The 72,089-nt window shown below is 47.8% G+C and overlaps 1 protein-coding gene across 1 annotated transcript; it reads left to right on the forward strand.

The window, feature by feature from the left end:
• The first annotated feature begins 1,107 nt into the window (after positions 1–1,107).
• Positions 1,108–32,879, forward strand: KCTD2 (potassium channel tetramerization domain containing 2). Its single transcript, XM_075347484.1, is given in 7 exon segments — positions 1,108–1,226; positions 1,228–1,522; positions 2,148–2,256; positions 14,949–15,040; positions 21,308–21,403; positions 23,264–23,389; positions 32,232–32,879. Coding segments are annotated over 7 exon segments (852 nt in total). The 5' UTR covers positions 1,108–1,122; the 3' UTR covers positions 32,262–32,879.
• The last annotated feature ends 39,210 nt before the right edge of the window (positions 32,880–72,089 follow it).

Below are 72,089 nucleotides of genomic sequence, written 5' to 3' on the forward strand. Positions count from 1 at the left end.
GTCACACACACACTGCCCCCTGTGGCTCTCCTCTGTCACACACACACTGCCCCCTGTGGCTCTCCTCTGTCACACACACACTGCCCCCTGTGGCTCTCCTCTGTCACACACACGATGCCCCCTGTGGCTCTCCTCTGTCACACACACACTGCCCCCTGTAGCTCTCCTCTGTCACACACACACTGCCCCCTGTAGTTCTCCTCTGTCACACACACACGCTGCCCCCTGTAGCTCTCCTCTGTCACACACACACTGCCCCCTGTAGCTCTCCTCTGTCACACACACACACTGCCCCCTGTGGCTCTCCTCTGTCACACACACGCTGCCCCCTGTGGCTCTCCTCTGTCACACACACACTGCCCCCTGTCACCCTGTGGCTCTCCTCTGTCACACACACACTGCCCCCTGTCACCCTGTGGCTCTCCTCTGTCACACACACACTGCCCCCTGTGGCTCTCCTCTGTCACACACACACTGCCCCCTGTGGCTCTCCTCTGTCACACACACGCTGCCCCCTGTAGCTCTCCTCTGTCACACACACGCTGCCCCCTGTGGCTCTCCTCTGTCACACACACGCTGCCCCCTGTGGCTCTCCTCTGTCACACACACGCTGCCCCCTGTAGCTCTCCTCTGTCACACACACACTGCCCCCTGTGGCTCTCCTCTGTCACACACACGCTGCCCCCTGTGGCTCTCCTCTGTCACACACACACTGCCCCCTGTGGCTCTCCTCTGTCACACACACACTGCCCCCTGTAGCTCTCCTCTGTCACACACACACTGCCCCCTGTGGCTCTCCTCTGTCACACACACACTGCCCCCTGTGGCTCTCCTCTGTCACACACACACTGCCCCCTGTGGCTCTCCTCTGTCACACACACACTGCCCCCTGTGGCTCTCCTCTGTCACACACACACTGCCCCCTGTGGCCCTCTTGTCACACACACACACACTGCCCCCTGTGGCTCTCCTCTGTCACACACACACTGCCCCCTGTGGCCCTCTTGTCACACACACACACACTGCCCCCTGTAGCTCTGCTCTGTCACACACACACTGCCCCCTGTGGCCGTCCTCCGTGCATTCTAGCCCCGGTCACCCGTTGCCAGTGGGTGTACCAATATGACGGCGCTGGTGCCCTCGGAAGTGACGGCACAGCGCCCCGGAAGCCTCTCCAGCTCCGAGTCTCGGTGTTATGGCTCCGCCGTTCTCTTCTGTTTGAGCCATTATGGCAGAACCACAGAGGGAAGCAGCGGAGCCGGTGGGAGCGCGGGTGACCCCGCACAGCTTGAGCATCCCTAGCCCCCGCAGCGGACCCCCGAGCCCCGGCCTCTCCTGCTCCGCACCCCGGAGCCCCCGCAGTCCCAGTCAGCAGGAGGGCTCTGGCAGAACGGGAGGAAAATGGGTCCGCCTGAACGTGGGCGGCACGTACTTCCTGAGCACCAAACAGACGCTGTGCCGGGAGCCCAAGTCCTTCCTGTACCGCCTGTGCCAGGAGGAGCCGGACCTGGACTCCGATAAGGTGTGAATGACGGCCAGCAGCCCTGAGAGATCAGTGGGCACGGTGTAGAGCAGGGCCATGGCAACCAGAACTGCTGGGAGACTCTTCTGTGTATTAGGGCATCTGCTGGGAGCAGAAAACTAAAAATGAGCAGAAAATGTCCCATAATGGCATTTGCTGGAGGCGGTGGGACGATGGCGCCCTGGGGAGGCGGGCGGTGGGACGGTGGCGCCCTGGGGAGGCGGGCGGTGGGACGGTGGCGCCCTGGGGAGGCGGGCGGTGGGACGGTGGCGCCCTGGGGAGGCGGGCGGTGGGACGGTGGTGCCCTGGGGAGGCGGGCGGTGGGACGGTGGTGCCCTGGGGAGGCGGGCGGTGGGACGGTGGCGCCCTGGGGAGGCGGGCGGTGGGACGGTGGCGCCCTGGGGAGGGTACTAACATTCCACTGTGCAGCATGCAGAAGTGTCCCATCACCCGAAATGTCTTATCCATGTCTCATCCTGGCAGGTACAGACGGATGATGAATTCGGGTTTTTATTCACGTTAGTGACCAGAAATGATGATTCCAAAGTTTATTTACTCCACATATGACTAATGATGTATATCTGTGTGCATTGTGTAGAGCTGATCTTGATTTTCTGTTTCCTAGGATGAGACGGGCGCCTATCTTATTGATCGGGACCCTACCTACTTTGGCCCCATTCTGAATTATCTACGACATGGCAAGCTGATCCTTAATAAAGAGCTAGCGGAAGAAGGTAAGGCTCACCAACTGAATATAGGCTATAAAGGGATTGTGTAAGAGATGGTAATATGTAGTTTGCCAGCATTTCTCTGTGCAAATAAGTCAATAAGTGGTATCAATTCTGCTTTATCCAGGGGCAATAAAACCTTGTTTCCACATGTTAGATATGTGCCAACACTTGCTGTTATGCAAATGTCTGCCACAGTATTGTGTCCAGCTAAAAACACGTTCTCTTCTATAACTTATATGCCATGAGGCACAAAAAAGGTTTCCTATGCTGACCACTAATAACTATTAGGAATCTGTCACCAGGTTTTTCCACCTAATCTGAGAACAGCATAATGTAGAGCAGGGTTCCCCAACCTTTTTTTCCTTGAGAGCCACATTCGACTTTGAAAGTTGGTCAAGAGCCACATTGTAGAGATGAAGCCGTAGTCAAAGCCAATTTAGCAGTAGAAAGCAGGAAACAACAATTGGAAATAAAGAATCTTCCCCATATTGATATCGTAGAAAAAAGTGACCTCCATACACAACACATTCCACTATACCAAGACCAATAATACCACATTGAAGGTAGAACTACCGCCACACCGTGACCAAACAACATATTACCACCACATAGTGACTGAATACAGCCACATACAAGGGAGAGATGACACAACACCATGACCAGACCACATATTACCACCACATTGTGACCGAATACAGGCACATACAAGAGAGTAATATCACCGCACCATAATTAGACCATGTAGTAACCGAATATTATCACATACAAGGAAGAAATACCATAACGCTAGGACCAGACCACATAATGACCAAATAATGCCACCCACACCGTGACCAGACCACATATTACTACCACAAAGGGACGTATAATACTACAATAATGATCATGAATAAAAACCACAATACTAACAACACTAATAAGTGCCATTTTACACAGGAGCTCTGTATATAGTGTAAGGTAATGCAATGATCACCAGTGACATTATACACAGGAGTTCTGTATATAGTGTATAGTGTGTGTGTACATGTAATACACTGACTTACCAGTGATGTCTCTAGTTGAAGTTATTCATCTTCGCTTTTCCTCTTCATCTGGCGCTGACCGCCATCACTTCTTCCTGCCATGACTAAACTCTGCAATAAATAAGTCACCTATAGCTGATCACTTCCAGAGCACATTCCTCACTTTTTCCCCAATTTCTACACTACATCAGACTTTTTTGTTTCCCCATGGAAGGTAGTATCCTCAAAATGAATTTATATTTCATCGGTAATAATGTCCCCTGAATTGCCCCTTTCTTTGTCGCTCCATTGGGAGACCCAGACAATTGGGGTGTATAGCTATGCCTCCGGAGGCCACACAAAGTATTACACTAAAAGTGTAAAGCCCCTCCCCTTCTGCCTATACACCCCCCGTGCTCCCACGGGCTCCTCAGTTTTCATGCTTTGTGCGAAGGAGGCAGACATGCACGCATAGCTCCACAGCTTAGTCAGCAGCAGCTGCTGACTATGTCGGATGGAAGAAAAGAGGGCCCATAACAGGGCCCCCAGCATGCTCCCTTCTCACCCCACTCTTGTCGGCGGTGTTGTTAAGGTTGAGGTATCCATTGCGGGTACGGAGGCTGGAGCCCACATGCTGTTTTCCTTCCCCATCCCCTTTAGGGCTCTGGGTGAAGTGGGATCCTAATCGGTCTCCAGGCACTGAGACCGTGCTCCATCCACAGCTCCTGGGGACTCTGCTGGATAAGGAGCCGAGTATCGTCAGGGACAAGGCCCTGCTACTTTAAGGTACTCTGTGTCCCCGTGGGGACCGCGCACAGAAACACTCCAGCATTGCTGGGTGTGTTAGTGCGCCGGGGACCGCAGCGCTGACCGCGCTTGTGCCATCACACACTGCAGCGTGCTGGGTGTGTTAGTTTATGGGGACTACCGCGCTGACCGCCGCTGCCATTTTTACACTGCGGCGCGGCTGGGACTGTTAGTGCGCCGGGGACTACCGCTCCGACCGGGCTTATACGCCGGCCGCGCTTATAACTTTAGTCCCCGGCTTTTGCGGCCTAGTCTCACTTTTTTCCCGCCCCCAGGCCTGCCAGTCAGGGGAAGGGCGGGACGCTGTACGAGAAGTCAGCACTGAGGGCTGGAACATGCTTTGCATACTCCACCCCCCCTCACTGTGCACAGTGGGGCACCAGATTCCCGCACTTTCCAGGGCACGCCCACGGCCCCCTCCTCTCCTCAGGACGCCGGCAGCCATTCCTGTCAGCTCTTCTGACGCTGGAGAGGGGAGACAAGCTCGGGGAGACCCAGGCAGGGATTCTGGTGACCACACAACCGCTTTGAGCGGGCGGTAAGCAGCACCTGAGGTGCTGGCCCCACTTGTGCAGAAGTGTACTTATAGATTATGTGATTCTAGGCTATACTTTACACTGTATGGTGCACGGTTGATTTTTGGCTATATACCCTCCTGGATTGCCCAGGGGAGACAACAGCATGGCGTCCACAAGAAGCAAGGGTGCCAAAGCACAGGCTTACTATGCTGCCTGCGCCGCATGTACGGCTATACTACCGGCAGGTTCCACTGACCCTCATTGTGTGCAATGCTCGGCTCCTGTAGCACTTAGTCAGCCGGAGCCTCTGCTAAGGGTGGCCCAGGAGGAACCACCTGCTAACACTGTCCAGGTGACAGGGACGGAGTTTGCAGTTTTTACTGAAAGACTTTCTGAGACTATGGCTAAGATACTAGAAGCTTTGCAGTCCAGACCGGTATCTCAGACCATGGGCACTGTGGAATCATTGCTCCCTGGTTCCCCTCAGTTGGAACAACAATGTCCTCCCGGGGTGTCTCATAGATCCCAGGGTGAGGTGCTCTGACACGGACCGCAGCCCCAGACCGCCTAAGCGAGCTCGCTGGGAAATTCCCTCGACATCATCACATTGTTCAGGGTCTCAGCGGGAGGACTCTCTGTATGATGAAGCGGAGGTAGCTGATCAGGATTCTGATCCTGAGGCCGCTCTCAATCTTGATACTCCGGATGGGGACGCCATAGTGAATGATCTTATCGCGTCCATCAATCAAATGTTGGATATTTCTCCCTCAGCTCCTCCAGTAGAGGAGTCAGCTTCTCAGCAGGAGAAATTCCGTTTCAGGTTCCACAAGCGCACAACGAGTATGTTTCTGGACCACTCTGACTTCAGAGAGGCAGTCCAGAAACACCGAGCTTGTCCAGATAAGCGTTTTTCCAAGCGCCTTAAGGATACACGTTATCCCTTCCCCCCTGACGTGGTCAAGGGCTGGACTCAGTGTCCCAAGGTGGATCCTCCAATCTCCAGACTGGCGGCTAGATCCATAGTTGCAGTTGAAGATGGGGCTTCACTCAAGGATGCCACTGACAGACAGATGGAGCTCTGGTTGAAATCCATCTATGAAGCTATCGGCGCGTCTTTTGCTCCAGCATTCGCAGCTGTATGGGCACTCCAAGCTATCTCAGCGGGTCAAGCGCAAATTGACGCACTCACACGTACGTCTGCGCCGCAAGTGGCGTCCATAACCTCTCTAACGTCGGCATTTGCGTCCTACGCTATTAATGCTGTCCTGGACTCTGCGAGCCGTACGGCGGTTGCAGCCGACAATTCGGTGGCAATACGCAGGGCCTTGTGGCTACGGGAATGGAAGGCAGATTCGGCTTCCAAAAAGTGCTTAACCGGTTTTTCCACTTTCTGGCGACCGTTTGTTTGGTGAGAGATTAGATGAAATCATCAAACAATCCAAGGGAAAGGAAACATCCTTACCCCAGGCCAAACCAAACATACCCCAACAGAGGAGGGGACAGTCGAGGTTTCGGTCCTTTCGGGGTGCGGGCAGGTCCCAATTCTCCTCGTCCAAAAGGCCTCAGAAGGATCAGAGGAACTCCGATTCATGGCGGTCTAAGTCACGCCCTAAAAAGACCGCCGGAGGTGCCGCTACCAAGGCGGCTTCCTCATGACTTACGGCCTCCTCACACCGCATCCTCGGTCGGTGGCAGGCTCTCCCGCTTTTGCGACACCTGGCTGCCACAGGTAAAAGACCATTGGGTGAGAGACATTCTGTCTCACGGTTACAGGATAGAGTTCAGCTCTCGTCCTCCGACTCGATTCTTCAGAACATCTCCGCCTCCCGAGCGAGCCGATGCTCTTCTGCAGGCGGTGGGCACTCTGAAGGCAGAAGGAGTGGTGGTCCCGGTTCCTCTTCAGCAACAGGGTCACGGTTTTTACTCCAACCTGTTTGTGGTTCCAAAGAAGGACGGGTCTTTCCGTCCTGTCCTGGACCTAAAACTGCTCAACAAACACGTAAAGACCAGGCGGTTCCGGATGGAATCCCTCCGCTCCGTCATCGCCTCAATGTCCCAAGGAGATTTCCTTGCATCGATCGATATCAAAGATGCTTATCTCCACGTACCGATTGCTCCAGAGCATCAGCGCTTCCTGCGCTTCGCCATCGGAGACGAACACCTTCAGTTCGCGCCACTGCCGTTCGGCCTGGCGACAGCCCCACGGGTTTTCACCAAGGTCATGGCTACAGTAGTTGCGGTCCTCCACTCTCAGGGTCACTCGGTGATCCCTTACTTAGACGATCTGCTGGTCAAGGCACCCTCTCAAGAGGCATGCCAACACAGCCTCAACGCTACTCTGGAGACTCTCCAGAGTTTCGGGTGGATCATCAATTTTCCAAAGTCAAATCTGACACCGGTCCAATCGCTGACATATCTTGGCATGGAGTTTCATACCCTCTCAGCGATGGTGATGCTTCCGCTGAACAAACAGCGGTCACTGCAGACAGGGTTGCAATCTCTCCTTCAAGGTCAGTCACACCCCTTGAGGCGCCTCATGCACTTCCTGGGGAAGATGGTGGCAGCAATGGAGGCAGTCCCTTTCGCGCAGTTTCACCTGCGTCCTCTTCAATGGGACATCCTACGCAAATGGGACAGGAAGCCGACGTCTCTCGACAGGAACGTCTCCCTCTCTCAGGCAACCAAAGCTTCCCTTCGGTGGTCACTTCTTCCCACTTCTTTATCGAAGGGGAAATCCTTCCTACCCCCATCCTGGGAGGTGGTCACGACGGACGCGAGTCTGTCAGGGTGGGGAGCAGTCTTTCTCCACCACAGGGCTCAGGGTACGTGGACTCAGCAAGAGTCCTCACTTCAGATCAATGTTCTGGAGATCAGGGCAGTGTATCTTGCCCTAAAAGCGTTCCAGCAGTGGCTGGAAGGCAAGCAGATCCGAATTCAGTCGGACAACTCCACAGCGGTGGCTTACATCAACCACCAAGGTGGAACACGCAGTCGGCAAGCCTTCCAGGAAGTCCGGCGGATTTTGATGTGGGTGGAAGCCATGGCCTCCACCATCTCCGCAGTTCACATCCCGGGCGTGGAAAACTGGGAAGCAGACTTTCTCAGTCGCCAGGGCATGGACGCAGGGGAATGGTCCCTTCACCCGGACGTGTTTCAGGAGATCTGTTGCCGCTGGGGGATGCCGGACGTCGACCTAATGGCGTCCCGGCACAACAACAAGGTCACGGCATTCATGGCACAATCTCACGATCACAGAGCTCTGGCGGCAGACGCCTTAGTTCAGGATTGGTCGCAGTTTCAACTCCCTTATGTGTTTCCTCCTCTGGCACTGTTGCCCAGAGTGTTACGCAAGATCAAGGCCGACTGCCGCCGCGTCATCCTCGTCGCTCCAGACTGGCCGAGGAGGTCGTGGTACCCGGATCTGTGGCATCTCACGGTCGGCCAACCGTGGGCACTACCAGACCGACCAGACTTGCTGTCTCAAGGGCCGTTTTTCCATCTGAATTCTGCGGCCCTCAACCTGACTGTGTGGCCATTGAGTCCTGGATCTTAGCGTCTTCGGGATTATCTCAAGAGGTCATTGCCACTATGAGACAGGCTAGGAAACCAACGTCCGCCAAGATCTACCACAGGACGTAGAAAATATTCCTGTCGTGGTGCTCTGCTCAGGGTTTTTCTCCCTGGCCATTTGCCTTGCCCACTTTTCTGTCCTTTCTTCAATCCGGATTGGAAAAGGGTTTGTCGCTCGGCTCCCTTAAGGGACAAGTCTCTGCGCTCTCTGTGTTTTTTCAGAAGCGCCTGACCAGACTTCCACAGGTACGCACGTTCCTGCAGGGGGTTTGTCACATCGTCCCTCCTTACAAGCGTCCGTTAGAACCCTGGGATCTGAACAGGGTGCTGATGGTTCTTCAGAAACCACCGTTCAAGCCAATGAGGGATATTTCTCGCACGCCTTTCGCAGAAAGTGGTTTTCCTAGTAGCAGTCACTTCACTTCGGAGAGTGTCTGAGCTAGCAGTGTTGTCATGCAAAGCCCCTTTCCTGGTGTTTCACCAGGACAAGGTGGTTCTGCGTCCGGTTCCGGAATTTCTCCCTAAGGTGGTATCCCCCTTTCATCTCAATCAGGATATCTCCTTACCCTCTTTTTGTCCTCATCCAGTTCACCAATGTGAAAAGGATTTGCACTTGTTAGATCTGGTGAGAGCACTCAGATTCTACATTTCTCGTACGGCGCCCCTGCGCCGCTCGGATGCACTCTTTGTCCTTGTCGCTGGCCAGCGTAAAGGGACACAAGCTTCCAAATCAACCCTGGCTCGGTGGATCAAGGAACCAATTCTCGAAGCTTATCGTTCCTCGGGGCTTCCGGTTCCCTCAGGGCTGAAGGCCCATTCTACCAGGGCCGTGGGAGCGTCCTGGGCCTTGCGGCACCAGGCTACGGCTCAGCAGGTGTGTCAGGCAGCTACCTGGTCGAGCCTGCACACTTTCACGAAACACTATCAGGTGCATACCTATGCTTCGGCAGATGCCAGCCTAGGTAGGCGAGTCCTTCAGGCGGCGGTTGCCCACCTGTAGGACGGAGCCGTTACGGCTCTATTATGAGGTATTCTTTTACCCACCCAGGGACTGCTTTTGGACGTCCCAATTGTCTGGGTCTCCCAATGGAGCGACAAAGAAGAAGGGAATTTTGTTTACTTACCGTAAATTCCTTTTCTTCTAGCTCCAATTGGGAGACCCAGCACCCGCCCCTGTTTTTTTGTGTACACATGTTGTTCATGTTGAATGGTTTCAGTTCTCCGATATTCCTTCGGATTGAATTTACATTAAACCAGTTTATAATTTTTTCCTCCTTCTTGCTTTTGCACCAAAACGGAGGAGCCCGTGGGAGCACGGGGGGGTGTATAGGCAGAAGGGGAGGGGCTTTACACTTTTAGTGTAATACTTTGTGTGGCCTCCGGAGGCATAGCTATACACCCCAATTGTCTGGGTCTCCCAATTGGAGCTAGAAGAAAAGGAATTTACGGTAAGTAAACAAAATTCCCTTCTTTGCCACCATAAACCAATAATTTTTGTCCCTCATTCTGTTCCCAAATAGTTATGTCCCTCATACTGGCCCCCTTAATTTTAATGTCTGGGGAAACAAGTGGAATCAGAAGGGGTTGTTAATTGCTTCCTGCACAATATATCCCCCCACACACTGCTTCTCTCCAAAATAGTTCCACAAAGTGCCCCTTTCCACAATGTCCCCCCAAAACTTGCCCTTTCTATAATATCTCCCCATAGCACATCTCTGCATAAATCCCCCCCCCCCGCTCATTATATTATGCTGCCTTTCACAATCTCCTTCCTAATTGCCTCTTAATGACCCTGATTACCCCATATTGTCCCCCATTGCTCCACAGTGTCCCAATTTGCTTTATAATTTCCTCCATTGCCCCATAATGTCCCAATCAATCAATTTGCTCCATAATGTTACCATTGCTCCAAAATGTCCCTCATTGACCCATAATTTGCCTCATAATGTCCCCATTACCCCATAATGCTTCTTATTCCCTCACAATGTCCCAAATGTACTGTCTCAATTTACTCTATAATGTCCCCCACTGCCCCATAATGTCCCAATTTGCTTCCTAATGTCCCCCATGTCCCCACAATGTCCAAATTTGCTCCATAGTGTCCCTCATTGCACCACAATATCCCAATTTACACTATGTCCCCCATTTCACCATAATGTCCCAATACGCTTCATAATGTCCTTCATTGCCCCCTAATGTCCCAATTTGTTTTATGATGTCCCCCACTGCCCTATAATGTCCCAATATGCTTCATAATGTCCCCCACTCACCCATAATGTCCCTCATTGCCCCATAATGTGCCCCATAATGTCCCTTGTAAAGTAAAACCGCTCCTCCCCTACCACAGCCCCCTCATCTAAAATTATTGTACATGTCCTCTTCGGTTCCTGCTGGAGCGTTTACCTGTGCCTGCTCTTCCTCCTCTTCTCTGCACCCATGGCCCCGGTGATGACCGCATGTTGGTGTGGTCCTGAGGAGCTCCTCCGCCTCACTCCTGTTTCCGCACTGTTCAAATGTATGTGCGCCTGAAAGACATGCATACATTTGAATAGAGGCGGGGTCTCCAGGTCCTTGACTCTGCATATGTGCAGGCCTAGACTCTCACAGTGCAGCGTTAGGACCTTAGGTGGAGTCACATGACTGTGATGTCACCAAAGCTCATTCTGCAACTGCGGAAACTTCAGCAATAGTGCAGAACTTGTACTGTCACTGAAGTTTGATTGAAAGGCTGGGAGGCCCTCAGAGCGTGGGGGCCCTGGATCAGCTGCCCACCAATAACCGCCAGCCCTGAGAAAAAGATGGTCCCGCGGCCCTGTACAACTACGCTTCCAGTGACCGACAGTGAGCCACATGTGGCTCACGATCGACTGGTTGGGGACCCCTGATGTAGAGACATAGATCCTGATTCCAGTGATGTGTCACTTACTGGGCTATTTAGTGTAGTTTTGATTAAATAACCTTTATCAGTAGGAAATTATCACAACATGAATAATAAAGCTGCTGCCATGTAGTTCTCCATTTTCATGGGCTCTGCATAATCCCACCCCTACCACAGCTTGACAGCTTTCTGCCTATGCACAGATTACACAGAGCTCAGCATTTATAGAACTGATTAGATCTGCATTAGATACATTTTATTTATTATATTATCAAAAGTCACAGTAAGCAGCCCAGTAAGTGACATATTGCTGGTATTGGAATTGGGGTCTCTTATCATGCTGTTCTCGTATAGGGGAGCAAAAAGCTGGTGACAGATTCCCGTCAAAGGGAATCTTCAGTAGGATCAACTATACTAAGCCGTCTACATTACTGTGCAGGTTATAGAAAGTTGAATAAAAAAATACCTTAATATCTGTGATTCAGTGCCTTATTCCATGTTTTTCTTAATATGTAAATGAGCTGTTAAAATCTATGGTTCGGACACAGATTCCCTGAGAATCTCTCCATTATTATTATTATTATTAGCTTATTTTAAACAAGAGGAACATTACCAGTGTGAGACATGAAGATCAAGAGAGCAGGCTGTCAGTTATTACATGTCTCACACTGGTAACACCCTTTAATATAAAAATTTCCCTGGAATAAGACATTGGATCACAAATATCAAGGTATCATGTTATCCTGCTTCCTATGATCCACATGCCCATATAGACTGTTTAGGAGGGTTCACCCTGCTGATAGATTCCCTTTTAAGTTTTATAATTGGATTATACATAATTTAAAATGTATCTCTGTACAATGTGCTTTAAAACAATGATATCGTGTGTACCAGAGGTACATCATCATTTATTCTAACTTGTTCTCATGGTGTGATCATACCCTCTTCTGGTGCCTATATATCCGTGCTTGGGTTTATATTGTAATTTCTGAACTCAGAAATGTCACTATTAATGATGACCATAATAACATGTTAATAATGTCCATAATATATTATTAAAGGGAACCTGTCACCAGTTTTTTTACCTATAAGCTACGGCCACCACCAGTGGTCTCTTATATACAGCATGTTAGAATCCTGTATATAAGAGCCCAGGCCGCTGTGAGAACAGAAAAACACTTTATAATACTTACCTAATGGTCGTGCGGTTGGCCATATGGACGTCTCCGGTGTCGATGCCACCTCTTTCGGCCATCTTCGTCCTCTTTCTGAAGCCTGTGTGCATGACGCGTCTACATCATACACACTCGCCGGTCCTGCGTAGGCGCACTACAATACTTTGATCTGCCATGCTCAGAGCAAATCAAAGTGCCTGCTCAGGACCTGAATGCCGGCAAGTGTGTATGACGTCAGACGCGTCATGCACCGCGGCTAGAGAAGGAGAACAAAGATGGACAAAAGAGGCGGCGCCGGCATCGGACAATGGAGACGCCCATTAGGCCCACCGCACGACCGTTAGGTATGTATTCTAAAGTATTTTATGTTGTCACAGTGGCCTGGGCTCTTATATACAGCATGTTAGAATGCTGTATATAAGGGCCCACTGGTGGTGGCCGCAGCTTATAGGCCGAAAAGTGGTGACGGGTTCCCTTTTAAGGTATCTGGAACTCTGAGACTGTTTATACTTGTGTTCAGACATTCTTTTTCTCTGTACTGGTTTTTGGAACAGACAAGATTAAAAGGGGTTTTCCAGTTTCAGGAATGCCCTTCCAGCTGCAAAACCCCCCCAAACTGTGCTTTACTCACCCTTCCCGGGTCCACGGCTGAATCTCTGCAGCTGCTGCCAGTTGTTTTATGGTCTGCAGCCAATAGCTGAGCTCTGCCCAAGTTGATGAAACGTTGAGTTTACTGATTGACTGCAGTGCTGTCAATGTGATATCAGTATTGTGACTCAAGAAAGCATTAATGCTGACCCCCTCTATAATGCAGGCAAATGCGTCACTGATTGAATATAAAGGAAATCTGAGCTGAGCCTAAATAATTGTTTGTGCCATGTAGGAAAATCATTGTGTGCTTGTTCTGCCAGATACCAAGGTTACATGGGACCCTTTAGGCTATGTGCGCACTGGGAAATGGAATTTTCTTGAGAAAATTCCGCATGCTCTCAAAGATTACCGCACCCGCGGTAAAAAACCGCGGGAAACCGCACCCGAAAACCGCATGCGGTATTGCCGCGGTATTGCCGCGGTTTTGCCGCGTGCGGGTTGGGATGTGCTTTATTGCATTCAATGCAATAAAGCACATTGAAGAAAAAAAAAAAAAAAAGTCATTTAATTCTGAGATAGTAGATAGACAGAAGAATAGACAGAGGGATAGATAGATAGAGGACAGATCGCTGCATTTCCCACGGTCGGCAGTGAGTTCACATTACCGGCCGTGGGAAATGACCAGTAATTACCTCTGCTGTCTGCTGCGTTCATTCAGCGCTGTGTCTGTGACAGTCGCGGCTGGATGTAAGCAGCGCAGGACCTGTGGATTACGCCGGAGCAGTGGATTACGCCGGAGCTTTGGTGCGGGAGGGGTTAATAAAATGGTGAACGAGGCTTGTTTGTTTTATTTAAAATAAAGGATTTTTCGGTGTGTGTGTTTTATTCACTTTACTTACGGGTTGATCATGTCAGCTGTCACATAGACGCTGCCATGATCAAGCCTGGAGTTAATGGCGGTGGTCCCCCACCATCATTAACCCCTTGTATTACCTTGCCACCACTGCTACACAGTGGCAAGAAGAGCCGAGGACACGCCGGTGCTGCCGCATAATGCATGCGACAGTGCCGGGGCAGCTGCGGCTGATATTCTCGGCTGCCGGAGGGGGAGTGAGGCGGGGGACATTATCCCTGCCCCTCTCCCTCCCCAGCCTGAGAATACCGGGCCACCGCTGTGTGCTTACCTCGGCTGGACGGTAAATATGCAGCGGAGCCCACGTTCTTTGTTTTCTATATTTCCGTTTTCTTTCTATGTGTGTTCTATGTCTGTGATGTCTGTGTGTGTCTGTGATGTGTGTGTGTGTGTTTACTCTCTGCACGGCTTCCTCTTCCTGTAATGACATCACTTCCCTGCAAACCGCAGACAAGCGATGTACATTACCGGAGGTAAACCGCGAAATACCGCAGGGAATAACTCAGGAAAACGCAGTGAACCGCACAGAATTTGCCTGCGTTATTCCCTGCGGGATTTCATGATTAACATTGGAGTCAATGGAGTGAAATCCCGCAGCGATGTGCGGAAAAGAAGTGACATGCACTTGTTTTTGCTGCGGGATTCCCGCAGCAAAACATGCAGCTGTCAAATTCCGCCCAGTGCGCACAGGATTTTTTTTCTCCATAGGATTTGCTGGTGATTCACTGCAGAGATGTTATGAACATTTTCTGCAGCGAAACATCAGCAAATCCGCGGAAAATCCGCGGCAAAATCCGGTAAGTGCGCACATAGCCTTAGACTGGTGTTTTAGTCTTAGGTGGCCTGATGGTTGTACGCCACAGAGGATGACTAAAATCACCTTGGTGCTTCATGGTGATTTCAAGTCTAATGAGTGTGGTGCGTGTAAAACATCGGACTGCACTCTGATGACATCTGAGTGCAGTTCAGATTAGGCGGACATAGACCATGGAGAAATTAAGTTTTCCATCTTCTTCGCGTCGGTTCTACAATTCTTACACATGAGAGAATCTGATCACCGTGAATGACATTCAGCTCAAACTCTGATCAGTGTCTGAGCCGAGCCGAGTGTCATTACCACAATCCATTCTCGGAAGAGAGAATGATCGCGTCTTTGAGCGAGCCCTCAATCAAGAGCAGATGAATTGTTAATAATAGAATCAGCTTCACGTTTGTTAAATTGGCTGTATCTTCTCCACACAGGGGTTTTGGAAGAAGCAGAGTTTTATAACATCGCTTCACTTGTGCGACTAGTGAAGGAGCGGATTCGAGACAATGAAAATAGAACGTCACAGGTAAGCCATACACAACTGGCCCTTCAGCTGTTGCTGGGCATATATATGGGCATGTATAGAGCACCTAATTAGCTTTCTTAATTTCACCCAGAAATTATAATCCTATAAAATAATCAGTGGGATTGGAATATTTTCCTAAAGAAACTCTCCAACTGAGAGATTGAGTTACAAATCTGTTGGGCGGCACGGTTGCTCAGTGGTTAGCACCGCAGTCTTGCAGCGCTGGGGTCCTGGGTTCAAATCCCACCAAGGACAACATCTGCAAGGAGTTTGTATGTTCTCCCCGTGTTTGCGTGGGTTTCCTCCGGGTTCTTCAGTTTCCTCCCATACTCCAAAGACATACTGATAGGGACTCTAGATTGTGAGCCCCAATGGGGACAGTGTTGCCAATGTATGTAAAGCGCTATGGAATTAACAGCGCTATATAAATGAATAAAATTATTATTATTATTATTATTCATTACATCTTAAGGGAATTGTCCACTCTTTGGACATCACCTCTTTAAATGAAGTTGTCCCCATTGTAAAATAAGAGAGATACTCCCCTCCTGCATCGGCGCCATTCCAGCAATGGCATTGCTAGGTCATGTGTGCCTTGCAGCTATTTAGCGGCCACTATTGGGATGCTGGGCTCTTACCTCCTTCAGGAAAATGCTGGACAAGGAGAAGTAAGAGAGCAGCAGCCAAATAGCGGTCGCTGATGCTGCAGGGCACACCTGGCATAAGTGTCATCCATGTTCCTTGAATGAGATTGGTTCCTTGAAGGTGAGTATATGTTTTATTCATTTTACAAAAGGAGAGTACTTCATTTAACCCCTTCACGACCGGTCGATTTTGCGCTTTCCGTTTTGTTTTTTTTCGCCATTCTTCTTCCAAGAGACGTAACTTTTTTATTTTTCAGTCAATCTGGTCATTTTTTGTGGAACGAGCTGTACTTTTAAATGAAACCATGAGTTTTACCGTATAGTGCACTAGAAAACAGCTAAAAAATTAAAAATGCGGAAAAATTGCAAATAAAAGTGCGATTGCACTATTGTTTTTGAGATATTTTATTCACCGTGTTCATTATATGGTAAAACTGATGTATCAGTGTGATCCCTGAGGTCGTTGTGAGTTCATAGATACCAAACATGAATAGGTTTACTTTTATCTAAGGGGTTAAAAAAAAATCAAAGTTTGTCAGAAAAAAATTGGCGTACGTTTTTACGCCATATTCCGTGACCCGTAGCATTCTCAATTTTCGGGATCTATGACTCAGTGATGGCTTATTCTTTGCATCTCGTGCTGACCTTTTTAACGGTACCTCTTTTGTGCAGATGCTACGTTTTAATCACTTGTTATTGCATTTAGCGCAAAATTTGTGGCGACCAAAAAACATAATTTTGCCGTTTGGAATTTTTATACCGCTACGCCGTTTACCTATTAGATTAATTGATTTTATATTTTGATCGGGCATTTGTGAACGCGGCGATACCAAATGTGTGTATTTTTTTTTTTTTTTTTTTAACCCTTTAATTTTCAATGAGGCGAAAGGGGGGAGATTTGAACTTTTTTATTTCTTCATCGTTCCTTATGGGAGACCCAGACCATGGGTGTATAGCTTCTGCCTCCGGAGGACACACAAAGTACTACACTCAAACGTGTAGCTCCTCCCTCCGAGCATATACACCCCCTGGATGACAAATCTAACCAGTTCAATGCTTTGTGTTCAGGAGGTCACACACACACACATGCATCCTCTGATTTTTGATTTTTAAGATTTTTGATTTCAAAGATTTGGAAGAAAAGCGGGTCCAGTCTGGACTCCCGGCATGTCCCTTCTCACCCCACTGTGTCGGCGGTGCTGTTAAGGTTGACTTTACAAGGCTGGAGCCTTCTCATGCCGCGCTCCTTCACCATCCTCTGAGGCTCTGGCTTGAAGTGGGAGCCATCACGGTTCTCTCTGATTTGAAGGAGACCGGTCTCCATCCGCAGCCCTGTCAGGATCCTGCCGGACGGAGCGTTTACCCCCCCCCCCCCCCAGGGACCTGGCCCTCCTTCCGGCCCATCCTGCATCTCAAGCTTCTCAACAAGCATGTTCAGGTGCGGCACTTTCGCATGGAAATCTCTGCGATCGGTCATTGCCTCAATGACCCAAGGAGATTTTCTAGCATCCATCGACATCAGAGATGCTTATCTGCATGTGCCAATTGCAGTTTCACACCAGCGTTGGCTACGCTTTGCAATCTGAGAGGAACATTTCCAATTCGTGGCTCTCCCCTTCGGGTTAGCCACGGCCCCTCGTGTTTTCACCAAGGCCATGGCAGCAGTGGTTGCGGTTCTGCATCTCCAGGGGTTGGCAGTAATCCTCTACCTGGACGACCTTCTAGTCAAGGCTTCTTCCAGTGCAGACTGTCAGCGGAGTGTCTCGCTCACTCTTGCCACGCTTGTCCAATTCGGGTGGCTTGTCAATCTGCCCAAGTCCACTCTGACCCCGACCCAGGAACTTACGTACCTAGGGATGCAATTCGAGACTCTGCCGGCACTTGTGAAGCTGCCCTTAGTCAAACAGCAGTCCCTTCATCTGGCGGTGCGCTCTCTGTTGAAGCCCCGCCGTCGTTCCATCAGGCACCTCATGCAGGTGCTGGGTCAGATGGTGGCGTCAATGGAAGCGGTTCCCTTTGCCCAGTTCCATCTGCGTCCTCTGCAGCTGGACATTCTCCGCTTTTGGGACAAGCGGACCTCTTCCTTGCACAGGCTAGTGGCTCTGTCGCCACAGACCAGGAGCTCTCTTCAATGGTGGCTTCGGCCCCTCTCTATGTCTCAGGGACGCTCATTCCTGACTCCGTCCTGGGTGAACCTCACCACGGACGCCAGTCTCTCCGGCTGGGGAGCAGTATTTCTCCACCACCGAGCACAGGGCACTTGGACTCCGTCCGAATCAGCCCTCTCGATCAATGTACTGGAAATCAGGGCTGTACTTCTAGCTCTCGTAGCCTTTCACCACCTGTTGGCGGGCAAGCACATTCGAGTCCAGTCGGACAACGCGACAGCTGTTGCCTACATCAATCACCAGGGCGGCACTCGCAGCCGCCTGGCGATGTTAGAGGTTCAACGCATCCTTCAGTGGACGGAGGACTCCAAGTCCACCATATCCGCAGTCCACATCCCAGGCGTAGAAAACTGGGAGGCAGATTATCTCAGCCGTCAAACCGTGGACAGCGGCGAGTGGGCCCTGCATCCGGCAGTGTTCCGGTCAATCTGCCGCAAGTGGGGCACTCCGGTAGTGGATCTAATGGCATCCCGGCACAACAACAAGGTCCCGGTTTACGTGGCTCGCTCCCACGATCCTCAGGCCTTCGCAGCGGACGCGCTGGTTCAAGATTGGTCCCAGTTCCGTCTGGCCTACGTGTTCCCCCCCCCCTCTAGCTCTCTTGCCCAGAGTCCTGCGCAAGATCAGAATGGAGGGCTGTCGGGTTATAATCATTGCTCCAGACTGGCCCAGGCGATCTTGGTACCCAGACCTGCTCCGTCTGTCCGTAGAAATGCCGTGGCATCTCCCGGACCGCCCAGACCTTCTCTCTCAAGGTCCGTTTTTCCGCCAGAATTCTGCGGCTCTCAGATGGACGGCGTGGCTCTTGAGTCCTGGATCCTGACGGCTTCAGGCATTCCTTCCGAGGTCATCTCCACTATGACTCAGGCTCGGAAGTCTTCCTCGGCCAGGATTTACCACAGGACTTGGAAGATTTTCCTGTCCTGGTGTCGCTCTTCCGGCCATGCTCCTTGGCCGTTTTCATTGCCGACCATCCTGTCCTTTCTACAGTCCGGTCTGCAGCTAGGACTATCCCTCAATTCCCTCAAGGGACAGGTCTCGGCTCTGTCGGTATTGTTCCAGCGGCGTATCGCTCGACTGGCCCAGGTGCGCACCTTCATGCAGGGCGCATCTCACATCATTCCGCCTTACCGGCGGCCTTTGGATCCCTGGGACCTTAATCTGGTCCTCACGGCATTACAAAAACCCCCCTTTGAGCCTCTTAGGGAGGTTCCTTTGTCTCGACTTTCACAGAAAGTGGTCTTTCTGGTGGCCATAACTTCTCTCAGGAGAGTCTCTGATTTGGCTGCGCTCTCTTCGGAGTCACCTTTTCTGGTTTTTCACCAAGACAAGGTGGTTCTTCGTCCGACTCCGGACTTTCTCCCTAAGGTGGTGTCTCCTTTCCACCTTAACCAGGACATTTCATTGCCTTCCTTTTGTCCGGCTCCTGTTCATCGCTTTGAGAAAGCGTTGCATACTTTGGATTTGGTGCGGGCGCTCCGAATCTATGTGTCACGCACCGCCGCTTTTAGGCGGTGCACCTCTCTCTTTTTGTGCTGACCACGGGTCAGCGCAAGGGTCTCTCGGCTTCTAAACCGACCCTAGCTCGTTGGATTAGGTCGGCCATCTCCGAGGCCTACCAATGTTCTCAGGTGCCCCCTCCGCCAGGGATTAAGGCGCACTCGACCAGAGCTGTCGGCGCCTCCTGGGCTTTCAGGCACCAGGCTACGGCTCAGCAGGTTTGTCAGGCTGCCACTTGGTCTAGTCTGCACACCTTTTCGAAGCACTACCAAGTGCATGCTCCTGCTTCGGCAGATGCGAGCTTGGGCAGATGCATCCTTCAGGCGGCTGTCGCCCATTTGTGAAGTTAGGTTTTGCCTACTTCTCAGTTCTGTTTATTTCCCACCCATGGACTGCTTTGAGACGTCCCATGGTCTGGGTCTCCCATAAGGAACGATGAAGAAAAAGAGAATTTTGTTACTTACCGTAAATTCTTTTTCTTATAGTTCCGACATGGGAGACCCAGCACCCTCCCTGTTGCCTGTTGGCAGTTTCTTGTTCCGTGTGTTTTCACCGGCTGTTGTTGTAGACAGAGGTTCCGGTTATTCCGGGTTTTACTCTATCTCTACTTGTGGGTGGATGTCCTCCTTCAGCTTTTGCACTAAACTGGTTAGATTTGTCATCCAGGGGGTGTATATGCTCGGAGGGAGGAGCTACACGTTTGAGTGTAGTACTTTGTGTGTCCTCCGGAGGCAGAAGCTATACACCCATGGTCTGGGTCTCCCATGTCGGAACTATAAGAAAAAGAATTTGCGGTAAGTAACAAAATTCTCTTTTTTTTTTTTTTTTTTTTTTTTTTTATATTTGTTTACTTTTTTGAAACTTTTTAACTTTTTTTTTTTAATTTTTATTTTACTAGGTTCCCTAGAGGACTATATGGATCAGCTGTCTGATCGCTCTGCCATATCTGCTGATTACAGCTGTGAACACCAGATATGCTCATTTCGTGTCTCACCCAGCACTCGGCTGTATGAGGCAGGAAGTGAGTAATGTAAGCTACAGGAGTCATCACATGACTCTGTGCTATCATGGCAACCACCGGAAGTCATGTGATCACGTCATGTGACTTCCAGTATCAGCTGTGAGTAAATGTTTTCCGTTGTCGCCATTATAATGGGGCTGTCACATATTGACTGCGTCATTTAAGGGGTTAAAAGGCACGGGTGGAAAATGATTCCGCTCGTGCCTAGCAGGCACACATGTCAGCTGTAAAAATCAGCTGTGGGCAGTAATACTATGACTGCTAGGACGTAAGATTACTGCCCGCGGTCATTAAGTGGTTAAATAGGGATTCTCCAGTTAGTTGATAACCACTTTAGGCCCTGTGCGCACTAGAAAAAGGATTTTTCTCAAGAAATTTCTTGAGTCTGAAAGATTACCGCACTTGCGTTCAAAAAACGCACCAATAACGCATGTGTTTTTACCGCGTTTTTGACGTGTTTTTGTCGCGTTTCTGATGCATTTTTTTCTGCAGATTAGTCCCTGTGTTTTTTTACCATTATCTATGGCAAAAAATGCAGGTACCTGCAGAAAAGTGTTCTTGAGAAAAAAACGCAGTGTGCGCACAGCTATTTTTTCCCATAGGTTTTGCTGGGGAATGTCTGCAGAAAGGTTACAAACATTTCTCAAGAAATTTCTGCAGCAAAAACGCACAAAGAAACGCAGGTAAAAACGCAGTGTGCGCAAAGGGCTTTAAAGACATGACTTCATATTTTCCAGATTTTTAATTCGCTTTGTTTTTTTTCGTTTGTACTTTTTTGGGGTGGAGGGTAGAGCATTTGTTGTGTAAATGTCTTTTACTAAGCTTTGGAATTAACCAACGCTCACTATGGGGTTCCTTTTGTCAATGCACCATATGTGTATTTATAGCAAAATATAGTAGGTTGTTAATATTCCCATCATCTTTATACTTGCAGGGTCCAGTGAAACATGTCTACAGAGTGTTACAGTGTCAAGAAGAAGAGCTGACACAGATGGTGTCCACCATGTCTGATGGGTGGAAGTTTGAGCAGGTGAGCCCTGTAGCATGCAAGTGGTCAGACATTGTGTAGGACTGGATCTACACAAAGCCCCTGTATTTTCTGTCTCTCAACAGTATCCCTATAATTCACAAGATTTGCAAATCCAAATTTTTAATGACTGGTTTGCTTTAGTAGAATTAAATTCAAGGGGTATTCCCTCCTTGTGCATTTCTGGTATGTCCACAGAATATGGCATTAAGGAATAGTCAATGCCGGTCACAACAATCAGACCAGCATCTATTTGAAGGGCCGTAACACGTGACTTTGTCATTGCAGCATTAGTCAGAATTCATTCATTTATATGGGGATTCTGACCCCTTTCCACTGAAAGGGCCCTATTCTTCAGATATGGCATAGCTGCAAGATATTTGACATATTTTACAGATATGCCATAAATATACAAGATGGCTATATAACTCATTTATCTTCTTGCCAAACACACTGGACGCTTTGTCTTTGTACTGCCAGCTTGAGTGCAGTAATAAAGAGTGTAATGACAGGGACATGGTTTTGCTCATGTACTGAGCCGCCACGCTGAAACAGAGCTCCTGTCATCCTGACCACCCTATTAGGTTTTCTATGTTCTTTAGCAACCCACCCAACCAGAAATTGTGAGAGGATACGGCAGGACATCGGGGAACTGTTGAATTTGCTGGACCATCCTGCTATACACGCCATAGAGTTTTGGCAACATGCACACAACAGGGAGAGCTGCGGCCATCTTGGATCTCTGTCCCAGGGCCAATGTGAGAGAGGAGGAGAGCACAGTGACGGGCCCCCCTGGCGCTTTTCCCCTCACACTGCCTACTCCTGGTTGATACCGCTTTTGAGCTCCAGAGTTTTTCGGCAAAGACACAGATTGCCTGGTGGATGCCACAGGGTCCTAGAGCCAGCGTACTGCTGTTGCTATGGTCTTTCTGTAGCTCCTGCTACAGTCCCCTCAACAGATTCCAGTCAGGGGTTCAATGTACTGCAATCTAGACTTGAGCTGGGGGGGTGGTTTTGGAGCTAGGTCATTGCAGTTGCTAATCACCCCTCCCACTTAGAGTGAATATGCGCCTTCTTTCAGATACAGAGTCACTGGCCCCATGCTGCTCTGCCCTGCACACCATAAGGACCTGGTAGACAACCCTCTACATTAAGGGGAAGCATTTTGTCCGCTAAGATTCCTGAGTATCTGGGAGGTCATAGGTCAGATGAGGAGGAACGACCAGATCTATCTTTATGCCAGATCTCAGAACCGTTACTGCAGGCCAACTTCATTTGTAATGCTCCTTGACTGGGACAATAGAGGAGGTACGGTCAAAGGTAGGTCTGTTACATCAAGATTTGCAGCCACTAAGCGCCTGTATCTCCGACGTGGAATTCAGAGTTTCATGTTTGGAGAACAGACCTCAAAACCTGACTACACTGGAAGAATGTTCGAGTTATTGGTTTACCGGAACAAACCAAGGGACAACATCCTGAACAGTTCACTGAAACCCTGGTTTAAATACAGCCTGAGAGATGAATTCTCCTCAACGTTCATGGTGGAGGGGGCTCATAGAGTCCTGGCAAGGCCCGCATCTCCATGAGCCCCCTCCTAGACTTTCTGGCTCGGCTTTTAAATAGTAAAGACAGACAGACAGAAGAGGGGTCCCCTCAAATACAATAACACCACAGTCTTGTTTCGTTAGATCTTCAGGGAAAATTCCGAAAAATGATCAAGTCCCCCATTGACTTATTATACTCGGGTGGTCAAGTCGCACCCATTTGAGCATCCAATTGCTTTTAACGAGCACCTTGATATGCTAATAATATAACTATGCCATGGTACATATTGTGTGATGACTTTACGTCATTGTCTTTCAGCTTATCAGTATTGGATCTTCCTACAACTATGGCAATGAAGACCAAGCCGAATTCCTGTGTGTTGTGTCCAGGGAGTTGAATAACTCTACTAATGGATTGGTCATTGAGCCCAGTGAAAAGGCAAAGGTAAGTGTATCTGCCCTACAAAGGGATTGTATTGTCAGAAATTACTTATTATTTAAGACGGGATTCTACTATAACATGGTTTTCTTTATCGTTCCTATGGGAGACCCAGACCATGGGTGTATAGCTTCTGCCTCCGGAGGACACACAAAGTACTACACTCAAAAGTGTAGCTCCTCCCTCTGAGCTTATACACCCCCTGGAGAACCAGATCTAGCCAGTTTATCGCTTTGTGTTCAGGAGGTCATACATCCACACATGCATTCTCATCTGATTTTTGATTTTTGGAAAGACTTTGAAGAAAAGCGGGTCCAAGCGGGACTCCCGGCATGTCCCTTCTTACCCCACTGTGTCGGCGGTGCTGTTAAGGTTGATTGCAAGGCTGGAGCCTTACATGTCGTGCTCCTTCACCATCCCTCCTGGGCTCTGGCTTGAAGTGGGAGCCAGCACGGTTCTCCATGCTTGCCAGGAGACCGGTCTCCATCCGCAGCCCTTCAGGATCCTGCTGGACCGGAGCACTCATCCCCAGGGATTTGGAACCCTGCGTCTCAGCAAGCTAAGTACCTGAGACGTTTATATATTGGGGGTCCCTGCACTTTGTTGTGGGAGAGTGTGCTGAGTGTATTTTGTGACATTTCCGGCGGGTTCTCTGGCTGTCGCCGGAGAACCGCGCCGATGGTGCCTGCGCGCCGGCCGCACCGCTCAAATTTAGGCCCCGGCTTCGCCGGAGGCCTAGTTTCGGTTTCACTGCCCTCACATATCATTCATGCAGAGGGACAGCGCGGCTCCGCCCAGCGGCCGTTCTGCATAGGGGAGAGACACTCCTCATTGAGTACATGCCTCCTCCCCTATAAGTCTCTATGGCCCTCCAGATCCCGTTCTCAGAGATGAGTCCCGCCCCCTCTCTTCGCTCCGGCGGCCATTTTCTCAGCATTTTCCCTGCGATCAGCTCTGGTCTGCAGCATCCCTGCTGAGGTGCTTGGGGGTCCGGGCTTCGGGATCTGGAGGGCAAACCACACCGCTCCAGCGGTCTGGTAAGCCACAACCTCTGGTTGTGGACCTCTGTATATACTCTCTGGGGGTCATTCTGGCAGAGCCCTCACTCCAGCAACATGTCACACACGAGGAGCAAGGCTCCAAAGCTGTTTTCAGTATGCACTGCATGTAAGCTCCTACTGCCGGAGCCGAGCACCTATCCACATTGTGATGCCTGCTCTAACCTGAGGATGCCTCAGCCTGGAATCTCCCCCCCAGGGGTCTCTCAGGCTGCTTCAACTCCTGTGGCTGACCCCCCGGCTTGGGTAGAATCCTTAACCAGGTCTATCTCCCAGTCTTTTGCTGACTCCATGGGACATCTGTCCAGGACTTTGCTGAGCATGCATCAGCCCCCTTCACAGGGTGCCTCTGCTGCTAGATCTGTCTCAGGACCGGAGCTCACAGAGGATTCATCATCTGGTCCCTGACCCCGTCCTTCAAAGAAGAGACGCAGGGCTCCCTCTCCTTCCTCGTCCCGCGGCTCGGTCTCAGAAGCTGACTCGCAGGACGAGGAGGATGCCTTTACTGGGGGCTCGGAGACTACCTCCATGTGCCCCATTGGTCTGTCCGAAAGTGACTCAGATGTTAGTGATTTGATTGCGTCCATTAATTCTGTACTGGATCTCAATCCGCCAGTATCAGAGGAACAACCCTCTCTGGCAGAAAAGCACCAGTTTACCTCGCCTAAGAGGACAAAGAGTGTGTTCTTTAACCACTCCAGTTTTCAGGCCGCTGTGTCCAATCCCAGGGCCTACCCTGACAAACGCTTCCCAAAGCGTGGTTCTGATGACCGTTTTCCCTTTCCACCTGAGGTGGTCAAGGAGTGGGCTCATTCACCAAAGGTAGACCCCCCCCCGGTGTCTAGACTCTTAGCCCGGACCGTTGTATCAGTGGCTGATGGCACCTCACTTAAGGATTCAACTGACCGCCAGGTTGACCTTCTGGCCAAATCTGTATATGAGGCTGCAGGGGCCTCGTTCTCCCCGACTTTTGCAGCAGTGTGGGCTCTCCAAAGCCATCTCTGCTTCTCTGGAGGAGATGCATTCCCTCACTAAGGAATCTATGCCTGAGATGGTTACCTTAACTGCTCAGGCTTCAGCTTTCTCATCCTATGCCATGTCTGCCATGCTGGAGGCTTCTCACCGCACTGCGGTGGCTTCGGCTAATTCCCTCGCTATCCGCAGGATCTTGTGGCTTAGAGAGTGGAAGGCGGATGCTTCTTCAAAGAAGTACCTTGCTGGACTCCCCTTTGCTGGGTCCCGGCTGTTCGGTGAACAGCTGGATGAAATTATTAAGGAAGCTACTGGCGGGAAGAGTACTTCCATGCCACAAACCAAAACCAGGAAACCTGTCCAGGGTAGAAATCAGTCGAGGTTTCGTTCCTTTCGTTCCTCTCACTGGTCGTCCTCTAAGCCCTCGGCCTCGTCCGCTAACTCAGCTAAGGACCAAAAATCCAACTGGCGCACAAAAGCGCGTCCACAGAAGACCGCAGGAGCGGCTGTCACTAAAGCAGCCTCCTCTTGACTATCTGTCCGCGCCAGCAACGTCCTTAGTCGGTGGCAGGCTCTCCCACTTTGGCGACGCGTGATTTCAACACGTCTCCGATCACTGGGTGCGGGATATCATCTCCCACGGCTACAGGATAGAATTCTCTTCCAGCCCGCCAAACAGATTTTTTCTGTCAACTCCCCCCTGCTCCAAGGCCGCCGCCTTCTCACAGGCCGTGACATCCTTGCAGGCCAACGGAGTAACTGTACCAGTTCCCGCCCGGGAACGGTTCAGAGGTTTCTACTCAAATCTTTTCCTAGTCCCCAAAAAGGACGGGTCCTTCCGGCCCATCCTGGATCTCAAGCTTCTCAACAAGCATGTTCAGGTGCGGCATTTTCGCATGGAGTCTCTGCGGTCAGTCATTGCCTCGATGACCCAAGGGGATTTCCTGGCATCCATCGACATCAGAAATGCCTATCTGCATGTGCCAATTGCAGTTTCTCACCAGCGTTGCCTGCATTTTGCAATCGGAGACGAACATTTCCAATTCGTGGCTCTCCCCTTCGGGTTAGCCACGGCCCCTCGGGTATTCACCAAGGTCATGGCAGCAGTGGTTGCGGTTCTGCACCTCCAGGGGTTGGCAGTGATTCCTTACCTGGACGACCTTCTGGTCAAGGCTTCATCCAGCGCAGACTGTCAGCGGAGTGTCTCGCTCACTCGCCACTCTAGCCCAATTCGGGTGGCTTGTCAATCTTCCCAAATCCACTCTGACTCCGACCCAGAGGCTCACGTACTTAGGGATGCAGTTCGAGACTCTGCCGGCTCTTGTGAAGTTGCCCTTAATCAAACAACAGTCCCTCCAACTGGCGGTGCGCTCTCTGCTGAGGCCCAGCCATTATTCCATCAGGCACCTGATGCAGGTGCTGGGTCAGATGGTGGCGTCAATGGAGGCTGTTCCCTTTGCCCAGTTCCATCTGCGTCCTCTGCAGCTGGACATTCTCCGCTGTTGGGACAAGCGGACTTCCTCCTTGCACAGGTTGGTGGCTCTGTCGCCACAGACCAGGAGATCCCTTCAGTGGTGGCTTCGGCCCCTCTCTGTCTCAGGGGTGCTCCTTCCTGGTCCCGTCCTGGGTGATCCTCACCACGGATGCCAGTCTATCCGGCTGGGGAGCGGTATGTCTCCACCACCGAGCGCAGGGCACCTGGACTACATCCGAGTCAGCCCTCTCGATCAATGTGCTGGAAACCAGAGCCGCTTCTGGCTCTCCTAGCTTTTCACCACTTATTAGCGGGCAAGCACATCCGAGTCCAGTCAGACAACGCGACAGCGGTTGCCTATATCAATCACCAAGGCGGGACACGCAGCCGCCTGGCAATGATGGAGGTACAACGCATCCTTCAATGGGCGGAGGACTCCAAGTCCACCATTTCCACAGTCCACATCCCAGGCGTGGAAAACTGGGAGGCAGATTATCTCAGCCGTCAAACCGTGGACGGCGGTGAGTGGTCCCTGCATCCGGCAGTGTTTCAGTCAATCTGCCGCAAGTGGGGCACTCCGGACGTGGACCTAATGGCATCCCGTCACAACAACAAGGTTCCGGTTTACGTGGCTCGCTCCCACGATCCTCAGGCATTCGCCGCGGACGCTCTGGTTCAAGACTGGTCCCAGTTTCGTCTGTCCTACGTGTTTCACCCTCTAGCGCTCTTGCCCAGAGTTCTCAGACTGGAGGGTCGTCGAGTCATTCTCATTGCTCCGGACTGGCCCAGGCGAGCTTGGTACCCAGACCTGCTCCTTCTGTCCGTAGAGGTGCCGTGGCATCTTCCGGACCGTCCAGACCTTCTCTCACAAGGTCCGTTTTTCCGCCAGAATTCTGCGGCTCTCAGATTGACGGCGTGGCTCTTGAGTCCTGGATCTTGACGGCTTCTGGTATCCCCCCTGAGGTCATTTCCACTATGACTTGGGCCCGTAAGTCTTCCTCTGCCAAGATCTATCACAGGACATGGAAGATTTTCCTGTCCTGGTGTCGCTCTTCCGGCCATCCTCCTTGGCCTTTTTCCTTGCCGACCCTTCTGTCCTTTCTACAGTCCGGTCTGCAGCTGGGACTGTCCCTCAACTCTCTCAAGGGACAAGTCTCGGCTCTGTCAGTGCTGTTCCAGCGGCGTATCGCCCGGCTGGCTCAGATCCTCACCTTCTTGCAAGGCGTGTCTCACATCATTCCGCCTTACCGGCGGCCCTTGGATCCCTGGGACCTCAATTTGGTTCTCACGGTTTTGCAGAAACCCCCCTTTTGAGCCTCTTAGGGAGGTTTCTTTGTTTCGTCTTTCACAGAAAGTGGTCTTTCTAGTGGCCATAACTTCCCTCAGGAGAGTCTCTGATTTGGCTGCGCTCTCTTCGGAGTCACCTTTTTTGGTTTTTCATCAAGACAAGGTGGTTCTCCGTCCGACTCCGGACTTTCTTCCTAAGGTGGTCTCTGCTTTCCACCTTAACCAGGACATTACCCTACCTTCCTTTTGTCCGGCTCCTGTTCATCGCTTTTAAAAAAGCGTTGAATACTTTGGATCTGGTGCGTGCTCTCCGGATCTATGTGTCTCGCATTGCTGCTCTTAGGAGGTGCACCTCTCTTTTTGTGCTAACCACAGGTCGGCGTAAGGGCCTCTCTGCTTCTAAGCCGACCTTAGCCCGTTGGATTAGGTCGGCCATTTCGGATGCTTACCAGTGTTCTCAGGTGCCTCCCCCGCCGGGGATTCTTTTTCTTATAGTTCCGTATTGGGAGACCCAGCACCCTCCCTGTTGCCTGTTGGCACTTCTTGTTCCGCGTGTTATCACCGGCTGTTGTTGTTGACAGAGTCTCCGGTTGTTCCGGTTCTTGCTCTGTTTTTACTTGTGGGTGGCTATTCTCCTTCAGCTTTTGCACTAAACTGGCTAGATCTAGTTCTCCAGGGGGTGTAGAAGCTCAGAGGGAGGAGCTACACTTTTGAGTGTAGTACTTTGTGTGTCCTCCGGAGGCAGAAGCTATACACCCATGGTCTGGGTCTCCCAATACGGAACTATAAGAAAAAGAATTTACGGTAAGTAAACAAAATTCTCTTTTTTCAAGCCCTTCCCATCTAAGCCAACTTTTATTTTTTTTGTCATTTTGTTTCTTCAACTTTCTTACAAGAGTCAAAACTTTTTTTTTTTTTTACATAATCATAAAGATGGCTTATTTTTTGCCAGGGACATTGTAGTTTTAAACATCATCATTCACTTTAATTTATTGAAAAAGTGGGGTGAAATGGTTACAAAATAAAAGAAAAAAAAAAAAGCAATTTTGTTAGTTTATTAGTTTAAATGTGTTGAAAATTACCTGGTAGCATGATTGTGCAGGTCAAAGCAATTATGACTATACAAACTTGTACCTTTTTATTATAGTTGCTTTAAAAAATGTACTCACTTTTGTGATACCCTGGATATCTTTATAAATATAGAAATGTGGCACTCCTAATATTGCGCTGGTGCCTGGATAGGGTCCCACCCCAGATCAAAAATTGTCAAAAAATCCAGCACTCAAAGCATGAAATAAGGTAATTTTTATTTAAATTTTTATAGAACGCAATTTTGTGTCAATTATTGTCAAAAACGTTTTGGTCTTCCGACCTTCATCAGTTTAACACAAAAAGGCTCCAATTCGCATATAAAGATTCAAGGAAGATAAGAAAGACTGCCCGTCCGGGTCTGCGATCACACACATCGCAGACCCGGACGGGCAGTCTTTCTTATCTTCCTGGAATCTTTATATGCGAATTGGAGCCTTTTTGTGTTAAACTGATGAAGGTCGGAAGACCAAAACGTTTTTGACAATAATTGACACAAAATTGCGTTCTATAAAAATTTAAATAAAAATTTCCTTATTTCATGCTTTGAGTGCTGGATTTTTTGACAATTTTAAACCTTGGATATCTTATCAGAGGAATCTGCTTCTTATCAGCCACTTCTTCCAGCCAATCCTGCCTCTTGAACTTGTCATCAACTCTGGGGAAGAAAAGCTAAAATTCGTCTTCCTTAGATATCAGACTTCTAGCTCACTGTGGTGTTTTGTGACACAGCCCATTACAATCTATAGAGTGTATAGAGAAGAGGATTGAGGCGATGAGAGAACAAGACATAGAAAATCATGGTGAACTTTCTAACAAGTCTTTAAACTCACCCCAGAGCTGTTCCACAGGCTTACAGCTCAGCACTGTTGTATAATATCCTCCATGTTGCTGTAGCTTGTCTGTGTGTGCTATTAATCGATTGACAAGCAGGAATCCACTTTTGTGTGCTGTGGTGTGTATAGGAGAGATCAATGCAGCTAGTATCCTGCCACCAGCTCAGAGTGGATTAGAGATTGAGATAGAGCTTTGCAATTGGAAAACTGGGAAAAATGCAGGATACAAGTCGTAAAATGACCAGAAATAGTGTTATTTCTCATATACACAGGACAGCTTATTCTGAAAAGTTACGTGAAAGTATAGTTACCCTTAAACGGAATCTGTCAGCAAGTTTTTGCTTTGTAATCTGAGTGCACCATAATGTAGGAGCAGAGAGCCTGATTAGACAAGTCACTTAAGCTGGGTTCACAGACAATGACAGCGACAACGCCGTCGCTGTTACGTCACCATTTCCTGTGACATAACAGCGACCTTACATGATCGCTAGTAAATTGTCAAACATGTAATTTTAAGCAGCGACTGAGCAGCGATCATAGCGACCTCGACGGTCGTTGGGACATGCCACATGCGTCGCTGTGCTGTGCGACGACTCAGACCTTGATAAAGGCGTGGTGTTTACCCCGAGACATGTTTTCCATTGCCTCTTTTCACGCCCCTCTGTTCCGATTGGTGATCGCTACAGCGCCTTTGCGTTTTCTTTTTCACGCCCCTCTGTTCTGATTGATGATCACTACAGCGGCGCCTGACTGGGTGACCGGGCCAAACAAAGGAAGACAAAGAATGACACACTAGCGACACCAGAGACTACTACGCGGAACAAAGAATAGAACTTAAAGAATGAAATCACTGTAACGCCTTCGGCAAGTTACCCAACCGGAATGCTGTTATGACCACCAATCGGAGTCGTAGGGGTGTTGTAAAATACACCGCAAAAAACACGCCCTTGTCCTGCTTCAGTCCTACGTCACTGCCTTCAGCGTCGTCGCGACCGTCGCTGCTGCGGTGTCAAACACAAGGATGCATGTGGCGCAGAGGGATAGCAGCGATCAAAAATAACCTGGAATATTCAAGAGCGAGCAGCGATCTCGCAGAAGGTGTCTGATCATTATGTGTCACACACACCGACGTCGCTGTTGAGGTCGTTGCTACGTCACAGAAAATGGCGACTTAGCAGCAATGTCGTTGTCGTCGTCGCTGTGTGCTACACCACCATTACTGGGCTGTGTGTTGCTGACTCAATATAATCAATGTTTTATCAGCAGGAGATTATCATTACAGGACAACTGGCTTCCCTGCATCCTATTTCTGCTACGTCCCCCAGCATTGATTAGCAGCTCTCTGTGACTGTACAATGTACACAGAAAGCTGTGGTGTGGGCCGGGTTACAACACAGCTCAGCATCTGAGCTCTTGTTAGATCTGTAGCTGAGAAAATTGTGACTATCATAACTGCTGCACCCAGTAAATTAAGTGATACATTGCTGGAATCAGGGCCTCTGTCCCTACATGATGCTGCTATCAGATTACACAGCAAAAACCTGCAGACAGATTAAAGAAGCGCTATTGTGTTTTTTTTTTTTTGTTTTTTTTTAGTGAATACTGTGAAAATGTGTGTGTGGTGCAAGTGTGTTAATATAATCACTGATCGGAGTCTTCCCCGGTTTCCAGTGCCGCTCTGGTCCTCTTCTCAGTCACGTGACTTGTATTCAGACTCCTCACACTGGGGCCTGTGTGTGACCCAGAAGTCACTTGTAAGCTGATGACTCCTTGTTCTGACGCTTTGTACACTGTACACGTACATTGTAAAAGGGACTTGATACTCACAGACAGAGCCTAGTGTGATCCGAAGAGTCAGAAGTTCAGTTTTGTGACTCAGAATAAGCCGTCATTCTTGATTTTATTGATTCAACACTTGAAGATAGGTGGGGAATGCAACCGGTCTCCCTTTGAGGTAAGGTTGCCGGCTGTTTTATGCCATGCCCATTGTAATCAATGGGATGGTATTTTATGGGGAAGGAAAGATTCTTTTTTAACAGCTGTTCTGGGAGGTTGAAAGAGGTCCAAGGTTGGGAACCCCTTATGAAATCAATATTTTCACTGGTCCTTTTCTTTTTTTTTTTTTCTTTTAGATTCTTCAGGAACGAGGATCCAGAATGTGACAAAGCGTGGTGACCAAGATATGTTACGGAGCTCTAGCCAGGCTGTAACCAAAGCCCTTGCTGCCTGCGGAGCTGTTGCGCTGTACTTTCATGTTATCCCCTCTTCCTCAGCCGGCCTTAACACCCCAGCGTTACAGAGGGGGCAATTATGCGCAAACTAAAACAGACAGTATTATGTTTGCCGTCTCCCGTCACAGGCCTGTGCTTTATGTCGTCAGGTTATTTAGGAATGATGTCAATTATTGTGGGGTGGACGGGTTGGAGGGGGCAACTCCTACTTTTTTGGGGCTAGTTGTGTTTTCTCGTGTGTCCTCTGACTTTGGCCTACGTTAGGACTACCTTCTGCGGTGCTCCTTGGACTTCCAGTGACAAAAGGCAAACTTATTTGCCGGATGGAAAATATTGGCCTTCCCTTAAGTTATCTTCCTTTACAGTTGCCAAAAGTCTTGTTCTGTTTGCTGTCTCAAGTGCTTTTACTGTGCAGTTATGTCTTTTTTTCTTTGTTAATCTATGGGGATATCGATGCCTGGAGTCTGCTGTGTTGAGCTCATTCTGTTCTCTACAGAATCTCAGAAGCTATTCGAGAACTGTTCCTCTAATAAACTGATCACCATTTTGGCTCGGCAGTGTCCGTCACTCCCTGCGGTGGCCATTCCAGCGGTTGGCAATCTTCTTTTGTCTTTACAATGCATGCAGACCTGTACCAAACAAGCTGCCATGTCCCTATTTTTGTCGGTATGGATTTGTGTGTGCGGGGAGGGGGGTCTGGGGTTGGGCTGCCTGCCTTTGAATCTATGTGTTTCAATAAGCACAAACACTCTTCAGACACCTGTGATACAGAGAAAAGATGAGGCAGAACCAAATTATTTGTCTTGTTTGTGGGTGTATTATTTTTTTTTTTTCTCACGCAAAAATTGTCATTATTGCCAAAGCTTAGTGTGTGCATTTTTCTTACTGCGACTCCTTTATTTTCTAACTCATTTTTCATTTTTTATGTTCTAACGGTCGTGCGGTGGGCCATATGGGCGTCTCCGGTGCCGGCACCGCCTCTTTTGTCCATCTTCGGCCTCCTTCTCTAGCCGCGGTGCATGTTACGTCCGACGTCATCCAGATGAAAGTATTGTAGTGCGCCTGCGCATGATCGGCGATTGTGTATGACCTAGACGCGTCATACACACAGGCTTCAGAAAGAGGACAAAGATGGCCGAAAGAGGCGGCGCCCGCACCAGTGAGCAGAGACGCCCATAAGGCCCAAAGCGCGACCGTTAGGTAAGTATTATAAAGTGTTTTTTATGTTCTCACAGTGGCCTGGGCTCTTATATACAGCATGCTAGAATGCTATATATAAGAGCCCGGTGGTGGTGGCCGCAGCTTATACGCCAAAAAAGTGGTGACAGGTTCCCTTTAAAATGCGCCAGTTTATCAAGCTAAGTTTATAGCTATTGGTTTGCTTATTTTGTGTCGTAAATTTGCACCAAAAAATTTGCCACAATTTTTTTTTTTTTTTTTTGATGTATGGTGTCACTTTCCAAACACAAAGTATTTGGTGAAAGTCATTAAAGACAGTGGAGATTTTTTTTTTTCTTTGCACACATTGTGCTAAAGTTCTGGTGCACTTAGCTTGATTAATCCCTCTAGTTGTCTGCTCAAAGCATTAGTCTTATTGGAAACCAAAATACAAACTGGGGAATACCTTAAAGAGAACCAGCCAGCAGGATAGATATATATATTTTAGAAAAAACCAGAATGAAACGGGGGTTCTCTTGCTGGTTTCCCACACTGGTACTGACCTGACTTCAAACCGTACTGGCAGCACCTTTACAATGTGTACAGGTGCTTATCTGGTGTGTGTGTGTGTGTGTGTGTGTGTGTGTGTGTGTGTGTGTGTGTAGCCAGTGCTAGATAGAATACCTTTTATTCAGAGATTGGATGTTTTATTTCAGAAATATGTTCAAGTAAAGTTCCAGCAATGAACTGCTCTTTGATTGACAGGTGCAACAGGAAGGAAATATTTACTCCCGCCCCTGTCTGACTACCTGGCCTTCCTCCCCCTGTCGCCATCATAGAGGCAAACAGGGGTGGGACTAGATAGCAGGATCCAACCCAAATATTTCCGCCCCTATTGCACCTGTCAGTCAAATAGCAGTGTATTGCTGGAACCTTAATTGCACATACTGTATTTCTGAAATAAAACACTGAGCAAAAGGTATTTTTCTATTTAGCAACCTAGCAACACTATAGCACTGGCTTTTCTTAATATATGAAAATCCTGCTGCTTGATTCTCTTGAAATCTACATAATCAACTTCTGAATAAAGTGCTACTGCCAAAAAAAAACACACAACCCTTGCCTAAAGGCCCCGTCACACTAAGCAACATCGCTAGCAACATCGCTGCTAACGAACAACTTTTGTGACGTTGCTAGCGATGTTGCTGTGTGTGACATCCAGCAACAACCTGGCCCCTGCTGTGAGGTCGTTGGTTGTTGCTGAATGTCCTGGGCCATTTTTTAGTTGTTGCTGTCCCGCTGTGAAGCACAGATCGCTGTGTGTGACAGCGAGACAGCAACAACTAAATGTGCAGGCAGCAGGAGCCGGCTTCTGCGGAGGCTGGTAACCAATGTAAACATCGGGTAACCAAGAAGCCCTGTCCTTGGTTACCCGATATTTACCTTTGATACCAGCCTCCCCCGCTCTCACTGTCAGTGCCGGCTCCTGCTCTGTGCACATTTAGCTGCAGCACACATCAGGTAATTAACCCGATGTGTGCTGTAGCTAGGAGAGCAAGGAGCTGGGGGCTGGTCACTGGTTGCTGGTGAGCTCACCAGCAACTCGTGTAGCCACGCTCCAGCGATCCCTGCCAGGTCAGGTTGCTGGTGGGATCGCTGGAGCGTCGCAGTGTGACATCTCACCAGCAACCTCCTAGCAACTTACCAGCGATCCCTATCGTTGTTGGGATCGCTGGTAAGTTGCTTAGTGTGACGGTACCTTTACACATTAGGTAAAGATAGGCTAATCCTATAGATGTTTTATGGAGGAAGCTACAGATGTCAAATGAACGTGCATGATTATATCAATGATAGGTGAGAGATAAGCCTCTGGCAAAAATGTCTATTAGTTTAAAGGTCCGGTATCGTCAGAAAATGATCAATTGTTTAAATCAGATTTTTGTATTACATGTATTTTTTTATTTTTTAAATTGTTGCCAATGTCTTTTTTTTTTTTGTCAGAATAATCTGTTTGTTTTTTGTAATATGGGAATTTTCACATTGGCCAATGGTGCTATTAGACCTGTAAATCCTGTTTTATCAAGATGTTTTCAGCAGACTCATTACCATCAAAGCTAGGGTTACAGTGACTAGTACCACAGCTGGCTCTGCTCCCCCTCCGTTCATTATGACCTCTGAACATGCTTTTTTTTTTTTTTTCTTTAACACATTTTGATATAAAATATAAGGTCTGAGTCAGTCTGTCCACTAATGGATGCTACAGTATTATTCAATGGTGATCGTGCTACATTTCCACTTCTTACCACTGGAGGCTGCTGTTGCATATTGGGATTTCTCTATCGTTTCATTGGGGGACACAGGACCATGGGTTATGCTGCTGTCACTAGGAGGCTGACACTAAGTAAACATAAAAAAGTTAGCTCCTCCCTAGCAGCATACACCCCGAGCCGGAGGCGGGCTCAGATCAGTTTTTAGCTTAGTGTCGTAGGAGGCTGATGTGGGCCGTCTCGGCCCCCCTCAGCCATGTATTTTTTTGCGCTTTTTTTCTTTTATTTCGGCGCCGCTCATCACTCTCATACCTGTCGTCTTCTTCTCTGCAGGTATTCGCTTCACTCATTCTCCGCAGCCCCGTGGGTACCGCTCCCCAGGGTCGCAGGGGCTTGAGACGTCGGGGCCCTCTCCCCCGCCCGTCCCCGTGGTACCACTCCCGGGGGTGCGCGTGTGGGCAGGTTGTTTTGTGGGCACCCCTGATTCGCCCTGAGGTATCACCCCAAAGGGCGTACAAGGGAGTACAGCAGGGATGGATCCTCCGCAGCGTGTGTGATAGGGGGCTGTCTACCCCCATCATGACGTCCACTACCCTGCCTCAGCACGCTCTCCCCCGGAGCCTTCCTGGACGAGCAGCGCTGTTCACAGGCAGGGCAGGGAGCCCTGCCTGCACCGCATCCATCGCTGAGCCGGCGCCGCCGATTGCAGGTAGGACCGACTTCCCTGCTCTTTCCCCCGGCCCTCTCCATAAATTTAGTCCCCGGTCTCGGCCTAGTCGCTCCTGCGTCCTAGCCACGCCCCCCTGCAGCGCTATTGGCCGCCGGTCGTCTCCCTCTGTACCTCCCACTGCTCTGCCTCCTGGCTGATGGTGGGGGCTGTAAATCCTCCTGGCTTTTTCGCGCCGGAATCCTGCTCCTCCCCCAGCCTCCTCCAGCGTCCCCTCTCCATTTTAGCCTGCCTCTGGTCTCCTGAGGCTGCAGCGCGCCGGCGTTCTGAGTTTTCTGGCCAGCTCATTCCTGGACTCCACTTCTGGACTGGTGGGCAGCACGCAGGACCTGGGTAAGCTCTGCTCCTAAGGAGTAGCCCTCACTAGGTAGCATTCTCTGAGTTTAGGGACGAGTTAACCCTCTCCTGTCTCCTTCCTAGCAGCCACCAGGGAGAGTACCTGTTTGCACCATGCCTAAGGCTAAGCCCACCCAATCCAAGCAGGCCCCCTTTGCACTATTTTTTGCATGCTCCTCCTGCAGCTCCAAATTTTCCCAGGGTCAGGACGCCCCACTATGCTCCGTCTGTTCTACAGACGCGCAGCCTCCGCAGAACTCGCAGCCTCCGCGGCCGACGTTTCTGATACCGCAGACGCCACAGCGCCATATGCTGCAGGGCCCTGCGTCCCGCCCCCCCCCGACTGGCTAGCGTCCCTGTCCCAGTCCGTAGATTCCCTCTCTGAGGCTTCTCAGACCATCGCGCAAGCTCTACGCCTGCTGCCGACGCTCGCCCAGATTCCCGCAGACCCGGCGCAATTGCCTCCGGAGCAGGTGAGCCCCGTTGCAGGGTCCTCCTCTGCTGCTCAGAAACGGACCCGCCAGGTCTCGTCCTCAGACTCTTCCCAGGTTTCACCTTCATCCCCAGGTCCAGACCGTCAGTCCTCCAGGGAGGCTTCTGACTGCTCCGAGGATGATTCCGATGCGGTACCCCTGCAGGACTCAGAGCAGGCGGACGATATCCGGCACATGGTAAATAGCCTGATAGAAGCAGTAAACCAGACCTTGAAGGTACAGGTGGACCCAGTCTCCTCCCAGAGCACCCAGATCTCCTTTAAGCCGGTGAAGCGGGCCCAGAACACATTCAGCGGACATCCAGAATTCGCTGAGTTACTGCGCAGCCACAGGCAACAGCCGGACAGGATATTTACCAGCGGTAAGTCCATCGATTTGCATTATCCCTTTCCTGAGGGTCTTAGAAAGGATTGGGCAGGTTCCCCTGTGGTCGACCCCCCAATCTCCCGCCTGTCTTCTCACACAGTCCTTCCACTCACTAACGGTACGTCTCTCAAAGACCCTACGGACCGTACTATTGACAGGTTGGCCCGTTCCGCCTGCGAGGCAGCGGGCTCATCCCTCTCTCCGGCCTTCGCCTCGGTTTGGGTTGCGAAGGCCCTGATGTCCTGGGCGGACACGCTACGCTGCGGTCTCCGCGCCATTCCTGCCAATCCGGACCTGGTTCCCATCGCCTCGCAGATTTCCCTCGCGGGTGAGTACTTGCTCAATGCAGCCCTGGCGTCTGCAAGTTGCGCGACCCAGGCCGCCAGCAACAATGTGGCCATCTGTCGAGCCCTTTGGCTCCGGTCCTGGAACGCGGATGCGGCCTCTAAGAAGTCACTAACTTCTCTGCCCTTCCTAGGGGAGCGTCTCTTCGGAGATAGGCTGGACCAGCTGATCTCTGATGCAACGGGAGGAAAGAGTACATCTCTCCCCCAATTGCGTCCCAAGCGCTTCCAGAATCGGCGCTCCACCGCTCGTTTCCGGCCCTTTCGCAGCTTCAGCTCCAATCCCCAGCCGCGGAAAAGCCGCTCTCCTCCGAGAGACAGGAAGACCCCGTCATTCAAGACCAATCCCGCCTGGCGTTCACGCCCCCGCCAGTCCACGAGATCCTCTTCCGGTTACCGCCGTCGTTCATCCAAGTGACTCGCGGTCGGCGCGCAACAGCGCCAGACTTGTGGGAGGGCGTCTGTCTCGTTTTCAGCATGTGTGGATCCCCCTGACCGCCGATGCCTGGGTCAGAGAGATCATCACATCAGGCTACAAAATAGAATTCGAGGCAAAGCCACCGAGACGTTTTTTCCTATCTCGCCCTCCCGAGTCTACCGCGCGGGCTCGCGCGTTCTTTCACTCCATAGACTCCCTCCTCCGAACCGGAGTCGTGGTACCAGTCCCTCCCGCAGAGCGTTTCAAGGGGTTCTATTCCAACCTTTTCGTGGTCCCCAAAAAGGACGGCTCTGTCCGTCCCGTCCTCGACCTAAAGCTTCTGAACAGGTCGGTGAGACCTCGGCCGTTTCGAATGGAGTCACTCCGGTCCGTCATCGCGTCCATGGAGGTAGGCGAATTCCTGGCATCGCTGGATATTCAAGACGCCTATCTTCACGTCCCGATAGCCACCTCTCACCAACAGTTCCTCCGCTTTGCGATAGCGGAAGATCACTTCCAGTTCACGGCTCTTCCCTTCGGCCTCGCATCCGCACCCAGGGTCTTTACGAAGATCATGGCTGCTGCCATGTCCGTCCTGCATGCCAGGGGTGTCATGGTCATCCCGTACTTGGACGATATGTTGATAAAGGGCTCTTCCTTCGAGGACTGTCGTCTTGGGGTTCAGGTCACGATCGACACCCTTTCACGGTTAGGGTGGCTGATAAATTGGAAGAAGTCCTCTCTGATCCCGGCCCGTCGGATCACCTTTTTAAGCATGGTATTCGATACCATCCAAGGCCGAGTTTTCCTCACACAGGAGAAGATCTCCCTACAACGAGGACTCCGCGCTCTCCGGCGTCAGCGCCAAGTGTCCATCAGGTTCGGCATGCGAGTCCTCGGTCGTATGGTGGCGGCGATGGAAGCGGTACCCTTTGCACAGTTCCATCTCCGACCCCTCCAGCTGGCCTTACTGAAGAAGTGGGACAGATCTCCCTTTTCTCTGGACCGCAGGTTTCATCTTTCGCCGGAGACCCGCCACTCCCTCCGTTGGTGGCTCAATCAGCGCAACCTCGCATCAGGGAGGTCTTTCCTCCCGCTCCACTGGAAGATAGTGACCACCGACGCCAGTCTCCAGGGCTGGGGAGCAGTGTTTCGACATCACACAGCGCAGGGCCGATGGTCACCGAGAGAGAGTTGCCTCCAGATCAACATTTTGGAGATAAGAGCCATCCGGCTAGCCTTGCAGCAGTTTCGGCACCTCGTACAGGGTTGCCCGGTCAGGATCCAGTCGGACAATGCGACGGCGGTGGCGTACAACAACCACCAAGGCGGCACAAGAAGTGTCAGGGCGATGCGAGAAGTCAAGAAGATCTTGCACTGGGCCGAGTGTCATCACTCCCTGATCTCAGCAGTACACATCCCAGGCGTGGACAATTGGGCGGCGGACTTCCTCAGCAGGGAAGGCCTCGCCTCCGGAGAATGGTCCCTCAACCGGGAAGTCTTCAACCAGATCTGCGACAGATGGGGAGTTCCGGACGTGGACCTAATGGCCTCCCGGTTCAACCGTCAGGTTCCGCACTTTGTAGCACGGTGCCGCGACCGCTTGGCTTTAGGAGTCGACGCCCTCACCCTGTCATGGAGCCAGTTCAGTCTCCCGTACATCTTCCCTCCGCTCCCTCTAATTCCGAGGGTCCTCAAGAAGATCAAGGCGGAAGGGATACCGGTCATCCTAGTGGCTCCGGACTGGCCCAGGCGAGCATGGTTCGTGGAACTAACTCAGCTCCTCGCAGACGCTCCGTGGTGCCTTCCAGACCGTCCAGATCTCCTGCAGTAGGGGCCTCTCTTCCATCAGAACTCACAGGTCCTAAATTTGACGGCCTGGCCATTGAATCCTGGGTTCTAGCTAAGGCTGGTTTTTCCTCAAAAGTGATTCAGACAATGATTAGGGCCAGGAAGCCATCTTCATCAAAGATTTACCACCGCACGTGGAAGGTTTTCTTCAGGTGGTGTGAAGAGCAGAATATTTCTTCTCCTCTCGCCTTCTCCCTTCCTTCCCTATTGGCATTCTTGCAGTCAGGCCTAGATGCGGGTCTCTCGCTCGCAACACTAAAGGGCCAGATATCGGCGTTATCAATCCTGTTTCAGAAGCCACTGGCCGCTCGTTCACAGGTTAAGACCTTCATCCAGGGAGTTGCCCACCTGGCACCGCCGTACCGGCGGCCTCTAGAACCGTGGGACCTTAATCTAGTCCTAGGGTCACTTCAGGGCTCCCCATTCGAGCCCTTGCGAGAATCTTCCCTTTCTCACCTGTCATGGAAGGTGGTGTTTCTTGTTGCCATCACTTCTATTCGCAGGACGTCAGAGCTGGCAGCTCTCTCTTGTCGTTCCCCCTTTTTGATTTTTCACCAGGACAAAGCGGTTCTCCGGCCAGATCCCGCTTTTCTCCCAAAGGTGGTCTCCCCGTTCCATCTTAACGAGGAAATCGTCCTTCCGTCCTTCTGTCCTGGCCCCTCTCACAGCTTGGAGAGGTCCTTGCACACCCTGGACCTAGTGCGTGCACTTAGAATTTATGTCTCCAGAACCGCGCCGTTCCGTAAGTCAGATGGTCTGTTTGTTCTCCCTTCTGGTCCCAAGAAGGGTGAATCGGCATCCACAATTGCCAGATGGATCCGTTCCGCCATATCAGAGGCCTATCGGATTCGGGACAAGTCTCCGCCGCGGGGGGTAAAGGCGCACTCTACCCGCGCAGTGGGAGCCTCTTGGGCGATTAGGCATCAGGCGTCGGCCGACCAGGTCTGCAAGGCCGCCACCTGGTCTAGCCTGCACACCTTTACTAGGTTCTACCAGGTTCACACCCAAGCATCGGCAGATGCTATTTTTGGGAGAAAGGTCTTGCAGGCAGCAGTTGCACACCTGTAATAGGGTGGCAGCATTCAATTATAGTGCAAGCCCGCCGAGGGAGGTTGTTGTTTTTCTTCCTCTGCGGGTTTTTCGGTATTCCCACCCAGGGACTGCTTTTGGACGTCCCATGGTCCTGTGTCCCCCAATGAAACGATAGAGAAAGTAGGATTTTTGTGTACTCACCGTAAAATCTCTTTCTCTGAGTCTTCATTGGGGGACACAGCACCCACCCTGCTTGGTTTTTTGGTTGATTCAATTGCATTTGCCGGCTATTTTTTCAGTGGTCTTATGTTCATAGACCTCTTGTTTGCACGGCTGCATTGTTTTAGTTACAACTTGTGTTTATGTATGGTGATTCTGGTACTCCTCCTACTGCTTGTGCACCAACTGATCTGAGCCCGCCTCCGGCTCGGGGTGTATGCTGCTAGGGAGGAGCTAACTTTTTTATGTTTACTTAGTGTCAGCCTCCTAGTGACAGCAGCATAACCCATGGTCCTGTGTCCCCCAATGAAGACTCAGAGAAAGAGATTTTACGGTGAGTACACAAAAATCCTACTTTCCCTTTACTAAGATGGTAGCGTCTGAACCTGTGGCAGCCATCTTGTTTCCTGTTTGGGCCTACTTAAAGCCACATTGAACACTCATTGCTTGCTAGCTGTTAGTCTAGTTCCAGTGTCCAGCTCCTAAGAACTGTCTTAGGCCCCCTTTCAGACGCCTGTATAAAAACATGTATGTGTGGCGGTTTGTCTATCCATGCTTATTTTTAATCACCCATCCATGTGTATGTTTTTTTGAAATGCATGTCATCTGTGTTTTTCCGGTATGGATCTAGAAAATGAAATTACAAAGCTTCTCTTATACATTCAATGTTAAATACGTACAGCAGACGAATGGCGCACAAATACGTGTTTATGGACCATAGACTTTTATATTTGCCCTTGCCATTTGTGCTGCCAGAAAAAACGTACATTATGTGGTTCACACGGTATATGTGAAAACCTGGACATATGAAGATTACCATAGGTTCTAATGGGTAAGTGTGGTATCCGTGAAAAAAGTGGCACACATACGGATGCCACTGTACCGGAAATACTGATGTGTGAAGGGGGTCTTACAAAGACTGTTCCCTCTCCAGATTGTTTCCTAAAACTACTTCCTAGTAACTCTGCTGCCACTTGCTGTTTACTGCCTATGCTCCACCAGTATCACAATAGTCTAAGGCCCCATTCACACGTCCGTGCAAAAAAAACGAACGTTTTGCACAGTCTATGGTGTAATTGTGTGTGTGACATCCGGATAGCACACAGACAACATGAGCTGGTATACTTGCCACTGCTAAGCACATTACAAATATTATAAATAATTATGTCAAATGGATATAACCATTAATCTAATTAGATAAAGACATAAGGTGCAGTTGTGCATATATGGTGCAATTCTACTGAAATTCCAAAAGAGGTAGCCAATTTACCAAAAGCTAGTCACATTCAAAGCGTAAGGGGTACTTTGCACGTTGCAACATCGCTAGCATCGGCTAGCGATGCCAAGCGCGATAGTACCCGCCCCTGTCGCACATGTGATAGCTGCTGTAGCGAACATTATCGCTGCGGCAGCTTCACACGCACTTACCTGCCCTGCGACGTCGCTCTGGCCGGCGACCCGCCTCCTTCCTAAGGGGGCGGGTTGTTTGGCGTCACAGCGAGGTCACACGGCAGGCGGCCAATAGAAGCGGAGGGGTGGAGATGAGCAGGACGTAAACATCCCGCCCACCTCCTTCCTTCCATATAGCTGGTGGAGGCAGGTAAGGAGATGTTTCTTGCTCCTGCGGCTTCACACACAGCAATGTGTGCTGCCGCAGGAACGAGGAACAACATCTTATCTCCTATTGGTGCGACATTATGAAAATGACCGACGCTATACAGATCACCGATTTTCAACGCTTTTGCGATCGTTTATCGGCGCATCTAGGCTTTACACGTTGCGACGTCGTTACTGGCGCTGGATGTGCGTCACTTTCGATTTGACCCCGACGATATCGCAGTAGCGATGTCACAACGTGCAAAGTACCCCTAAGAGTAGCGTTCATGTAGAACAATTCACAAGGTTAGATACTAATAGTCATTCATTATTTGCAATATTTGTCTTACCTAATGAATCACAAATGAGTTAGCAGGGCACATAGACCAGAGTGAGGAGCCTGACAGCTGTTTCGTGGGCAGTCTGCCCGCTTCTCGGAGGCGTGTAATAGTCTCATTGGCCTTGTAGGACCTTATAAAAGGACCTGTGAAAGATTGTGACCAATTACATTACGCGCATCACTCTAATATAAAATCAGAGGATGCTGCTTGCAGGTGCGTGGCTTCGCAGCGTTAGCGTCATAGTATGGTGAGTCACGTGATAGTCACAAAGCGGTGGATACTAAAGTCCGGTGTGATATCACTCTGATCATACATCAGAGAGATGCATCACCTCCGCATACAGAAGCAGCCTCAGAATGCGCTCACACGAACATATGACTCACACGATAATCGGATCGCATCACCCGACGCGGCCAGATTCTCTCCTGATAGGAGCAGGTCGGCTGCATGTATTTCTATGGAACTGAAATGCTCCTGGCCAGAGAGTGTGTGGCCATGCCGGATGATGCCGATGCGAGACTAGCCAAATCACTCACAAGTATGACTCCGGACTCAAGGAGGAAAGCAGTTAAGAGTGATATCAGAAGGACAGGAAATCATAATATATCATCACTGAAAAATCAATACACAAATGTACAGAGTAAGTCCTAATCAAAGTACACATTTGTCCAAATACCCAACAATAAAAATATTACAATGTAAATGATGAATAAGTATCAATATAAGACAACATCATACAATTGGCATGTAAAAGGCACTAATTTACTACTAATTTACTGTAATAATCGATAAGGAGTATTCATCAATAAATGATGCTTTAGTTCATCCCACAGGATAATCACAGTGCCTTGCGAAAGTATTCGGCTCCCTTGAATTTTTCAACCTTTTCCCACATTTCAGGCTTCAAACAAAGATTTTAATGTTATGGTGAAGAATCAAAAACAAGTGGGACACAATAGGAAATGTAAAAAAGAAATCAAGCAAGCAAAATTAGCTACTGAAACAAAAATCGCCAAGGACATTAAAATAAATCCCAAAATCTTTTATAAGTACATTAATGCCAAAAGGAAAACAAAGGATAGTATTGGCCCTTAAAATATAATAAGTTAGTTATAGAGGACAAACAAAAGACTGAGATATTAAATAGTTACATAGTTACTTAGGTTGAAAAAAGACCTAGATACATCTAGTTCAACCTTCCTCCACCAATTCTACATTTTGTCCCTAAAGGCCGCTTTACACGCTGCGACATCGCTCAAGCGATCTCGTTGGGGTCACGGAATTTGTAACGCACATCCGGTCGCTTAAGCGATGTCTTTGCGTGTGACACCTATGAGCGATTTTGAAAAAACGGTCAAAATTGCTCATCGGTTACATGCCCCCCTATTCTTGAATATCGCTGCTGCTCGATGTACGAAGTAGTTCGTCGCTCCTGCGGCAGCACACATCGCTGTGTGTGACACAGCAGGAACGAGGAACCTCACCTTACCTGCGGCCGCCCGCAATGAGGAAGGAAGGAAGGAGGTGGACGGGATGTTACGTCCCGCTTATCTCTGCCCCTATTGGGCGGCGGTTCGGTGACACTGCTGTGACGTCGCTGTGACGCTGAACGAACCGCCCCCTTAGAAAGGAGGCTGTTCGCCGGTCACAGCGACGTCGCTAAGCAGATAAGTAGTGTGACAGGTGCGCGCGATGTTGTGCGCCACGGGCAGCGATTTGCCCGTGACGCACAACCGATGGGGGCGGGTACGCACGCTAGAGATATCGGTCACAATATCGCAGCGTGTAAAGCGGCCTTAAGTCATTTATAACCAACAATGTTGTGTGTACTGAGGAAATCATCCAGCCCTTTTTTAAAAGCTGTTATAGTATCTGCCCTTACTACCTCTTGTGGTAGGGTATTCCACAGTCTGACTGCTCTAAGGGTATGTGCGCACGTTGCTTTTTACCTGCTTTTTACCTGCTTTTTTGCTGCTTTTTCTTCTGCGCTGTTTAATGCCAAAATGGATGTGTTCTTCTATTCAAGCAAAGTCTATGGGAATTTGGGTTTCTTGTTCACACTATGTTGTTCAAAATGCTGCCTTTTTGTGGCAGAACTTTGGTCAAAAACTCAGCTTTTCAAAGAAGCAACATGTCAATTGTTTTTGCCATTTGGGATATGCACTGCAAAGCTGAGTTTTTGACCAAAGTTCTGCCACAAAAAGGCAGCATTTTGAACAACATAGTGTGAACAAGAAACCCAAATTCCCATAGACTTTGCTTGAATAGAAGAACACATCCATTTTGGCATTAAACAGCGCAGAAGAAAAAGCAGCAAAAAAGCAGGTAAAAAGCAGGTAAAAAGCAACGTGCGCACATACCCTAACTGTAAAGAACCCTTTCCTATTTAGCTGCCGAAATCTCATTTCTTCCACTCGCAGTGTATGCCCCCTGGTCCTTAGTATTGTCTTTGGAAGAAATAAGTCATGTGCCAGTCCTTTATATTGACCACACATGTATTTATACATATAAATGAGATCTGCTCTGAGACATCTTTTTTCTAAGCTAAACATATCTAACTTTTTCAACCTCTCATCATATGGGAGGCCTTCCATTCCTTGTAGAATCTCTTTATTAATGACCTTGTGGATGGGATTGATAGTAAAGTGTCAGTCTTTGCTGATGACACCAAACTATGTAGGATATTAAAAACTGACCTTGATAGTACCATATTACAAAAAGATCTGGATAAGATGTCAGAATGGGCAGATACTTGGCAAATGAGATTTAATGTTGATAAATGTAAAGTAATGCACCTAGGACGGAGTAATCCTATAACTGCGTATACATTAAATGGAAGTAAACTCGGGACTACAGAACAGGAGAAGGACTTAGGTATTCTCATTACAAATAAGCTGAGCAATAGTACTCAATGTCAAGCAGCAGCTGCTAAAGCAAACAAGATTTTAGGGTGTATAAAAAGAGAGATTAGATCCCGTGATCCCAACGTATTGTTACCCCTCTATAAATCACTTGTAAGGCCACATCTGGAATACGGGATCCAGATTTGGGCTCCACATTTTAAAAAGGACATTCAGAAGTTAGAGTCAGTTCAAAGGCGGGCAACTAGACTACTACAAGGAATGGAAGGCCTCCCATATGATGACAGGTTGAAAATGTTAGATATGTTTAGCTTAGAAAAAAGACGTCTCAGAGGAGATCTCATTTATATGTATAAATACATGTGTGGGTAATATAAAGGACTGGCACATGACTTATTTCTTCCAAAATGACCACCAATGATTAAACAAGCAAAAAATCAAATTGAAAGGGGTAAACTTTATTCACAAAATAGATTTAAAATCACATCAAAAGAATGGAACCGCCCAGGTAACGGATGAAAATTAAACACATGGGGGTACAACACCAATGGTAACTAATGGCACCACCATATACCACATAAATAAATAAACAGTATATCGGTTTTATATCTATGCATGTTTGTCAGTGAATCACATAGCCAAAGAAGGATACAAGTGTATCATACATAAAGAGTAATATAGCAATAGTAAAGAGGCTATGTGGTAAAAAAACTTATAAAACCTAACTTATATAGCCTAAATGACCAAAGATCACACAGAAAAAGTATATATAATTACTAAAACTACTTATATATCATAAATTATAAACCAATCATACCACATTTAACCATATACATATCAGACATCCATATAAAAATATATACCAAGGTGATAAGAGGAAGCTGGTAGCCGTCCGAATCATTTCGGGCAGATAGTAGACAACCAAAAAAATGTGTGCACACACATATGACATACAAGTGAAAAAAGTGAAAAAAATATATGTATAAAAAATTTTTTGTTACTAATGATGATAGTGTGTGAAAACCGCGTGCGAGAGAAATATGCCAAAAGGGAATGTGAAACCAAAAAGTGCATGGTGAAAAAAGGGGGAAAGAAGGGAGAGCTGTGAAGAAAATTTTTTAAGTTAAATATTCATAATAAAACTCTGCATAAAAAGTGAAAAAATATATATATATGTATATAAATATAAAATATTATATTATATTACCAAAAAAAAATCTATAATCTACATATAAAAAAGCATAAATAATTTCATCAGTTTACTAATATATATTCACCGACAAACATGCATAAAAAGCTAGGAAGAAGACCCAGGAGAAAAATGGGGAAGGGGAAGGAACCCGCAAAAGCTAGACTGGAGAAAGAGTTGTACATGGACCCTGGGAAAAGAAAAAGTTTATTTTAGAAAATACCAAAATTATATTCCATCCAAACAAGGATAAACAATAAAAACACAATAAAATAATAAAATTACAGAAGACCACATAAAAAACACACCCAATAAAAACCGCACGAAAAACCACATAATGGGACAACATAGTCCCCAACCTCACTTTTTGTTTAGGGAAAAGAGGAAAAAAGGCCCCGAACAAAGGGAAGCCACCCCGCAGAGAAACAGCCTCTATACAGGGAGAAATGGGACAAACGAATTATGGTCATTAAGACCATTGGGAGTGAGAGTGTTGAGCTTGTAAATCCACATAGCTTCCCTTTGTGCCACCAATCGTTTCCAGTCACCACCTCTTTCTCCTATCAACACCCTATCAATGCCCTTAGCCAAAAAAACAGAGCTGTCACACCCATGGACCAGCTTGAAATGTCGTGGGATTGTTTTCAGTTTATTAAGATCTTCTTCCTGTTGAGCATTTTCTATATCAAGGACATGTTCCCGGATACGGCGTCTCAGCTCACGTGTCATCATGCCCACATAAAAAAGATTGCATGGGCAAGTTGCCTGATATATTACTGCTTTTGTTGTGCAGCAGATGGTATGGGTGATGTTATATACTCTTTGATGGCTCGAATCCACAAAAGTGTCACTTGTACAGATGTTCCTACATGCCACACATTTCCCACATGAGGTACATCCCCACTTAGTACCCTTGGAGCCAAAGAATTTTATACCTGGTGAAATATCACGATAGTGGCTCCGTACTAGGGTATCACGAAGGTTTTTGGATCTCCTATATGTAATTGATGGGTGATGCTCAATGTATTTGGCAATTGTCTTGTCCAAAAGAAGAATGGACCAATGTTTTTCCAACACTTTTCTAAATTCATCACTACGTGAATTAAAGTCCAAAATGCAACGTACCTTAGAAAAAATACAATCTTTCTTGGTCTTGTATTGAAGTAGATCCTTCCTCTTCTTAATAAACGCGCTTCTGTATGCTTTACAGATAGTGTCCTTGTTATAACCACGTTCCCTAAAACGGGAACATAAATCCTTAGCCTGTTTCTCAAAAGTGTCCTCTCTCGAGCAAATACGTCTAGCTCGTAGGAACTGGCCTTTAGGAATATTGGCAACAAGGTGTCTCGGATGTTGGGAAGTCGCGTGTAGTACAGCATTAACAGACGTGCTCTTTCTGTAGAGGTCGGTTTGGATGAAACCTTGTTCGTCAATTTCAATCAGAATATCCAAGAATTCAATTCTCTTCTTACTGTATTGATACGTAAGTTTGATATTTCTGTTGTTATTGTTTAATTCTGTCATGAATATATCTAAATCCATTGCCGACCCCTGCCAGATCATGAGCACGTCGTCAATATACCTGCCCCAAAATGCAACCTTGTCGCTGAATCTTGTTGCATCTGTCTGGAAAATTTGTCGTTCCCACAGCCCCAGGAACAAATTTGCATATGAGGGCGCGCAGGCCGCCCCCATTGCTGTGCCCTGGAGCTGTAGGAAGAACGCATCCTTGAAGAGGAAGAAATTGTGGGTCAAAATAAACCTCAACGCTTGCAAGAGAAAATCACACAGGGGAACGGCAAGACCACTGGATTTGAGAAAGAACTCACATGCCTCCAAACCATCTGCATGCCTGATGGATGTGACGAGCCACATGTCCTCCTCCATCTGGATCCCATCCATTTTTCGGAGGGCCTCATTGGTGTCCTTAATATGGGAGGGAAGGACCTCAACCAAAGGTTTAAGGTAGTGGTCAATCAAGTTGCACAGGGGCTCACAAAAATTGTTAATGCCCGACACAATGGGCCGCCCTGGAGGTGTTAACGGGTCTTTATGTATTTTAGGAAGTAAGTATATACTTGCCACCATTGGCTCCAAGATCCACAATCCATTCCTTTGCTTGCTAGATAGTACACCATTCTCCATCGCTTCGTTCAACAATGTATCCAATTCCTGTTGGAATTTCGAGAGGGGGTTATAAGTCAATTTTTTATAACAAGATGTATTTCTCAATTGCTTAAACATCTCCCTCTCATATTGATTGCGAGGCCACAAGACGACATTGCCCCCTTTATCTGAGGGTTTGATGATTACATCCTTCAAATTCGAAAGTTCCTTAAGTGCCCTTCGCTCATTACTATCCAGATTGTCATACTTGATAGTCAATGGGATGTTTTTGAGATCCCGAGACACAAGCTTAACAAAAAGATCAATCTCCGGATATAGTGATATAGGAGGGAACTTTTTGGATTTGGGAAGCAAATGTTGGGGGAATTTACCTTGATTCGTCCCCTCCGATTCCTCAGCCAGATCCTCTAATGCTTGAAGTGCTTCCCTTTCTACATCAGAGGAAAAAAGATTATTTTTATCATTGTCAAAAAGTTTCTTAAAAACCAGTTTTCGAGCGAACAATTGTATATCCTTGTGCGCCGAAAAGTGGTCAAACCTTGAGGAGGGAGAAAAGGACAGGCCCTTTTGCAAAATGGAGATTTGTGCAGGTGTAAGAGTGACATCAGACAGATTGATTACCTTCAAGGTTTTATACGAAGAGGAATCTTCATATCCCACTTGTTTACGCTTCCTCCCATTTTGATAACGAGTATTATATGGTTGAAAACGTTCCGTATGCGTAGATGTAGACCCAGAGGCCACACTACTTGAATCACTGATGGAAGTACCCACAGATCCCGGTTTCTCCATCTCGCTTTTTTGATGGCTCCATCTGAACATTTTGTTCTGTTCTTTATCCTGAACATCACGCTGAAATTTTTTAGACTTAGTGGATGAGATCTGCTTCTCCCATTCATTAGAGCAGTCATCAAGCTCTTTATTAAATGACTCCATCTCCTCTGATGAACATTCAGCCTGTAATTTCTTCTGCACCTCATCAATCTCCCCTCCCAAGCTTTCCAATGTCCGGCCATCCATCTCAATTAGTAAGCCCATGAAAGTTCTAGAACACGCTATGCTAGCCAGTTCCCATTTATTTTTAAACTCAATATCATTAATCGGGAAAGAGGGGAAGACTTGTACCCTAAGTCCTCTTGGTATTAGATCTTGTAATAAATAATTCTCCAGGGAAACCCTGTTCCACCAGAGTCTCGTGCGGCGACTTAGCAACTGTTTGAGAGTCCGTTTTAGTGCGGTCTTCTGTATTGAACCCTGCTCCTGGGGGGCTCCATTTGAAAAAACATTTTTGATCTTGGCAGACCATGAAGCATCTCTGCTCCTATAATCCATGACGTATATGTGGAAAAAGTCTAAAAAAGACAAAATCAAAATATGACACCAATGCCACAAAACTAATGCAAAACTTTGCTTGTATGACAAAAATGACCACCAATGATTAAACAAGCAAAAAATCAAATTGAAAGGGGTAAACTTTATTCACAAAATAGATTTAAAATCACATCAAAAGAATGGAACCGCCCAGGTGACGGATGAAAATTAAACACATGGGGGTACAACACCAATGGTAACTAATGGCACCACCATATACCACATAAATAAATAAACAGTATATCGGTTTTATATCTATGCATGTTTGTCAGTGAATCACATAGCCAAAGAAGGATACAAGTGTATCATACATAAAGAGTAATATAGCAATAGTAAAGAGGCTATGTGGTAAAAAAACTTATAAAACAAGCATCATGACATCATATTACCGAATAAAGCAGGTGGTATCAGTGTGGTAACCCCCACCAACACTGACGCGCGTTTCGCAGCTCGTGTGCTTCGTCCAGGAGTGATAGATCAAGAATCCCAGGGTGCCTATTTATAGGCAGCTATATCCGAAGAAACAGCATGTGTGCAATTATCCAAACAATGTCCGTAGCGTCATTTCCGGTACATCCCCCTCCTGAGTCATGCGGTTGTCATGGTGAGTCTTGAAAACAACCTTGTGATTGCAATCCCGAGAACCGGCACGTCATATCCGGAAGCCAATGCCGTGACGCGCACCATCACCAAGGTGAATTCTGTAAACACTCGGTAAAGTCCGATTCGTCATATCCGGAATCTCCATGCTGTGACGTATATCATCACCAGAATAGGCTTTGCAGATGGAAAGCGTTCAGAAACGTAACAATATGCTAAGAGATTCATTCAAAGAAACTCAAAAGAATCCATGACAATAGTAATCACAGTATCCCCATACTTTAGTAGTATAGCTGAAAAAATGCATTTCCTGCACATGAATACATAGCCTAAATGACCAAAGATCACACAGAAAAAGTATATATAATTACTAAAACTACTTATATATCATAAATTATAAACCAATCATACCACATTTAACCATATACATATCAGACATCCATATAAAAATATATACCAAGGTGATAAGAGGAAGCTGGTAGCCGTCCGAATCATTTCGGGCAGATAGCAGACAACCAAAAAAATGTGTGCACACACATATGACATACACGTGTATAAAAAGTGAAAAAAGTGAAAAAAATATATGTCTAAAAATTTTTTTGTTACTAATGATGATAGTGTGTGAAAACCGCGTGCGAGAGAAATATGCCAAAAGGGAATGTGAAACCAAAAAGTGCATGGTGAAAAAAGGGGGAAAGAAGGGAGAGCTGTGAAGAAAATTTTTTAAGTTAAATATTCATAATAAAACTCTGCATAAAAAGTGAAAAAATATATATATATGTATATAAATATAAAATATTATATTATATTACCAAAAAAAATCTATAATCTACATATAAAAAAGCATAAATAATTTCATCAGTTTACTAATATATATTCACCGACAAACATGCATAAAAAGCTAGGAAGAAGACCCAGGAGGGGGATGTACCGGAAATGACGCTACGGACATTGTTTGGATAATTGCACACATGCTGTTTCTTCGGATATAGCTGCCTATAAATAGGCACCCTGGGATTCTTGATCTATCACTCCTGGACGAAGCACACGAGCTGCGAAACGCGCGTCAGTGTTGGTGGGGGTTACCACACTGATACCACCTGCTTTATTCGGTAATATGATGTCATGATGCTTGTTTTATAAGTTTTTTTTACCACATAGCCTCTTTACTATTGCTATATTACTCTTTATGTATGATACACTTGTATCCTTCTTTGGCTATGTGATTCACTGACAAACATGCATAGATATAAAACCGATATACTGTTTATTTATTTATGTGGTATATGGTGGTGCCATTAGTTACCATTGGTGTTGTACCCCCATGTGTTTAATTTTCATCCGTCACCTGGGCGGTTCCATTCTTTTGATGTGATTTTAAATCTATTTTGTGAATAAAGTTTACCCCTTTCAATTTGATTTTTTGCTTGTTTAATCATTGGTGGTCATTTTTGTCATACAAGCAAAGTTTTGCATTAGTTTTGTGGCATTGGTGTCTTATTTCTTCCAAAGACAATACTAAGGACCAGGGGGCACTCACTGCGAGTGGAAGAAAAGCGATTCCGACAGCTAAATAGGAAAGGGTTCTTTACAGTTAGAGCAGTCAGACTGTGGAAATGCCCTACCACAAGGGCTGGATGATTTCCTCAGTACACACAACATTGTTGGTTATAAATGACTTAGTGACCAAATGTAGAACTGGTGGAGGAAGGTTGAACTAGATGGACCTAGGTCTTTTTTTCAACCTAAGTAACTATGTAACAATTGTGACGTTGAACGAAATTTACTGCATATTTTAAACTTGTAAAAAAGAATACACTGAAAAGTGGGGTGTGCAATAATATTCGGCTCCTTTACTGTCAGTGCAGCAAACTCACTCCAGAAGTTGATTGAGGATCTCTGAATGATCCAATGTTGTCCTAAATGACTGATGATGATAAATATAATCCACCTGTGTGTAATCTAGTTTCCGTAGAAATGCCCCTGCTCTGTGATAGTCTCAGTGTTCTGTTTAAAGCGCAGAGTGCATCATGAAGACCAAGGAACACAACAGGCAGGTCCGTGATACTGTTGTCGAGAAGTTTAAAGCCGGATTTGGTTACAAAAAGATTTCCACAACTTTAAACATCCCAAGAAGCACTGTGCAAGCGATCTTATTGAAATGGAAGGAGTTTCATACCACTGCAAATCTACCAGGACCCGGCCGTCCCTCAAAAATGTAATCTCAAACAAGGAGAAGACTGATCAGAGATGCAGCCAAGAGGCCCAGGATCACTTTGGATGAACTGCAAAGATCTACAGCTGAGGTGGGAGAGTCTGTCAATAGGACAACAATCAGTCGTACACTGCACTGCCTTTATTGAAGAGTGGCAAGATGAAAGCCATTTCTCAAAGACATCCATAAAAAATGTTGTTTAAAGTTTGCCACAAGCCACCTGGGAGACACACCAGACATGTGGAAGAAGGTGCTCTGGTCAGATGAAACCAAAATTGAACTATTTGGGCACAATGTCATATAACGGACAGGGAAGATGGTTAAAATTGATGGGAAGATGGATGGAGCCAAATACAGGACCATTCTTGAAGAAAACCTGTTGGAGTCTGCAAAAGACCTGAGACTGGGACGGAAATTTGTCTTTCAACAAGACAATGATTCAAAGCATAAAGCAAAATCTACAATGGAATGGTTCACAAATAAACATATCCAGGTGTTAGAATGGCCAAGTCAAAGTCCAGACCTGAATCCAATCAAGAATCTGTGGAAAGAGCTGAAAACTGCTGTTCACAAACGCTCTCCATCCAACCTCACTCAGCTGTTTGCAAAGGAAGAATGGGCAAGAATTTCAGTCTCTCGATGTGCAAAACTGATAGAGACATACCGCAAGCGATTTGCAACTGCAATCATAGTAAAAGGTGGTGCTACAAAGTATTAACTTAACAGGGGCCGAATAATATCACATGCCCCAATTTTCAGTTTATTTTTTACAAAAGTTTAAAATAAGCAATAAATTTGTTGGTTAGAAAATCCAAAGCCAGCCCCTCTTCCACTGCAGTAGAGCTCCAACAGGCCTGGTCACCTCAAGTCCCAGTGTCAGCTAGAACAGTTTGTAGGATTCTGTCTCGAAATGGTATTCATGGTCGAATCAGTACCCAGAAGCCATCGTCTGGGGTTACATTCAGTATATGGGTGTGCAAAACATTTGCAAGGTGGAAGGCATCAATAGCCTAAAATATCAAGAAGTATTAGCTACCTCTTACATTCCCAATCATAAAAGGGGTCAAATTGTGCAGCAGGATGGTGCTTCATCTCATACATCTATCTCTACAACAAAGTTCCTCCTGGCAAAGAAGATCAAGGTGCTCAAGGACTGGCGAGCCCAGTCACCAGACATGAACATCATTGAGCATGTTTAGGGTAGGATGAAAGACCAAAGAATCTAGATCAGTGATGGCGAACCTATAGCACGCGTGCCAAACAGGGCACGCAGAGCCCTTGTTGCTGGCACGCGCGCTGTCGCCATATTCAGCCACTCTGCACTGTTGGTGTGGTCGCGCCGACGTGCAAAGTGGTGTTGGAACAGAGGAGACATTTCTCCTCCTTCTGACACGCCTCCTCTCCTGGGCTGCAGGCCTGTTGCCTAGGAGACGGAGGAGTGTCAGTAGGCGGTGCCGGCGTCTTGTGGCCGCGCGGGACCTGAACTAACTGAGGACGCAGCGATGGAGCGGGTTCTGCAAGGTGAGTTGTTTTTTTTTTTTTTTAATTTTTAAGCTGTGTGCGGCTGTGCCAAGGTGTGGGGGACAGAGCCAGCACGGGGGAAACGTGGAGCGCACGGGGGAAACGTGGAGCGCACGGGGGAAACGTGGAGCGCACGGGGGATACATGTGGAGCAAAGGGGGAACATGGAGCGCACGGGGGATACATGTGGAGCAAAGGGGGAACATGGAGCGCACGGGGGATACATGTGGAGCAAAAGGGGGAACATGGAGCGCACGGGGGAAACATGTGGAGCAAAGGGGAAACATGTGTAGCAAAGGGGGAACATGGAGCACACGGGGGAAACATGTGGTGCAAAGGGGGAACATGGAGCGCACGGGGGAAACATATGGAGCGCACGGGGGAAACATGTGGAGCAAAGGGGGAACATGGAGCGCACGGGGGAAACATGTGGAGCAAAGGGGGAACATGGAGCGCACGGGGGAAACATGTGGAGCAAAGGGGGGAAACATACAGAGCACTGTAGGGCAAACATACACAGCACGGGGCAAACATGGAACGCATGGGAGAAACATGGGAGCACGGAGCAAACATGGAGCGCACGGGGCAAACATGGAGAGCATGGGGCAAACATAGGGAGCACGGGGCAAACAGAGCACTGGGGAAACATGGGGAGCACGGGGGAAACATGGGGAGCACGTGGGAAACATGGAGCGCACGGGGGAAACATGTGTAGCAAAGGGGGAAACATGTGGAGCAAAGGGGGATACATGTGGAGCAAAGGGGGAACATGGAGCGCACGGGGGAAACGTGGAGCAAAGGGGAAACATGTGGAGCAAAGGGGGAACATGGAGCGCACGGGGGATACATGTAGAGCAAAGGGGGAACATGGAGCGCACGGGGGATACATGTGGAGGAAAGGGGGAACATGGAGCACACGGGTGAAACATGTGGAGCAAAGGGGGAACATGGAGCGCACGGGGGAAACATGTGGAGCAAAGGGGAACATGGAGCGCACGGGGGATACATGTGGAGCAAAGGGGGAACATGGAGCGCACGGGGGAAACATGTGGAGCAAAGGGGGAAACATGTGGAGCAAAGGGGGAAACATGTGGAGCAAAGGGGGAAACATGTGGAGCAAAGGGGGAAACATGGAGCGCACGGGGGATACATGTGGAGCAAAGGGGGAATATGGAGCGCACGGGGGAAACGTGGAGCAAAGGGGGAAACATGTGGAGCAAAGGGGAAACATGTGGAGCAAAGGGGGAACATGGAGCGCACGGGGGAAACATGTGGAGCAAAGGGGGAACATGGAGCGCACGGGGGAAACATGTGGAGCAAAGGGGGAACATTGAGCGCACGGGGGAAACATGTGGAGCAAAGGGAGAACATGGAGCACACGTGGAAAACATGTAGAGCAAAGGGGGAACATGGAGCGCACGGGGGAAACATGTGGAGCAAAGGGGGAACATGGAGCGCACGGGGGAAACATGGAGCGCACGGGGGAAACATACAGAGCACTGTAGGGCAAACATACACAGCACGGGGCAAACATGGAACGCATGGGAGAAACATGGGAGCACGGAGCAAACATGGAGCGCACGGGGCAAACATGGAGAGCATGGGGCAAACATAGGGAGCACGGGCAAACCGAGCACTGGGGAAACATGGGGAGCACGGGGGAAACATGGGGAGCACGTGGGAAACATGGAGCGCACGGGGGAAACATGTGGAGCAAAGGGGGAAACATGTGTAGCAAAGGGGGAAACATGTGGAGCAAAGGGGGAAACATGTGGAGCAAAGGGGGAACATGGAGCGCACGGGGGAAACATGTGGAGCAAAGGGGGAACATGGAGCGCACGGGGGAAACATGTGGAGCAAAGGGGGAACATGGAGCGCACGGGGGAAACATGGAGCGCATGGGGGAAACATACAGAGCACTGTAGGGCAAACATACACAGCACGGGGCAAACATGGAACGCATGGGAGAAACATGGGAGCACGGAGCAAACATGGAGCGCACGGGGCAAACATGGAGAGCATGGGGCAAACATAGGGAGCACGGGGCAAACAGAGCACTGGGGAAACATGGGGAGCACGGGGGAAACATGGGGAGCACGTGAGAAACATGGAGCGCACGGGGGAAACATGTGTAGCAAAAGGGGAAACATGTGGAGCAAAGGGGGAAACATGTGGAGCAAAGGGGGAACATGGAGCGCACGGGGGAAACATGTGGAGCAAAGGGGGAACATGGAGTGCACGGGGGAAACATGTGGAGCAAAGGGGGAACATGGAGCGCACGGGGGAAACATGTGGAGCACGGAGCAAACATGGAGCGCACGGGGCAAACATGGAGAGCATGGGGCAAACATAGGGAGCACGGGGCAAACAGAGCACTGGGGAAACATGGGGAGCACGGGGGAAACATGGAGCGCACGGGGGAAACATGTGTAGCAAAGGGGGAAACATGTGGAGCAAAGGGGGAAACATGTGGAGCAAAGGGGGAAACATGTGGAGCAAAGGGGGAACATGGAGCGCACGGGGGAAACATGGAGCGCATGGGGGAAACATACAGAGCACTGTAGGGCAAACATACACAGCACGGGGCAAACATGGAACGCATGGGAGAAACATGGGAGCACGGAGCAAACATGGAGCGCACGGGGCAAACATGGAGAGCATGGGGCAAACATAGGGAGCACGGGGCAAACAGAGCACTGGGGAAACATGGGGAGCACGGGGGAAACATGGGGAGCACGTGGGAAACATGGAGCGCACGGGGGAAACATGTGTAGCAAAGGGGGAAACATGTGGAGCAAAGGGGGAAACATGTGGAGCAAAGGGGGAAACATGTGGAGCAAAGGGGGAACATGGAGCGCACGGGGGAAACATGTGGAGCAAAGGGGGAACATGGAGCGCACGGGGGAAACATGTGGAGCAAAGGGGGAACATGGAGCGCACGGGGGAAACATGTGGAGCAAAGGGGGAACATGGTGCGCACGGGGGAAACATGTGGAGCAAAGGGGGAAACATGTGGAGCAAAGGGGGAAACATGTGGAGCAAAGGGGGAAACATGTGGAGCAAAGGGGAAACATGTGGAGCAAAGGGGAAACATGGAGCACACGGGGGATACATGTGGAGCAAAGGGGGAACATGGAGCGCACGGGGGATACATGTGGAGCAAAGGGGGAACATGGAGCGCACGGGGGAAACATGTGAAGCAAAGGGGGAAACATGTGGAGCAAAGGGGGAAACATGGAGCGCACGGGGGATACATGTGGAGCAAAGGGAGAACATGGAGCGCACGGGGGAAACATGTGGAGCAAAGGGGGAACATGGAGCGCACGGGGGAAACATGTGGAGCAAAAGGGGAACATGGAGCGCACGGGGGAAACATGTGGAGCAAAGGGGGAACATGGAGCGCACGGGGGAAACATGTGGAGCAAAGGGGGAACATGGAGCGCACGGGGGAAACATGTGGAGCAAAGGGGGAACATGGAGCGCACGGGGGAAACTTGGAGCGCACGGGGGAAACATACAGAGCACTGTAGGGCAAACATACACAGCACGGGGCAAACATGGAACGCATGGGGGAAACATGGGAGCAAAGGGGGAACATGGAGCGCACGGGGGATACATGTGGAGAAAAGGGGGAACATGGAGCGCACGGGGGAAACATGTGGAGCAAAAGGGGAACATGGAGCGCACGGGGGAAACATGTGGAGCAAAGGGGGAACATGGAGCGCACGGGGGAAACATGTGGAGCAAAGGGGGAACATGGAGCGCACGGGGGAAACATGGAGCGCACGGGGGAAACATACAGAGCACTGTAGGGCAAACATACACAGCACGGGGCAAACATGGAACGCATGGGGGAAACATGGGAGCAAAGGGGGAACATGGAGCGCACGGGGGATACATGTGGAGCAAAGGGAGAACATGGAGCGCACGGGGGAAACATGTGGAGCAAAGGGGGAACATGGAGCGCACGGGGGAAACATGTGGAGCAAAAGGGGAACATGGAGCGCACGGGGGAAACATGTGGAGCAAAGGGGGAACATGGAGCGCACGGGGGAAACATGTGGAGCAAAGGGGGAACATGGAGCGCACGGGGGAAACATGTGGAGCAAAGGGGGAACATGGAGCGCACGGGGGAAACTTGGAGCGCACGGGGGAAACATACAGAGCACTGTAGGGCAAACATACACAGCACGGGGCAAACATGGAACGCATGGGGGAAACATGGGAGCACGGAGCAAACATGGGAGCACGGGGGAAACATGGGGAGCACGGGGGAAACATGGGGAGCACGGGGGAAACATGGGGAGCACGGGGGAAACGTGGGGAGCACGGGGGAAACATGGGGAGCACGGGGGAAACATGGGGAGCACGGGGCAAACGTGGAGCGCACGGGGCAAATGTGGAGAGCATGGGGCAAACATACAGAGCACGGGGCAAACATACAGAGCACGGGGGAAACATGGGGAGCACGGGGCAAACATGGAGCGGACAGGGCAAACATGGAGCGCACGGGGGAAACATGGAGCGCACGGGGGAAACATGTGGAGCAAAGGGGGAAACATGTGGAGCAAAGGGGGAAACATGTGGAGCAAAGGGGGAAACATGTGGAGCAAAGGGGGAACATGGAGCGCACGGGGGAAACATGTGGAGCAAAGGGGGAACATGGTGCGCACGGGGGAAACATGTGGAGCAAAGGGGGAAACATGTGGAGCAAAGGGGGAAACATGTGGAGCAAAGGGGGAAACATGTGGAGCAAAGGGGAAACATGTGGAGCAAAGGGGGAACATGGAGCACACGGGGGATACATGTGGAGCAAAGGAGGAACATGGAGCGCACGGGGGATACATGTGGAGCAAAGGGGGAACATGGAGCGCACGGGGCAAATGTGGAGAGCATGGGGCAAACATACAGAGCACGGGGCAAACATACAGAGCACGGGGGAAACATGGGGAGCACGGGGCAAACATGGAGCGGACGGGGCAAACATGGAGCGCACGGGGGAAACATGTAGAGCAAAGGGGGAAACATGTGGAGCAAAGGGGGAAACATGTGGAGCAAAGGGGGAAACATGTGGAGCAAAGGGGGAACATGGAGCGCACGGGGGAAACATGTGGAGCAAAGGGGGAACATGGAGCGCACGGGGGAAACATGTGGAGCAAAGGGGGAACATGGTGCGCACGGGGGAAACATGTGGAGCAAAGGGGGAAACATGTGGAGCAAAGGGGGAAACATGTGGAGCAAAGGGGGAAACATGTGGAGCAAAGGGGAAACATGTGGAGCAAAGGGGGAACATGGAGCACACGGGGGATACATGTGGAGCAAAGGGGGAACATGGAGTGCACGGGGGATACATGTGGAGCAAAGGGGGAACATGGAGCGCACGGGGGAAACATGTGAAGCAAAGGGGGAAACATGTGGAGCAAAGGGGGAAACATGTGGAGCAAAGGGGGAAACATGGAGCGCACGGGGGATACATGTGGAGCAAAGGGAGAACATGGAGCGCACGGGGGAAACATGTGGAGCAAAGGGGGAACATGGAGCGCACGGGGGAAACATGTGGAGCAAAAGGGGAACATGGAGCGCACGGGGGAAACATGTGGAGCAAAGGGGGAACATGGAGCGCACGGGGGAAACATGTGGAGCAAAGGGGGAACATGGAGCGCACGGGGGAAACATGTGGAGCAAAGGGGGAACATGGAGCGCACGGGGGAAACTTGGAGCGCACGGGGGAAACATACAGAGCACTGTAGGGCAAACATACACAGCACGGGGCAAACATGGAACGCATGGGGGAAACATGGGAGCACGGAGCAAACATGGAGCGCACGGGGCAAACATGGAGAGCATGGGGCAAACATAGGGAGCACGGGGCAAACAGAGCACGGGGGAAACATGGGGAGCACGGGGGAAACATGGGGAGCACGGGGGAAACATGGGGAGCACGGGGCAAACGTGGAGCGCACGGGGCAAATGTGGAGAGCATGGGGCAAACATACAGAGCACGGGGCAAACATACAGAGCACGGGGGAAACATGGGGAGCACGGGGCAAACATGGAGCGGACGGGGCAAACATGGAGCGCACGGGGCAAACATGGAGCGCACGGGGCAAACATGGAGCGCACGGGGCAAACATGGAGAGCACGGGGAAAACATAGGGAGCACGGGGCAAACATACGGAGCACGGGGCAAACATACAGAGCACGGGGCAAACATACAGAGCACGGGGCAAACATACAGAGCACGGGGCAAACATGGAGCTCACGGGGCAAACATGGAGCTCACGGGGCAAACATGGAGCTCACGGGGCAAACATGGGGAGCACGGGGCAAACATGGGGAGCACAGGGCAAACATGGGGAGCACGGGGCAAGCAAACAGAGCATGGGGCAAGCAAACAGAGCACAGGGCAAGCAAACAGAGCACGGGGCAAGCAAACAGAGCACGGGGCAAACATAGCTGCAAGGATGGGAGAAACATGCAAAGATGGAGAAAAACGTGCAAAGATGGGGAAACATGGCTGCAAGAATGGTGGGGAAATATAACTGCAAAGATGGGGGGAAACATGGCTGCAAAGATGGGGGGGAAACATGGCTGCAAAGATGGGGGGGAAACATGGCTGCAAGGATGGGGGAAACATGCCAGGATGGGGTACATTTAGCAGGAAGCGGAACATGCCAGTAAGGGGTACATTTACCAGGATGGGGGGAAACATGAAAGGATGGGGGGAAATATGCCAGGATGGGGGTACATGAACATGCCAGGATGAGGACAAATGCCAGGATGGGGAACATTTAGCAGGAAGGGTGACATTTACCAGGAAAGGGGACATTTACCAGGATAAGGGAACATGCCTGGATGAGGTACATTTACCAGGATGGGGTCATTTAACAGCATGGGGGAACATGCCAGGATGGGATACATTTACAATGATGGGGTACATTTACCAGGAATGGGGTACATTTACCAGAGTGGGAGGACATTTACCAGGAATGGGGTACATGCCGGGATGGAGGAACATTTACCAGGATGGGGCCATGATGGGGACAAATATACCAGAATGTAGGAAATATATATCAGGATGGGGACATGTTTACCAGGAAGTAGCCCAGGATGGGGGACATAACTTCAGAATGAAAGGGGAGGAGAGCAACTCGTACGTCTTTATGGGATTTCAGGATGTTCAGACTTTGAAATGTAGATGTGGATTACAGGGTGACATCTGATTGCATTCCAGGCTAAAATCTTTGTCTAATATGCTGCATTTTTTTTCCAGAGGGATCAATCCAACTGCTGTGTCTGGAAAGGGCAGGGGCTCAGCTTCAATGTGTGGTAAGCATGCATGAGCGTGATGCCCCCTGCTGAAGAGAAGGGAAGACGGCAAAAGGTAAGGTTACAATCAATTATTTACATAATAGGATTGGTTGGCACTTCGGAAAAAAAAAATGGGTTTAGGGCTACAGTTTGGGCACTCGGCCTGTAAAAGGTTCGCCATGACTGATCTAGATGAACTCTGGGAGGCATGTAAGACTGTATTCTTTGCTATTCCTGATGACTTTATCAATAAATTGTATGAATCATTGTTGAACCGCATGGATGCAGTCCTTCAAGGTCATGGAAGTCACACAAAATATTAAATATGGCTCTAATAGCACCACAACTTCAATCACCAATGTTATGCAACATATCTTTGTATTAGAAGTTAACTATTTGTTTGAATTTCACATTACTTTCTGTGGGCGACAAAACTTTTGTCTTGCCAAAATCTGACCTTTCTGTGTTCATTAAATGATCAATATATTTCAGCTTTGCAGCAACTTTATTTTCATAACCTAAATGAAATTTGGGAGGGTTTCAGCTTTCAAAAGAGTAATTTATAAAACCAATGGATGAATTTAAAGTCAGGTTATAAGCTTTTATTTACGTAACATGGATAAGTGACAGAACTTCTGTCAGGGAGTGTATGTAAAAATCTGTCTTTCTGCTTCTGTAAGAAGGATTCAAAGAAGGATTTTTTTTTCTATTCTGTATATTTTTCCTCTTATTCTTTGGGTTCTGTGGAAGATCTTTTGCTGGCATGGATATTAACCTGGTGTGTGATCGTTTTGAGCATCTTGCTTCTGAGGTTCAGGGTATATCGGCTTATCTTAGACAGACTCCTGTTGTATAACCTAAAATTCCCGTTCCTGAATTGTTCTGGGGGGGGAATAGGTCTAAATTTCTGAACTTTAATAATAATTGTAAATTATTTTTTGCCTTAAGACCTAAGTCCTCAGGGAGTCAATTGCAGCAGGTTAGGATTGTCATTTCTTTGTTGCGCGGTGACCCTCAGGACTGGGCCTTTTCCTTGGTATCTGGTGATCCGATCCTTGCATGATATTTTGGTACTGGGATTCCCTTGGCTGCAGATACATAATCCAGTTCTAGATTGGAGATCCTGGTCTGTGGTTAGTTGGGGTTGTCAATGTGCGCATAATGACCTTTCTGTGTTCTTTATTTCTGCTCAGACACATGATATACAGTTAGAACCAGAAATATTTGGACAGTGACACAATTTTCGCGAGTTGGGCTCTGCATGCCACCACATTGGATTTGAAATGAAACCTCTACAACAGAATTCAAGTGCAGATTGTAACGTTTAATTTGAAGGTTTGAACAAAAATATCTGATAGAAATTGTAGGAATTGTACACATTTCTTTACAAACACTCCACATTTTAGGAGGTCAAAAGTAATTGGACAAATAAACCAAACCCAAAAAAAAATTTTTATTTTCAATATTTTGTTGCAAATCCTTTGGAGGCAATCACTGCCTTAAGTCTGGAACCCATGGACATCACCAAACGCTGGGTTTCCTCCTTCTTAATGCTTTGCCAGGCCTTTACAGCCGCAGCCTTCAGGTCTTGCTTGTTTGTGGGTCTTTCCGTCTTAAGTATGGATTTGAGCAAGTGAAATGCATGCTCAATTGGGTTAAGATCTGGTGATTGACTTGGCCATTGCAGAATGTTCCACTTTTTTGCACTCATGAACTCCTGGGTAGCTTTGGCTGTATGCTTGGGGTCATTGTCCATCTGTACTATGAAGCGCGGCATTTGGCTGAATCTGGGCTGAAAGTATATCCCGGTACACTTCAGAATTCATCCGGCTACTCTTGTCTGCTGTTATGTCATCAATAAACACAAGTGACCCAGTGCCATTTAAAGCCATGCATGCCCATGCCATCACGTTGCCTCCACCATGTTTTACAGAGGATGTGGTGTGCCTTGGATCATGTGCCATTCCCTTTCTTCTCCAAACTTTTTTCTTCCCATCATTCTGGTACAGGTTGATCTTGGTCTCATCTGTCCATAGAATACTTTTCCAGAACTGAGCTGGCTTCATGAGGTGTTTTTCAGCAAATTTAACTCTGGCCTGTCTATTTTTGGAATTGATGAATGGTTTGCATCTAGATGTGAACCCTTTGTATTTACTTTCATGGAGTCTTCTCTTTACTGTTGACTTAGAGACAGATACACCTACTTCACTGAGAGTGTTCTGGACTTCAGTTGATGTTGTGAACGGGTTCTTCTTCACCAAAGAAAGTATGCGGCGATGATCCACCACTGTTGTCATCCGTGGACGCCCAGGCCTTTTTGAGTTCCCAAGCTCACCAGTCAATTCCTTTTTTCTCAGAATGTACCCGAGTGTTGATTTTGCTACTCCAAGCATGTCTGCTATCTCTCTGATGGATTTTTTCTTTTTTTTCAGCCTCAGGATGTTCTGCTTCACCTCAATTGAGAGTTCCTTAGACCGCCTGTTGTATGGTCACAGCAACAGCTTCCAAATGCAAAACCACACACCTGTAATCAACCCCAGACCTTTTAACTACTTCATTGATTACAGGTTAACGAGGGAGACGCCTTCAGAGTTAATTGCAGCCCTTAGAGTCCCTTGTCCAATTACTTTTGGTCCCTTGAAAAAGAGGAGGCTATGCATTACAGAGCTATGATTCCTAAACCCTTTCTCCGATTTGGATGCGAAAACTCTCATATTGCAGCTGGGAGTGTGCACTTTCAGCCCATATTATATATATAATTGTATTTCTGAACATGTTTTTGTAAACAGCTAAAATAACAAAACTTGTGTCACTGTCCAAATATTTCTGGACCTAACTGTACCTGAATATTTGTCGGACTTCCTTGATGTGTTTAATGAGACTGGATCTGATTCCTTGCCTCCCTATAGGGAGTGTGATTATACCATTTACTTAGTGCCAGTTTGCAAATTTCCTAAGGGACGGATTTTCAATTTGTCTGTGCCCGAACATTATGCTATGCAAACTTATATTAAGTAGTCATTGGAAAAAGGTCATATTAGACTGTCATCTTCACCTCTTGGTGCCATTTTTTTCTTTGTGTCCAAGAAGGATGGGACATGGAGACCTTATATTGACTATAGCCTGCTTAATAAAATCACTCTGAAATATCAGTATCCTTTGCCCCTGATGTCAGATCTGTTTCCAGAATTAAGGGGGCTAAATGGTTTACTAAACTTGATCTTAATGGGGCGTACAATCTCATTTGAATTAAGTAGGGTGCTTAATGGAAGACGGCTATTAATACCCCCGAGGGGCATTTTGAGTACCTAGTGATGCCTTTTGGGCTCACTAATGCCCCCTCCGTCTTCCAGTCATTCATGAATGATATTTTACTAATTGGTAAATTTCCCATCGTCTATTTGGATGATATTTTGATTTTTTTCTGATGATTGTGACTGTTTTTCAGGTTCTTAAGAACAATGCATTGTACGTTAAGGGGGTCAAAATGTCCCTTTGGCGTACAAAAAATTTCCTTTTGGGGTTTATTTTGTCCCCGTCTTCTATTGAAATGGATCTGGTCAAGGTCCAGACCATTTATGACTGGTTTAGCTTACTTCTTTGAAATCCCTTCAGAAATTTTTGGGTTTTGCAAATTTCTACCGTAAATTTATAGGCAATTTCTCTAGTATTGTTAAGCCTTTGACGGATTTGACTAAAAAGGGAGCTGATGTTGAGAATTGGACCCCAGAGGCCATTATGGCCTTCCAGGAGCTTAAAAAGAGGTTCACTCCTGCCCCAGTCCTGCAGCAACCTGATGTTTCTCTTCCATTTCAGGTGGAGATAGATGCCTCAGAGATTGGAGCAGGAGCTGTTTTGTCTCAAAGAGATCCTATAACTTCTAAACTGAAGCCTTGTGCCTTCTTCTGTCGGAAATTTTCTCCATCTGAATGAAACTATGATGTGAGTAATCGGGAATTATTGGGCTTTTGAAGAATGTAGACATTGGTTGGAGGGGGCTAGACATCAAATTGTGGTGCTCACTGATCATAAGACTCTGACCTTCCTTGAATCTGCCAAGAGACTGAATCCTAGGCAGGCCAGGTGGGCTCTATTTTTTACGTTTTTCGATTTTGTGGTCTCTTTTCTTCCGGGCACCAAGAATATTAAAGCAGATGCCCTCTCTAGAAGTTTCTTTGCTGATTCTCTTGATGTTGCTGAGCCATCTACCATCTTGAATGAAGGTGTGGTTCTCTCCGCCATTTCGCCCGATTTGAGGTTAGCACTTGAGAGATTTCAGGGGGACAAACCTGAGAGATGTCCTGTGGGTAAACTGTATGTTCCTGATCAATGGAGGAGTAGAGTTATGTCCGAGATTCATTGTTCTGTCTTGACTGGTCATCCTGGGATTTTTGGTACTAGGGATCTGGTTAGTAAGGATTTTTGGTGGCCTTCTTTATCTCGGGATGTTAGGAGTTTTGTGCAATCTTGTGGGGTTTGTCCTAGATCCAAGCCATGTTGTTCACATTCTAGTGGGCTGTTATTGCCATTGCCTGTACCTAAGAGACCTTGGACTCATATCGCTATGAATTTTATTTCGGATCTTCCTGTCTCTCAGAGGATGACAGTTATTTGTGATAGATTTTCTAAGATGGTCCAATTGGTACCCTTGCCTAAGTTGCCGTCTTCATCAGAGTTGGTGCCCTTGTTTTTTCAACAGGTGGTTCATTTACATGGTATTCCTGAGAATATTGTGTCGGACACAGGAGTTCAGTTTGTGTCCAGATTTTGGAGAGCATTTTGTTCTAAATTAAGAATTGGCCTGTCTTTTTCTTCTGCGTTTCATCCTCAGACAAATGGTCAGAAAGAGAGAGGTAAACAGACCTTGGAAACCTATTTGAGGTGTTTTGTATCTGTGGATCAGGATGACTGGGTTTCTTTTTTGCCATTGGCAGAGTTTGCTCTCAATAATAGGGCTAGCTCTGCTACTTTGATGTCCCTGTTTTTCTGCAATTTTGGGTTTCATCCCAGGTTTTCTTCAGGGCAGGTTGAGGCTTCAGCCTGTCCAGGAGTTGATTCTGTGGTAGACAGAATGCAGCAGATTTGGGGTCAGGTAGCGGACAATTTGTTTCAGGCCCAGAAGAATGCCCAAAGATTTGCTAACCGGCGTTGAACTGTTGGTCCCCGGTTTAAAGTGGTGGACATGGTTTGGTTGTCTTCCAAAAATATTCCTATGGGGGTTTCTTCTCCTAATTTTAAGCTAAGATTTATTGGGCCTTATAAGATTTCGGAGATTATTAATCCCGTATCATTTTGTTTGGCTCTTCCTGAGTCTTTTAAAATTCACAATGTTTTTCATAAGTCTTTGTTGAAGAAACATGTGGAACCAGCAGTTCCCACGGCGGCGCCTCCTGATCCTGTGTTGATAGATGGGGATCTAGAATATGAAGTAGAGAAAATTTTGGATTCCCGCCTTAATAGACGAAAGCTTCAGTACCTTGTTAAGTGGAAGGGTTATGGTCAGGAGGACAATTCTTGGGTTTTTGCTTCTGACATTCACGCGGACAGGTTGGTTCGTGCCTTTCATTATGCCTATCCTGGAAGGCACGGCAAAGCTGTGGAAAGATAAGGCGCAATAGGGTCTTACCCGGTAGACAAATGGTGGTGAATGTCAGGAGAAACACTCACCTGGTAGGGTTGTGATAGTCACAACTCCTTTGAAAGCATGTAGATAACGTGGACGGCAGCGGTCCCGCAGCAAGGAGTAGTTTAAATCAGCAGGAGAAATGCAGGATTAGAATACCGCGCCAAACCACAAGAGTCCAGGTAAAGATAGTAAAACTCTTTTCTTTATTTTCACAGGTCTTTTCACAGGTCTACGCGTTTCAAGGACATATCCGTCCTCTTCCTCAGGACAAATGTGCAGAGAATACTATAGCGGAAAAGAGGCTGAAGGCTCCCATATGTATGTTGAAAAAAACGCCACGTATTCACTAATGACGTCATCGTTCTCCTTGTGGCTGATAAGAATGTGAGGAGGTGGATAAAGTTCTGGATGTTGAAGACAGAAAAAAAGAAAGAAAGAAAAAAAGAAAGAAAAGAAAAAAATATAAAAGGAAGGAGAAAAAAAATATATATATGGAGACGAAAAAAAGAAAAAAAGAAGAAAGGAAAAGGAAAGAAAAAAAGAAGAAAACAAAGAAAAAAAGAGGAAATAAGAAAAAAGAAAAAGAAGAAAGAAAGAGAGAAATGGTGAAAAAAAGAGAGAAATGGTGAAAAAATACTGTGAAGCAAAATAATGAAAAATAAACCGGGAAATATATGGAGAAAATAATGAAATGTGATGACTGGTGGGGACAAAAAATAATAATAATAATAATAATAATAATAATAATAATAATAATAATAATAATAATAATAATAATAAAGAATGAAATAAATAAAAGGGAAAATGTTGAAAATGAAAAATAAACTATAAAAAATGAAAAGATGGAAAAAAGAAAAATAATCCATCAAAAATAAAATAGAGAAATATATATGGGGCATTTGAATGTATTGGTTCCTAAGAGAAAAAAATGACATTCATGCGAAAAAGGTGAAGAAATGACCTTAATAAACTTGGGCATAGAAAAACTGTTAATACTCCACCTGAAGTTTTTTTAACACACCTCTTTTTACTACACTTCTCACCCTTATTTTTTACACAGTCAATAATACACGCAAATGTAAATAAACACTATAATTCCAATTTTTCTATGCCCAAGTTTATTAAGGTCATTTCTTCACCTTTTTCGCATGAATGTCATTTTTTTCTCTTAGGAACCAATACATTCAAATGCCCCATATATATTTCTCTATTTTATTTTTGATGGATTATTTTTCTTTTTTCCATCTTTTCATTTTTTATAGTTTATTTTTCATTTTCAACATTTTCCCTTTTATTTATTTCATTCTTTATTATTATTATTATTATTATTATTATTATTATTATTATTATTTGTCCTCCATATATTTCCCGGTTTATTTTTCATTATTTTGCTTCACAGTATTTTTTCACCATTTCTCTCTTTTTTTCACCATTTCTCTCTTTCTTTCTTCTTTTTCTTTTTTCTTATTTCCTCTTTTTTTCTTTGTTTTCTTCTTTTTTTCTTTCCTTTTCCTTTCTTCTGTTTTTCTTTTTTTCGTCTCCATATATATTTTTTTTTTCTCCTTCCTTTTATATTTTTTTCTTTCTTTTCTTTCTTTTTTTCTTTCTTTCTTTTTTTCTGTCTTCAACATCCAGAACTTTATCCACCTCCTCACATTCTTATCAGCCACGAGGAGAACGATGACGTCATTAGTGAATACGTGACGTTTTTTTCAACATACATATGGGAGCCTTCAGCCTCTTTTCCGCTATAGTATTCTCTGCACATTTGTCCTGAGGAAGAGGACGGATATGTCCTTGAAACGCGTAGACCTGTGAAAAGACCTGTGAAAATAAAGAAAAGAGTTTTACTATCTTTACCTGGACTCTTGTGGTTTGGCGCGGTATTCTAATCCTGCATTTCTCCTGCTGATTTAAATTATGCCTATCCTGACAGACCCGGTGGCTCTGGTGAGGGTTCGGTGACCTCTCCTCAAGGGGGGGGGGGTACTGTTGTGAATGTCATCCGAGTGGGTGCTGGTGTGGAGCTCCCTCTGGTGACCAGGAATGGTAATGAAGCTGTGGCTGAAACTGTGACCCAGATAGGTGTTGGAGTTAATTGGGAAATCCTATTTCAAATCCTCCTAGTGTATTTAGGAAAGCATTTTACTGCCTGGCGGCTGCCGGTGATAATGCTTACTGCCTGCTTCTGAAGATGTCTGGGAGTTTTCCTTTCAGTTTTTCCCATTTCTTCTGTGCCTGAGTCTACTTCAGAAAAGTTGCTAGTTTCTATGCTTAATTGCTGAAATTTAAGGTTCAACTTAAGGTTGATTCTCCTTATTCCATTTAGTTCTGTGTTTGGTTTATTGTATGTGAGAATCTGTCTTTCTGCTTCTGTAAGTATGGCATTTCCTCCAGCAAGAAAGGGAGCTTGCTCCCTGCTCATGTTTGGATTATTTGCACTTGAATATTATTTGTTCTGTGGTTTTGTTACTTCCCATTATATCTGCAGTTCTGTCTAAAGTGTCTGGCACAAGCGTACCTGATATAGTGGGGCAGAGACTGTGTGGTCTCAGTATTTTTTTCCTATCAGGAGTTTGGTGTTTTTTGCAGGGTTTTTTGCTGGCCACAATCAATTGTCTGTTCCGTCCTGTCATATCTAGTAAGTCGGGCCTCACCTTTGCTAATTATATTTTCTATCTGTGTATTGTGATTTCTTACATCATGTTGTTGCATGTTGGGGGTTTGCTATTTCTTTGGGGACTGCTCCGAGGCAAGTTAGGATTCCTCATTTCTATCTTTGAGGTGTAGCAAGTTTCTCAGACAGTGACGAGGTGTCTAGGTGTGTTAGGAACATCCCACTTCTACTACTGTCTGATAGATAGGAGATTGCAGTCAGCTCAGTTTCCAAATACTCTTGTGGTTTTGTTTTTTCCTAATTAATGGGATTTTTTGTGATCGTCCACGGTTACCAGATCATAACACGCACCACTCCCACATAGGTAAAGGCGGCCATGACTGTAACATCGCCGGAGATCAGGTGGCGATCACGGAAGTACAGCGCAGGAATCCCAGCGATTGCCATGACATAAAAGCATGATAAAATGCATGTTTTTCCTGCCAAAACATGCAGTTTTGTGTTCAGAAAATCTGCACACAAATCTGCTACATGGGCATATAGCCTTTCATGGTATAATGTCACTATATGCTAACAGCAATGGATAGTTCTAGTTTTGGGGAAGACCTGTGGAGTCAAAACAGTATCTGCACTAACACAGATTTTGTGGAAATTGCTACTATACTACTACAGATATCCTGGCAAAGAAAGTAAACATCTGGTCGTTACATCTATATGGGCGTTGTATGCATATTACTATGCTGCTGAAATCCAAAGGATAAGCCTGGAATTTTAAATTGTTTACTACATTGTTTTTTATTTTCTAAATCTCGTAGGCTGGAAATATCTTTCTGATCTAAGAAGTGGCATACGTTGTATTTATAGGGGGTCACAGCTCCTATTCCCCCTCTTCTTTACCAAAGCAATACTTTAATAAAATACCACAGCTGCCACTAGAGGGCAGCTTAGTCCCACAGTACTATATGATTCTCAATCTCTACAGGCACACATGCATGGATGGTGTGCCCCTAATTGGGTGCTCTCCTCAGCGATGTTCGGCACCTTTGGGAGGCTGTTTTCTTGATGTTCTAATTCTATTATAGTGAAGATGTCACAGTCACATAACTATTCAGTTGAGAAACTGTGACCAAATCTACTCCTACAGTATATAAACGGAATCTGTAGATTTAGCA

This window comes from Anomaloglossus baeobatrachus, chromosome 5, assembly GCF_048569485.1.
Source record: "Anomaloglossus baeobatrachus isolate aAnoBae1 chromosome 5, aAnoBae1.hap1, whole genome shotgun sequence".
Classification (NCBI taxonomy): domain Eukaryota; kingdom Metazoa; phylum Chordata; class Amphibia; order Anura; family Aromobatidae; genus Anomaloglossus; species Anomaloglossus baeobatrachus.